Genomic DNA, 72089 nt, shown 5'->3' with positions numbered 1-72089 from the left:
CCTGAAAATCTATATTCTTCGGATGTCGATTTTCCTAAGAAAACAACCTATATTGAGACTGTTATACTATCTGGTTATTAGTCCCTGATTCCAGGGTGGTGCCCGTCAATGTTAATCCTTATTAATATTCTGTTGATTTTTGATAATTGATAATTATCTTTGATGATTGTTGAATTTGAATGATCAATAAGCTAGTGTTAATTTTAATTAATGTTTCATCGATGTTAACCATTAACGATTATCTTTGATAATTGTTGATTTAAAGGATTAGAAAAAGCTAAGATTGATTCTCATCAATGTTCTATTGATTTTAATAATTAATAATTGTCTTCGATAATTATTAATTATTGCTAATAACCAAACCCGCTCCTAAACGTAGCGCACTACATTTACTGGAGCCCCATATGAGGTTTTAATGAGTTAGATTCAATTAATTAATTTAAATATTAATTAATAACTAAAGAAATAATTCTTAATTATTTCTGATAGTAACACTGATCTAAACAACCAGTAAAGCCCTACATCATGAAACAGAGACCCTCCCCTTCAAATCCGAACACAAGTATGGAAAGCCAAAAGGGTCAGAATTCACGTGCTTTGAAACACCGTTTCCTAAACGCCGTAAGGTTAAGTTAATGCACGTTAATTTAGCGCCTCACGTAACTTAATTAGCCTATTCATTTGCTCATGTACATAACTCCTCCTCTATCGCGTTTGAGGTGTCTACAGCAAGTCGGAGTATTCAAATCATTAACGGCAATGAGGAACTTTGTTTCACATTGCAAACGCACATTAAATGCCTGCAGCCGACTTTTGGCTAACTAAGATGGATATTCGCAAACCAAGACCCTATTTACTAACTTTAACAAATTGGTATTCACTTACTGCAGTGTGTGTGTGTGTGTGTGTGTGTGTGTGTGTGTTGCTAATATTACAGAAGTATTTATTTACTATTTACAGACATAATTGCTGTTGGCCATTTTGTCAACTTTTCTTGTTATTATGCAAATGTATTATTGCATGAGATATTGTCAGATTCACATTGAAATCTTGGGAAGATTGTTTATTTAAAAGTTTAATCTGCTGCTGGACATCGACCATTGCTGATTTGTAGTGGATATATAGGTTGATGTCTTGTTCTGTAACACAAATGGCATATATTCTACAATATATCTTTTTTTCTATATTATCTTTTCTATATTTCTATATTTTTCTATAATTTTCTATAGTCAAAAGATTTAAGGTAAGTTGTGGTTATATTATATAGTGATATTTCATTGACCACACACTTTAATACATAATTTCTGCATCATGTAAAACTTGAATGATCTGCAGAGGTGTACATGGCTTTATTTGTATTTTTTCCTGGGTGATAAAACAGTGGTCTTCGACTTAATACAGTACTAGCATAAACGCAGCATCATGCCAAAGCATTCTTTTTTGGTTACTGATGCTATTGTAGAGAAACTGTATTCACAGTCGTAAATATTACAAATGACTAATTTATTCTGCAACCAAAAGTGTAATTACAAAGACACAGTGAGTATTACTCGGCTGGTCGTGTGATCTTATCAGCCCCCATGAAAATAGAAAAAGTGAATGGGCAATATAATATAATATAAATGACTTTAGCCTGATGGTGGACAGGTTGATGTGTCAGTATAATGTCCAAGACCAAGAGAGTGCACCTTTAAGAAAGGTGTGGTGTGGTATGCTTTACATCTGTGAGACGTAAGACTATTTCTTAAAATGCTGTTATTGTAATTGACATATTTTTTGAATTGTACATTAGCTGTATTTTGTTATTATGTCAACATTCAGAACACTGTTATCAAATAGATGCCATTGCCAGTCAGAGGGTTGTAGTCCAGAGAGAGCAAAGTGAGAGGGAATTCCTAGAAACTCTCCAAAGCACATTCCCACAGCTGCAAGGGCAGGAGTTTTGCAGGGTTGATGCACATAGGCAAGTTTCTGCAATACGTCTCAAATCAAAGTCCAGCAGCAATAATCAATAGTCGGCAACTAGGAAGATCTGCATTGTACATACAGCAAAAGGTAATCTAACTTAAAAAGTTGCTTATATATACTATATATATATATATATATATACATATATACTTATATATATTGTATTCACTAGTTTTTATTTAATTTTTATTATCTGTGTCTTGTTGTTGTATTATATGCACTAGCACCAAAGCAAATTTCTTGTGCGTGAAAGCATACATGGCAAAAAGTTCATTCTAATTCTAATTCACCTCACAACTTTATTGCTTTCATTAATATTTAGGCATTAATTTTAGTTAAATGTCATTACACTTTTACTGTTCTAGACAACTTCTGCACTGTTGACCACACCTGCACCAGTGGTCTCACATGCTCCTGTGGCCTCACCTGCACCAGTGGCCTTACCTACACCTGCAGCCTTACCTGCACCACTGGCCTCACCTCTGCCCTCACCTGTGTCATCACCTCCACCAGTGGCCTCTTTTCCACCCTCACAAATGGCTTCCCCTCAACCGACAGTAGCATCGTCTTCACCTGACCCAGTGGAAGACATTTATATTTTAGATGAATGAGGATGAGTACATTTTTTTTTTATTACATGTTTTAATAATGTTCTTATAAAGTAAAAAAATGCTTCTTTATATTTTCTTTTTACAGTGTTGACCTTAAATCATTACTACAAACAATGCATGACAGTGGATTTCACATTTGTGACTCATTGCAACCAAATAAATACCACAAGAGAGAACATCCTGGAAAGTGCTTTTTATTGCTTTCATTAATATTTAGATATTAATTTTAGTTAGAAAATTTGTTTAGAAGTGCTATTAGAGCCTTTCGCCGACAGCGATTTAACCCAGAAGCCAAATTAGACTTAGTTTTTAGAGATGCTGATGGAATTGGAGAGGGTGCTGCTGATGGGGATGGTCCTACACGGGAGTTTTTAACTCTGTTAATGAAGGAGATCCACTCATGTGACATTTCTGATGGTCACGACTGGCAGAAAACCCTTGCCTGCAATTCTAAAGGTAACCTACATATGTAATGTTTATGTGTGTCTAGGTGTTAGTTTTACATATACATAAAAATAATGTTTGTTTTACTGTGTTACAGCTTTGTACAATGGTATGTACAAGCTAGTTGGACGCATGATTGCTGTGTGCCTGGTGCATGGTGGTGTGGAGTCACGCTTTTTTCAGAGAGACTATTCTGTCAGGTGTGCAACCTTCAGCCTCCTGCACCAGTCATTCAACAGATAGTCGATTACGACTTTAGAGAGAAGCTCATCAAGGTAAGTTAATTTATTTTACAAACAATTTTAAAATCATTTATGACATCTGTTCTTGTATCAGCCTGAGAGGGGGGTATTTGTGATTACGAATGGCTGACTGTCAATTATCATGCTTATTACATGGCTATGTATCCAAACATTAAATAAATGAACATACTGTAAAATATTGATCTGCCTTCAAATTATGTTATTATGTGAGAAAGAAACTGCAGTCTCTAGAAACTAACTGAATTCTAACTAATGGTTTTATTGGTGTTTACTTTGTGAAAATGAAATACATTCTAGTTTACAAATACAAATTAAGTTTATAGACCATGTTTGAGGTTGTTTTGAAAAAGCCTGGCCTGAAAGTTTAGAAAAGGTGTAAAAGCTTAGATGATAGACAGGCAGGCAGGCAGAGCTAAATAGATAGATAGATAGAACTGTGCAACTATATGTTCTACACTAATGCTGTCTTCAACACTTATCAGATTCAGTCATTCCAGAATGTTGATGATGTACAGAAAGCCATTATGGAGGCTTCTGATCAGCTGGCGATGTTGGGGTCACTGAGGTACATACAGACCTTAGCGGACTGAGATGACTTGGTGGAATCAGCAACAAAGTTATTTCTAGAGAACCGTCTGAGGGATTCCCTGGAACGGTGAGTAGCAGAATGCAGCCAACAAATGTTTTAACTTTAAAAAAAAAAAAAAATGATATACACTGGCGGCCAGAAGTTTGGAATAATGTACAGATTTTGCTGTTTCAGAAGGAAATTGGTACTTTAATTCAAAGTGGCATTCAACTGATCACAAAGTATAGTCAGGACATTACTGATGTAAAAAACAGCACCATCACTATTTGAGAAAAGTCATTGCTTGAAATTGCCCAAAAACTGAAGATTTCATACAAAGGTGTACAAAGACAAAGGACAACTGGCTCTAACAAGGACAGAAAGAGATGTGGAAGGCCAGATGTACAACTAAACAAGAGGATAAGTACATCAGAGTCTCTAGTTTGAGAAATAGACACCTCACATGTCCTCAGCTGACAGCTTCATTGAATTCTACCCGCTCAACACCAGTTTCATGTACAACAGTAAAGAGAAGACTCAGGGGTGCAGGCCTTATGGGAAGAATTGCAAAGAAAAAGCCACTTTTGAAACAGAAAAACAAAAAGAAAAGGTTAGAGTGGGCAAAGAAACACAGATATTGGACAACAGATAATTGGAAAAGAGTGTTATGGATCTTAACCCCATTGAGCTTTTGTGGGATCAGCTAGACTGTATGGCAAGTGCTACAGGAAGTGTGGGGTGAACTGTCACCTGAATATCTGGACAAACAGACAGCTAGAATGCCAAGGATCTGCAAAGCTGTCATTGCTGCATGTGGAGGATTTTTTGATGAGAACTCTTTGAAGTAGTTTTTTCAAATTGTAATAGTAATTTTTCATGTTATTAATGTCCTGACTATACATTGTGATCAGTTGAATGCCACTTTGGTGAATAAAAGTAACAGTTTATTTCCATAAGTGCAAAATCTTTACATTATTCCAAACGTTTGGCCACCAGTGTAAGTGAATTTAACTGGAATAACTGGACTGGTTTTGCACCACTTTTTTTCTAGATTTAAAGAGGGTCTATTGTGTCTTGGGCTTTTGCCTCTTATGCAGAAGTATCCTCATCTGTTCAGAGGGGTACTCATGCTTGATGAGAAGAAACTTTTGGCCAGAGATTTGTCCACATTGTTTTTGGCAGAGCTTTCTCCAGTGGGCACCAACAGGAGGGCATTGGAAAGCAGATCAATCTGTTTTTGGAGGGACTGGCTCCTAGAGGTTGAAGGTTAGTCATTCCACCATAGCTGTTATTTGTGAAATCCATAAAACCCTATACCGCATTACTGATAAGTATGTTAGTTCACCCAAACCCCTTGTCTACACTGTATGCAACGGTGAGTCACATCAGCAAATCAGTTCCTTTTAGAATCAGTTATGCTGTTTACACTGTAATTGTTTGAAATAGCCATTATGGTACACTTCTTTTTTTTTCTTTTTTTGGGGGGATGCAGCATAAAGCTACTACAGCTATTTTATGTCCTATCTGTCTTAAATCAAAATGATTAATTACTAGATGTCATATGTGATTTTTTTTTCCACCCATGATATTTATTAGTTATATACTGTATTTACATAACTTTTAACCTTTACATCAAAGCTATCTTATTATGTTTCTTGTCAGTAATCTAATAATGTAAATTGGACTAATAAAGGTTATGGACAAGAACAACAGACAGAGAGATAGATAGAAAAGAAAGACTGATAGATAGATATGCTCCCTGAGGAAAAATGCAAAAGTGATTGTGCATACAGTGAAAACTGACAACCCTGCATTCAGAACCCATTTATCTTTCCTATTATGAAACACAAAATCAGAAATTTTGAAGAATGCTCCAAGCACTGTTTGTTTTATATATATATATATATATATATATATATATATATATATATATATATATATATATATATATATATATACACTCTAAAAAATGCTGGGTTATTTTTTCTACCCATTCGCTGGGTTAAGTATTTTAACCTATTTTGCTGGGTTATATTCTCGGTAATGGCTCATATTGACCCAGCGTTTGGTTTCCTTGGTTGACACAAAGTGCACTTGGAATATTTGACCCAGAGCTTGGGTTATCTCCTCGTCGCCTCGCGCTGTTCGAAGCCAAAACGAAACGGTCGAGAGGAGGACAACGTTGGACAGTATATGAGTAAAGGTGAGTGATGATATTGTTTTGCTATAAATCTATAAAACTAGCTTTATTTCAACTAGTGAGAAGAATGATATTTTTGGGATTTACATACTTAAGGAAAAAGTGACCATTCAAAAATTATGAACACTCTGAGGTTGTAATCGCGTCGTGGCCGTTACTCTTCGGGTGCCCGTTAATGACAATAATTCAATAGGCCGGCGTCAATTATTCAGTTTAATCCATGGTTACTGTGTTTCAAGACATAGTTTTTTTTTATTTATTTTTTATTATTTATTTAGACATATTAATTTTTTCGTCTTAAATGCTCTACTGGTTGTATAAAACAGGTTATTTCCATATTGCATTTTTCAGCCTTATCAAACGATGAAATTATATGATGATAAGATGAAAAAATATCAGGCCACAATGAAACTGTTAAGTAAACCAAGGAAAGAGGATTCAGAAAGGTAAGGTTTAGGCAGACGACTCACTACAACCAAAGTGCAGTACCCGCCCCTGTACTCACTAACTGGAATCTTGAGTGCCTCGTTGAAAAATTTGCAGGTAACCATTCACAAACATCTTTTTCAATTTCAATAGAATGTATATAATGTAATCCATGCCTGCTTTTACTGTTTGTTATCTTTCAGATGAGCTGATAGATTATAACAGTTTCTTGTTATTGGATGAGAACACAATTGCAGCACTCATCCCAAAAATTGGCCTCCGACTAAAATCTTTAAAACATTTCCAAGAACTAAAATGAGTAAGTTAGACATGCAATATATCTGTTTTCGTTGCCAAGCCAGCATAGCTGACTTGAAACAATTTTTTTCACACTTAAGGGCAGTCAACAGCATTAACAGTGCTTCTACACATTTTGAATGCAATCTGAATGGTTGTCAAAGGACTTTTTATTATATGAGATCATACAGAAGGCACCTAGTTCAACACAATAATTGTCAGAGTTTTTTGCTTTAATGTTGTGTTTTGGCCACTAGAGGCCCTCATTGTGTTTCATTTCAGTTTCCCGCCTTTGTATCATGTGTTATTGTTTTCACATGTGCCTCCTTCTGGGCTGTGTATTTAAGTTGATCACTTCCTTTTGTTTCTTTGCTTGGTTATTGATGTTCCTAGCCAGTTGTTGCTGTAAGTCTGCTCTAGTTCTAAGTACTAAACTTTGAATGCCTTTTGGATTGTTTTTTCCCTGTGTTTATTTTTGCTGTTTTTTTGGTGTCTTTTTCCTGAGTTCTTTGGAGATTATTTTTCCTCCTTTTGGATCCTTTTTGGATGAAAGATTTTTCTGTTTTGTGGTTGTCAGTAAGAAATTGCTTTTTGTACCCTTTTTTGCTATTTTTGTTAAACTCTGAGTTCTCTTAAGAACGCATCTGACTATTGGGGTCATCTCCCTTCTGTGGCTCAGTGGTGGAAATTAAGACTCTTGTGCCAGAGATCCAAGTTTGAATCCCGGCTCTGACAAATAATGACCATGACACCAGCAGCTCAGCAAGGTGTGATTCTAACCAGGCTCCCATTTTGATATGAGACACTTGATGCTCCAGAACATTCTTGTAAGGAAGTGTCTGACTTTAGTGTGGTTTGTGATTTGGATGATTTGGAAGCGGATATGACAGATCAGGTAGCTCTCTTCCTGGCTAAACTGAAATTGAAGTCTTCACAGACGTTCACTGCTGTTAATTTTACAGTGCAGGAAACATCAAGTCTGTTGTCTGATTGTTCTTTCCTGAAGCTTGGAGACATTGTCTTTGCTTAAAGATCTTGGACAAGACAAAAGCATAGAAGCACAAGAATTGAACTGTCAATTCGAGGTAGCTTCTGAGCCTTTCAAAGGCCTAGAAACTGAATATAGGCAAATGAAGTATTTTATGCAGTCTGGCAACTTCATTCAGCCAGTTGAGGAGGCTTTCCCTGGCATTTCCTATGTTCAGCACACAGATTCCAACAGTGGTACAGTTAAGCAAATTTCAGTGTGTGACATGTTTCGGCGCATTCCACTTAGACCTCTCCTAAAAAAGATACTTGAACTACCAGGCATCATGTCTAAGGTTGTTGCATGGCAGAAGCAAGACAGTGGTGCTCTGCGAGACTTTTGTGATGGTGAGCTCTGCAAAAACCATGCCCTGTTCTCCCATGAAGTCTCTATTCCTCTTCTTTACACTGATGTAGAGACTGTGAATCCCCTTGGCTCAAAGACATCCGTCCACAAATTAGGATTTATGTATTTTGCTAGCTAATGTTTACCGAAAGAGCTGCTTTCCAGCCTTACCTCCCTATTTTTGCCGCCAGTCTACAAAACTGATGATGCCAAAACCTATGGCATTGATGCCATTTTAAAGCCCCTAGTGGAAGACATGAAGTCATTAGAGAAAGAGGGTGTTGATATCAAAACATCATCCTTTGAGGGAACAGTAAAAGTCAGCATCTGCCAAGTTGTTGGTGATAATTTGGGGCTGAATGCAGTTCTTGGATTTACTGAAAGCTTTGCAAGCAATTATGCTTGATGGTGGGGCCGTGTTCCAAACGAAGTCCTTAGGGTACAGGTAAAAGAAGACCATGGCATTCTCCGAACTGCTGAGAGACATTGGTCTTGATAGTGTCTCAGACACTGGCCTAAAACGTGCAAGTACCCTCAATTATCTCCACTTTTTTATGTCAGCAAAAACATGGCGCCAGACATTATGCATGACATCTTGGGTGTAGGGAGTTATGAGATGAAGCTGATCATATCCTCACTGATTGAGGAAGGACACTTCACTGTAGACACGCTAAATTACAGGATCACAAGCTTTGACTATGGCTTTAGTGATGTCCACAACAAGCCCACTTTGATTTACATTACCTGCGTAACAAAGATGGGGTCATGAAGCAGACAGCAGCACAGATGTGGTGCCTTTTGAGACTGCTTCCTCTTAATGGTTGGAGATCTAGTCCCAGAGTCAAATAGGTTCTGGGAGCTACTGCTTCTCCTTTCCTGCATGGAATTGTTTTGTTTTTTTTTCTCTGAAAACAAGACTTAATATCTTATACCATTTTGCTTGACAAGAAAATTAGTTTTAAGAATGTTTAGATATTTTTACAGTAAAACAGGACAAATACTGGGTAATTTTTTTTTTTTTTTTCGCTGTGTAATGTGGCACAAGTCTTCATAGCTAGTTGATAGTGTCACTTTAGAAATAATAATGGTGCATTTAATCAGTTATTGGGATAACAAGGGTGCATGTGTGTGAGATCAAGAGCGCACGCGAATGAACGGGCTTGTGTGATTACCTGCTTCTGCCATGACTCTCGTCTTGGAGATTATTTAGCCACTCAAACTATTCTCCTCACTATGTATGGGGTTGTAAAGCCACAGGGGTCGATACTGACACATGTCCTTTTCCATTCTCATTATTAACATTGCCAGTAGATATAAACTTCTTACTTCGAGATGTCCTGATTTGTGCAGCTCAGCAACCTTTTTTTGCACATCAATACTGTATTCTATGACTGTAGAAATATGGCCTGTGTGTCACCTCATTTTTATACTCCAGTAAAATTATATTGTGGATTATTTTCCCCCCACATTTATTTACTTAGATTTTTCAATCATTTTACTTGTCTTAAAGGTTAGAGTTTTGTGAATATTTGAATGAAAGAACAAGAGGATAAACGGCCTGTTTTGCTCATTTACCAAGGGTGGCAATATTTGTGAAGGGCACTGTACATATACAGCTGATGTAAATTAACCAGTATGACTTTTCACTTTGCCAACTTACCTCTCAACAGCATCAACTTTGTCTCCTGAGAGAGCAATTCAATTAAAAGAATGGTTAAAAAAAACAATACCAGACCACAGGACCAGGTTAAGCAGTATATGAAAGCAACTGCTCTTTTTAGGGCTCACTGGATTCGCCAGAACAGCTCCAAACCAATATCTGAGATTTTATCAGAGTTCCCTCGTCTAATGGATACCCCAGGCATGGTAAATGCAATAACCTCAGTGTCTCTTTCGCTCTGTTACCCAGTAGATTGAAGCAGATGAATTTTAATTTTGATTTAATAATAACTAATAACATTAATCATGTGAAAGTGCCAGCCTCACTTTCATCACTTTAAAAAAAAAAAACTGAGTAAAATAAAAGTACAATAAAAAATAAATTGAATTTATCACTATTCTATGATGTTATAATCATAATTGTCAATCATAATTTCCAACTACAGATATCAAGTCTTTAGTGTACTTCACCCTGATGCTGCTGACAAATTGTGCTCATCCTGGTTGCCTGACTTTGCTGACAAGATCCTGGCCTTTGCTAAAAGAGATGGACGACAACATGTCTGCAAGTTAGTAATTATGTAAAATCAAATGCAGAAGAAACAGTTGCATTAAAAGTACTTGCCCCTTCTTGATCTTCTCTTTTCTCATTTTTTAAACACTAATGCTGTTTAGCTCAAACTCATAACGTTCTTTCCTCTGCAAAACACAAATTATTGTCGACGTGTGTGAACTATAACAAAATTGTCACACCAGTTGAAAAATGTTGTTGCAATCTAGAGACCTGGAAAAGTTACATTTTGGTCAGTCTCTTACACAAAGCTATTGAATCAGAAGACAAGGATTAAACCACTGGACTCTGGAAGGTATGGATTACCTTCATGTTGCCTTTAGGTCAATTTTGGAACTTGAATGTTTCAGACATCATTGACTTGTATTAAAAGGACAAACAGACATCTCCTTCAAAATACCTTTTCTTACTTCTGCAGAATACAAAGTCATACGAGTTTGAGATGGCATGAGGATGAGAAAATTGTGAAAGTAGATCTTTTTGGTGAACCCTTCCTTTTAAAGCCACAAAAAACCAGCAACGTTTAAAATTCTTATTAGTGCAGCAGTTGTTTAGGAGTTGAGAGGTGTATTTTAGCTACTGTCCTGGACGCATTGAGGATGGACTAGTGTTTACACCTAAAATGTGATGTGGTCACTTGTTTTTGATGACCTCCATATAGTAGATGCTTTTTGTGATCCAGTTACAAAACATTTTGGGCCCCATTTACACCTGTATTTAGTGCTGATCGCTTGTGATCGGATCACTGAAATTAACTTATCTCCTTTTCGATACCAAAGGCACCATGGCACTGAATTTTACCTCAGATCATTCCGCCATCAGTGTACAAGATTGGCAACAAAACCTTCTGGCCAACTATTGAGGAAGCCAGAACCTTTTTCATTGATGTGAAAACAACACCAAAGCAGGCTCATTTATTTATTTTAAATTGCAGTGCACTAAACCTGTAACAATTTTTTGGTAAGGATTACATGCACTAATGTTTGTTATTTTCTTAGTCTGGAACCAACATGGTGCAGTACCTACTAAAACAGAGGGAGGAGAAGCCCTTCCCATTTGTCTTAGAACTTGGAGTTGGACTTTTTGTTTTTTTTGCTTCGACACCCACTTTCCAAAACAATGTGCCCCTGCCTGGGAGTTTTTGCAGCAGGTAGTTTGAGATGCCTGGTTCTGAAAATTGCGTGCCTCCATTTATGCTGCTGAGGACTAAATTGTTTATTAAACTAATGCAGGTATTTTGTATCCATGTATGCATCTTTTTATTTATTTGGTGTATTGTGAATTGATTTGCTACAATTTAGTAATTCATGTACATTCTTAATTAAAGCACTGCCTTGTTCTGAAAATTTAATTAAACATTGAATTATTTGATGCTGGACTAAAATTAAATGTTAAAAATATTGATTAGTATTTATTTAATTTTGATATTCTGTAAAATAAATATTTGCTATTTTGTCATCCAAAAGGTTTATTTTCTGCCTTTTTTTCAGAATAAAATGATCATTTTTGCTGGCCATTTATAATTAATAAAATATTTTCATGTTGTACATGTATACTGTTTATTTGTGAAACTTTTTTTTTTTTTTTTTAAATAAGCATAACATGCTTATTACTATTTTTAGTAGTAGATTATCTAAAAGAACCTTTAAAAAGTAGTTGCTTTAACCCAGCATCGTGTCAAGAAACAACCCAGCACACTTAAAATAACCCAGCAAGCTGAGTCAAATAACCCAGTGTGTGTTCTGGCCAATATTTACCCAGCACTGGGTTACCAAATAACCCAGCAATGGTTATTTTTAACCCAGCATTTTTTTTTTTTTTTTTTTTTTTTGTGTACAGTGATAGTAGATGGCGACCACTGACTGTTTTATTCTCAAGGTATAAGACAGCTTTGTAGAAGGCACAGACCTAAATTTGAGTTATCATTTATTAATAATCTTTATATATACTGCTGCTCTCAAATCTCATCTTCAAAGGTGGTATTTGTCTGTATGTCTGACTGGAGGGTCTGCAAAATCTTCATACTGCAGATTGACAAACCTTACCTTTCTAGTGTTACTAATTTTAAACAATTAAGTAATTGAGGTCCTCTTCTGGGCCTGGTCTAGTCTCTTTGTATGGACTAGCTTTAGAAACCATTCTTCATCTGTTTAGTGGTTAACATTATTTTTGTGTGTTCATTCCTCCACAGAAGGAAATTCATATCATCTGACATTGGAAAAAATTGTGTTTGCTTAAGGATCTACTAGCATTCCTTGGCTGGGCATCCCAGTAGAACCCAAAATAGAGTTTCTACACCAGCATGGGAATGAAGCAGCCAGAATATTCCCTGAAGCAAATACCTGCAGCATTGTTTTTAGGACTGTTAGCCGTACATGTACTTCTGACCATATAACACCTATTCTTTTTCAACTACACTGGCTTCCTGTTCGTTTTCGTGTCCATTACAAACTTTTGTTGCTCACATACAAAGCTCTTCATAATTTGGTTCCTCTTTATCTATCAGATCTTCTTCAACTATACATTCCTTCACGTTCTTTAAGATCATCTTTTGCAGACTTATTGACTGTTCCAAATTTAAAATTAAGATCTTTCGGTGCTAAGGCTTTTAGTTGTTCTGTGCCGAAATTATGGAATTCTTTACCGCTGCATATTCACCAGTTGGATTATATTTCCCAGTTTAAAACTCAGATTAAAATTTATTTGTTATGAATAGCTTTTATTGATTTGGTTGATTCTTTTTATATAATTGTATGTGTGTTTTTTGTTTGTTTTGTATTTTATTGATTTGCCTCTATGTTGTAAGGTGACCTTGAGTGTCTTGAAAGGCGCCTATAATTAAAAGATATTACTATTATTATTATAATTGACAGATATGTACCTACTGTATATTACACAAAATAACTGAATTTACACAAATGATCCTGTTCAAAAGTTGATATCCCTTTTGATTCTTAATTTTGTGTGTTGCTTCCTCGATGATCAGTGACTGTTTGTGTCTTTTAAGATAGTTGTGTACGAGTCTCTGATTTGTCCTGAGCATTGAATCTACCCACAAAAATCCATAAGGAACTGCATATTCTTTGGTTTCCCAGCACTTTCTGCAAACAATAGTTCTTCTCAAAAATGACTTGTCCACTAAAGACAATTAAGGCACTGAAACATAACATTTTAAACAGGCGCAAACAGTCATTGATTCTAAATAAGGCAACACACTACATAAAAAAACAAAACAAAAAAAAACTAAATATTCAAGTGTGTGAATCAGATTAGAGGACCGGAACTAGCTGTTGTATAAATATTTCTTTATGGACAAAAGTTGTTAACCTAAAATTTGTGCTTCATGTAGTAAAATCAAAAGTAATTAATTTTATTAAACTCAAAAATATACATTAACATCACTGAATCAGCCTCAATATATTAGGATACACAAACAGAACTAATTTTATGGATTAGATCATGAATAAAGAGCAAGTAAACACTGCAGTTTAGCACTTTTTACAGTGTATGTAATACAATCACAACTTACCTTAATCGTCTTTTGATTGTGGATAAAGATGTGTGGAGAATATCTGCCATCTGTGGTACTGTGAAACCACAAGACCTCAGAAATGACAGCTGACTCTGAGTAATGGCATAAGATGGTGCACCTTGTGATCCACTAACCAATGGCGGTCGATACCCAGATCCATCTGAAGAAATATTATTCTGCCATGCTCTGTTTTAGAAAAAATTGAGTAGCAAAGCAAACTAAACAATTTTTCCATGAACTGGATGGTTTTTGAACGATTTTATGATTGTCTCAATAATTAATATTCGGAACAACCTCAACAAGAAATACATTTTTTATCTTTTGAATGAGTTTCATTTCAGTGTGATGTCATTTACCTTCATCTGTTGTCCTGTCTAAATTCTGAACCATCTGAATAAACTCCCATGGATAATTTCATCTGCAGCCTGGGCATTTATAAGCCTCCCCCTTGCCCACTCCAGACTCCTCTGCATGGATTCAATTCTGAAAATGTAAATATAATGTAAAAATAGTTATGAGAACTAATTTTCTCATAATTCTAAATAAATACTTGTTTATCGTTTTCTTGTCAAATTTGACCCAAAGAGTACAAGTGTGATTCTAAAATGAATAGTGTCAGTGGGTTAATCATAATTGAATAATATGTACAGTATAAAATAATGTCAGGTAATTGCACTGAGTTTGATTTTAAAGCTGTATGAAACACTGATTGTTACTCTGGTCGACGAGGAAGACCGCGGGACGATGAGCCGGCATGGTGGGATACATGTGTTGATGGAGACTTGGTAGCAGGGACTAAAAACGGTTCAAGGAACGAAAACCGAAAACAAACAAAAATCTTTGCAGAACATAACCGAAAACAGGAACAAAGTTATTTTCAATTCCAGAAAATGATGTCAAGCCTTTTAGACAATTAGCCAATTAGCTTCTGATTGGAGGTGTAGTGAATTGGAGGTGTACATGTGGATGTATTTTAAGGCCTACCTTCAAACTCAGTGCCTCTTTGCTTGACATCATGGGAAAATCAAAAGAAATCAGCCAAGACCTCAGAAATAAACTTGTGGACCTCCACAAATCTGGTTCATCCTTGGGAGCAATTTCCAAATGCCTGAAGGTACTACATTCATCTGTACAAGCAATAGTATGCAAGTATAAACACCAAGGGGCCACACAGCCATCATACCGCTCAGGAAGGAGAAGCATTCTGTCTCTTAGAGATGAACGTAGTTTTGTACGAAAAGTGCAAATCAATCCCAGAACAACAGCAAAGGACCTTGTGAAGATGCTGGAGGAAACAGGTATTTACTGTAACTGTTTGGCCATAATGACCATTGTTACGTTTGGAGTTAAAAGGGTGAGGCTTGCAAGCCGAAGAACACCATCCCAACCGTGAAGGAGGGGGTGGCAGCCAGTGTTTCCTCAAATTTTTTACAGCACTGAATAAATAAAAATTTCTCTGAGCACAAACTTCAAAACTGTGAGCAACTTGCACAAAAATGTCTTCTGTACTAGTCTACATAAAAAGGGCATGTTACCATAAACTAATATAGTTTTGGATGACTTACTCCCTTCTGTTAACTGTTTTACAACAAGTACAGCAACTAATAATAATATGACAATGCAATATTTTTAAACTACATTTTTATTAAACCCATATACACACTATATTGCCAAAAGTATTCGCTCATCTGCCTTTAGACGCATATTAACTTAAGTGACATCCCATTCTTAATCCATAGGGTTTAATATGACGTCGGCCCACCCTTTGCAGCTATAACAGCTTCAACTCTTCTGGGAAGGCTTTCCACAAGGTTTAGGAATGTGTTTATGGGACTTTTTGACCATTCTTCCAAAAGCGCATTTGTGAGGTCAGACACTGATGTTGGACGAGAAGGCCTGGCTCGCAGTCTTCGCTCTAATTCATCCCAAAGGTGCTCTATCGGGTTGAGGTCAGGACTCTGTGCAGGCCAGTCAAGTTCTTCCACACCAAACTCGCTCATCCATGTCTTTATGGACCTTGCTTTGTGCACTGGTCCGCAGTCATGTTGGAACAGGAAGGGGTCATCCCCAAACTGTTCCCACAAAGTTGGGAGCATGGAATTGTCCAAAATCTCTTGGTATGTTGAAGCATTCAGAGTTCCTTTCACTGGAACTAAGGGGCCAAGCCCAGCTCCTGAAAAACAACCCCACACCATAATCCTCCCTCCACCAAACTTCACAGTTGGCACAATGCAGTCAGACAAGTACCGTTCTCCTGGCAACCGCCAAACCCAGACTCGTCCATCAGATTGCCAGATGGAGAAGCGTGATTCGTCACTCCAGAGAACGCGTCTCCACTGCTCTAGAGTCCAGTGGCGGCGTGCTTTACACCACTGCATCCGACGCTTTGCATTGCACTTGGTGATGTATGGCTTGGATGCAGCTGCTCGGCCATGGAAACCCATTCCATGAAGCTCTCTATGCACTGTTCTTGAGCTAATCTGAAGGCCACATGAACTTTGGAGGTCTGTAGCGATTGACTCTGCAGAAAGTTGGCGACCTCTACGCACTATGCGCCTCAGCATACTCTGTCATTTTACGTGGCCTACCACTTCATGGCTGAGTTGCTGTCATTCCCAATTGCTTCCACTTTGTTATAATACCACTGACAGTTGACTGTGGAATATTTAGTAGCGAGGAAATTTCACGACTGGACTTGTTGCACAGGTGGCATCCCATCACAGTACCACGCTGGAATTCACTGATATACCGACATCATGTTGCTGCTAGACCTTCATCAATCCCTTGACTGGCCCTGCAGGTCTGTGGAAGACCTCTCTCAAAGCAGCATCTAAAAAACACAGATGCACCACAATAGTAAAAACACCACATACACCACCACATTATTATAGTAATAATTAAGATCAAAGTATTGCTAGGCACTATACAAATAAAAGTGCCTCCAATCTTCTATCTCTGTCTGTTTCACTTCAGTGATTATAGACCTTGTTTAGGTATATACATTCCCCTGTTTCTGATTATTTCTGCTGGTCTGTACACATACACAAAAATAGTAACCTAACCTTTAAACAAAATGTAAAGCTTCAGTCAACTAATTAATAATTACTTTATACATTATAATGATATGCTTAAGGAATTATTAAAATTATTACAGTAAAAATATTGTCCAAGTCAAACACATGAATACTAAATATATTTATTTAGTATTGTAGCCTACCTTAAAACTTCTCCCATCTGTCCTTGTCCCCTTTCCAGTGGTTGTAGACCTTGTCCAGATTTATAGGGCCCTCTGCTTGTGTTGACTGGATTCTCATTAGCTGATCCATGTGTGTGGTCTCAAGTCAGTTCTGTGATTTTGTCTTGATACGATTCATCAGATTAAAACTGCATTCACAGTCTGCACTAGACGCTTGGAATGTTCCACAAATGTCAATCAGCTATACAAGCTCAGTGAACTCCTCACTTTTTAGTGTCCATGTTACCATCTCAGCAAATGTCCGTAGCGCTCCCATCGTTTTTCTTTAATAGTGAACTTGAAATCATTGTACTGTTGACAGATACACTCTGTTGCAGTCTCATCTATTTCTTTTAGAATAGCTTGGAACTTCACTGTCAGTCTGCTGACATCATCTTTACCATGATCAAAATCGAGTGTTGAATCCAGTGTTTCTAGGTTAAATCGAGCATCAAGATGGTCACAGACTTTAAGGACAAACAGAATAATATCTGCTGTATTTACCACACTGTCACTTGTTTCCAACAGCTCATTCACTTGGTTGCTCCAGTAAACATGCTCTCCGAGATACTGAGACTGAAGTTTTTCCATTTTAGCTCTGGCAAAGCAATAGGCATCAGTGATGGTAAGATTGCTTCGCTGCAAGGAGACACAGAGCTGAGCTAGTTCTTCCAACACACCTCCAAGCACAGTGAGAGCAACTCTGTACTTCGGATCGGTCCGTTTTTTGTGACAATGTTTTGCAATCGGGTCGTCTTTGTCAGCTCCTTTCGTGCAGTACTCTGTTAATACACTAAGTGCGCAAAAACACATTTAGAGCTTGGAAACGTGACAGCCAACGTACCTCATTCAAAGGTCTGAAAGACCGTGAATCCACCTCTAAAACATTTGCTAACTCTTCGAATTTGCTTTTCTTCACAGAAGACCTACTAAATAGTGAATATACTGTTCTAAGCAGTGTTTCCACTTCCTTCATCAAAGGCACACCTGTCCAAGCATCATCAATTCCCAAATCCTCTCTATGAGCAACACAATTTTGCTCCGTAAGTTGTGGTACCTGTCATCTCAGTATTGCAGTGACTCCATTAGGTTTACCTAACATGACAGAGGTGCCGTCAGACGTTAATATTACAATTTTCTGGAAATTAAGTTGGTGATCCGTGTAGAAATTTATTATTGTATCCGCAATATGCTGAGCGCTGCATCCTGCCAGATGAATGATCCCGGCAAACACAGTTTTGTAAGTGATGTAATTTTGCTTCCTAAACTTAATGTAAAGAACCAGCATTTTATGCACTGTAATGTCTATGCTTTCATCAACTATCAATGTGTGAACATGGGCATTTCTCACACTTTCCATAGTCTCAGCTTGTATAACTGCATTAATTGACTCCACAAATTCAAATGCATGGTTTTTACTTCTCCAGCTGTCGGGAAGGCTAACATATTTCGCCAGATGATCATGAATTTCTTGAACAGACAGCATTGATGCGTTCATTTTGATGGCAAGAAGCACATTATCGATCAATATTTTGATTTGGTTTGACTTGTTCTTATTGGTGAGGTCAAAACGCTTTTCTCTCGATTCTCTCGACTCCCCAAGAAGCTGGTTAATCAAAGTTCCATGTTTTCGATTATATGATGTTTTCACAGCAGCAATGTGCCCTTTTGTGTTGTGGCATTTTAGGTAGTCAAGTTTCCACTCGGTCCACATTTTCCCAATGGAAAACTCTCCTTTGATTTTAGCTTGAGAGCAAAATTTGCACACGACCCCACTAGCTCCATAGCTAAATATGTCAGACATTTTAACTGTCTTACTAGGACCATCATTTGTATCCGTTTGAACTATTTGATTTGGCCATTCTTATTTGAAAGTCAAACAAACCTTCTTCTTAAGAGGTTTTAGAGGTAACGTTTCTATTCGTTTCGCCATTTCTGCTCACTGGACGTTCGCCTACTCAGTAGCTAGTAAGTTTTTGTGTGCAGCCTAAAATTGTTGCAGCTTAGAGGGAACATTGGTGGCTGCATCATGTTGTGGGGGTTCTTTGCTGCAGGAGGGACTGGTGCACTTCACAATATAGATGGCATCATGAGGAAGGAAAATTTATGTGGATATATTGAAGCAACATCTCAAGACATCAGCCAAGAAGTTAAAGCTCGGTCGCAAATGGGTCTTCAAAATGGACAATGACCCCAAGCATACCTCCAAAGTTGTGGCAAAATGGCTTAAGGACATCAAAGTCAAGGTATTGGAGTGGCCATCACAAAGCTCTGACCTTAATCTGCTAGAAAATGTATGGGCAGAACTGAAAAAGCGTGTGCGAGCAAGGAGGCCTACAAACTTGACTCAGTTACACCAGTTCTGTCTGGAGGAATGGGCCAAAATTCCAGCAACTTATTGTGAGAAGCTTGTGGAAGGCTACCCAAAAAGTTTGACCCAAGTTAAACATTTTAAAGGCAATAATACAAAATACTAACAAAGTGTATGTAAACTTCTGACAAACTGGGAATGTTATGAAAGAAATAAAACCCTTGTGTAGTCTTAACATTCTGTATACTCCCCTTGTCCTAAGGGTCAAAAATGATCCACCTTCACCAAACCCCTAAAATAAAGCAGCTTAATTGATTTTTAAACCCCAAATCTATTTTGCATGAAGAAACAACCTGTCATTCATCACAAACTTTGTGAATATGTAGGTTTTACCTCTTCACAGTGCAGAAAGACTCAATTTAATCAGTGGACACCACTCGTTTTTATTACAACACACCTGTCATAATTGTTTTCTTTACTAAAGTAGAGGTTTATTATTATTATTATTATTATTGCTAAAGGTACTGCATAGGTGTAAACATTAATTGTTTAGCAAGAGATAGCACTTGTATAGCCTAAGAAAGTAGCAGAAATGTGCAGAAAGTAGTTTTGAATGCATTTTATTAAAGGGAAACAATAACAGTCTTGAACTTTTTTGGCAACATAGTGATATATTCTTATATACTGTACAATGAGGAATTCAACTACAAAATACTAGTCTTCTCCCATTTTTCGAACCATTGCCCCCACCCACAAAGTGTATAAACAACAACAATAAAAAAGAATAAAATAAGATAATAGATACAAATCAAAAACGTGAAGAACATAAATCAATCAACTCTAATTATGCAAGTGTGTGCACATGGACTTTGCAGATGTATTGCTCACATGTGCAGCACATAGTATTTGTTTTACAGTCTTTCTTTGAGGGGCAGAATTTGCATATCCTCCTCTTGCCTGCCCCAGCTGCAGCCTCAGGTGGATCAGGACAAGATTCAGCCCCCTGAGCAGCTTTCACAAGCGCTGCAGAGGCTGCTGTGTGGGGGAGGTGCTCCCTTCTTTGAATGTGTGGGGTTACAAGTGCCTTTCCCAGCTGCTCCAGGAACACCCTCCTCTTGTTCCGCTTATCAGGCATCCAAGTAGGGTTGAACTTGTTCCATATCATGAAGGCATTGTATGACGACACATCAATGATGTTATGGTAGATGACCAGGGGCCAGCGGGCAGTCATCCTCCTGCAGCTGTAAGTTCCAATCACCTTGTCCAGGTTGTCCACGCCTCCTTTGTTGTGGTTGTAGTCCAGGATGATGGCTGGCTTCCTGTCCTCACGATCACTGATCTGAGCCGTTTTGTGCAGTGTGCCCAGGAGGACCACATTCTTGTTCCTCTTTGGAAGGTAAGAAACTAGAGTGGTGGTGGGTGTGAAGGCAAACTTTGATGAGAAGGCCTCTCTCCCCCTTGTTGCGAGGAGTGCAGGGGGGAGCTCAGGCTTGTTCTTTCTAACTGTGCCAACCATGGTGATCTTCCTCTTCAGGAGCTGCTGGCTGAGTTCATAAGAGGTGAAGAAATTGTCACACGTGACGTTGTGCCCCCTCAGTCCATCTGTCACATCAAGCACAACCCGCATCCCCTGGTTCTTCTCCAGGCCTCCACTGGTCGGCTTCCCTGTGTAGACTTGCATCTTCCAAGCGTAGCTGGATTGTGCATCACAGGCCACCCATATCTTGATGCAATACTTTGCTGGCTTGCTGGGCATATACTGCCGGAAAGGACAGCGACCTTTTGACAAAAGAGATTACCATCAGTAATTGTTTTCTGTGACACTGATACTAATCACATAAATCAATGATATTACAGCAATACATAATAAAATTAACAGTGAAAATCACTTACATTACAGATATGAAAATAAAAATGTACCTCTGAATGGAACCAGATGCTCATCCACTGTTAATTAAGGCCCAGGGTTGTAGAGGTATGGCAGATGCTCCACCCACTTCTCCAAGACCTCTCTTATGGCCTCCAGTTTGTCTCTCACACATCTTGCAAGTCTTGACTCACGGTTATCAAATCGTAGCATTCTTGAGAATGTGTGAAAGACTTTCAGTGGCATCGTGGCACGGAAAAAAGCCCTTCCACTCTCTGCATCCCAGAGACTACATGTAGCCTTGCCTCTGGACCTATACACACCCGCTAAGATTAGCAGCCCTACGTAGGCACGCAGGTCAATCTCATCCATCCTTTTCCAGTTGTCTCCATATTTACTGAAACCCTCCAAATTTGTCATCTCTAGGATTATTTTTTTGATGGCTGGTGTGATGAACATGTAAAATGTTGAGGCCATGTCCTGGGCATGGGCAACTGCATGTCTCTTGTGTGCCCTGGGGTCATCCTTATGACATTTTGTGCTGCCATCCTGCCCTGGTTGTCATATGGTGACAAGGACCATGTTATTTTGCTGTTCATTGACAAAAAAATGTCTCTCTTTCAGCTTGGGGGATTTCTTCTTCATCTGAAGTTGATGCATCTTGCTCTTGGTTGTATTCTTCCCCATCTTCTTCTTCAGATACCTCCTCCTCTTCTAAATCATTGTTCTCTTGTTCCTCCTGGACATCTGAAAAAATCAGATCTACGACCTGTTGGGCACTGAAATGTGCATTCATGGCTTCAGCAAAGAGAGAACTGGGGATACTGTAATTTGCAGCACCTTTATAGCCTCTGACTGCATTCCCCATTAGTAAACAATGCTTTCAAGAAATGTTTATTTTGTCTGAAATTGTTTTTATTTTGTCTGTGAACTTGAGTCATGTGTGGGGTCGTGGAGGGGAGATGCTGCAAATGCACAAGAACGTTTTAGTTTTGTCTGAGTTCAATCAGTAGCACACATAATCTCAATTTCTTGTGTGTGTGTGTGTGTGTGTGTGTGTGTGTCTTTGTGGTTTTTGTGGTGTGTAAATGATTTTATAACTGCTGGGTCAAAAATGACCCTGAGACAATCCTGGTGGTGTACAGCTTTCATGGAAATATGAACAAAGGCAATGTTTTACTTTTTCAAATGTTTGGGTCACTCTAGGAAAAGATCAAGTTGAAAAAAAAATCATTTAGCTGGTTTTCTCTGCTGGTAAACATAGTGGCGGGTCATTTTTGACCCTTAAGGCAACACAAGGGTGATCCTAACTGACCTAATACAGGGAATGTTTTCTCAAATTAAATGTCAGGAATTGTGAAAAATTAAGTTTAAATGTATTTGGCTAAGGTGTGTGTAAATGTCTGACTTCAACTGTATATGATGCAGGTTCAAGTGTTGGACTTTTCTGCCTTACAATAGTAATCCATCACTATTCATATTGGCTGCCATGTTGATGGAAAAACAAATCATGCATATTCATGTTATTGATTCTTTATTATAATATGATGTGAAGACCTACAGGTGCTGGTCATATAATTAGAATATCATCAAAAAGTTGATTTATTTCACTAATTCCATTCAAAAAGTGAAACTTGTATATTATATTCATTCATTACACACAGACTGATATATTTCAAATGTTTATTTCTTTTAATTTTGATGATTATAACTGACAACTAAGGAAAATCCCAAATTCAGTATCTCAGAAAATTAGAATATTACTTAAGACCAATACAAAGAAAGGATTTTTAGAAATCTTGGCCAACTGAAAAGTATGAACATGAAAAGTATGAGCATGTACAGCACTCAATACTTAGTTGGGGCTCCTTTTGCCTGAATTACTGCAGCAATGCGGCGTGGCATGGAGTCGATCAGTCTGTGGCACTGCTCAGGTGTTATGAGAGCCCAGGTTGCTCTGATAGTGGCCTTCAGCTCTTCTGCATTGTTGGGTCTGGCAAATCGCATCTTCCTCTTCACAATACCCCATAGATTTTCTATGGGGTTAAGGTCAGGCGAGTTTGCTGGCCAATTAAGAACAGGGATACCATGGTCCTTAAACCAGATACTGGTTGCTTTGGCACTGTGTGCAGGTGCCAAGTCCTGTTGGAAAATTAAATCTGCATCTCCATAAAGTTGGTCAGCAGCAGGAAGCATGAAGTGCTCTAAAACTTCCTGGTATACGGCTGCGTTGACCTTGGACCTCAGAAAACACAGTGGACCAACACCAGCAGATGACATGGCACCCCAAACCATCACTGACTGTGGAAACTTTACACTGGACCTCAAGCAACGTGGATTGTGTGCCTCTCCTCTCTTCCTCCAGACTCTGGGACCCTGATTTCCAAAGGAAATGCAAAATGTACTTTCATCAGAGAACATAACTTTGGACCACTCAGCAGCAGTCCAGTCCTTTTTGTCTTTAGCCCAGGCGAGACGCTTCAGACGCTGTCTGTTGTTCAAGAGTGGCTTGACACAAGGAATGCGACAGCTGAAACCCATGTCTTGCATACGTCTGTGCGTAGTGGTTCTCCCCCACATTTTTGAATGGGTTTTGTTTCACAATCCTCTCCAGGGTGCGGTTATCCCTATTGCTTGTACATTTTTTTCTACCACATCTTTTCCTTCCCTTCGCCTCTCTATTAATGTGCTTGGACACAGAGCTCTGTGAACAGCCAGCCTCTTTTGCAATGACCTTTTGTGTCTTGCCCTCCTTGTGCAACGTGCCAATGGTCGTCTTTTGGACAACTGTCAAGTCAGCAGTCTTCCCCATGATTGTGTAGCATACAGAACTAGACTGAGAGACAATTTAAAGGCCTTTGCAGGTGTTTTGAGTTAATTAGCTGATTAGAGTGTGGTACCAGGTCTCTTCAATATTGAACCTTTTCACAATATTCTAATTTTCAGAGATACTGAATTTGGGATTTTCCTTAGTTGTCAGTTATAATCATCAAAATTAAAAGAAATAAACATTTGAAATATATCAGTCTGTGTGTAATGAATGAATATAATATACAAGTTTCACTTTTTGAATGGAATTAGTGAAATAAATAAACTTTTTGATGATATTCTAATTATATGACCAGCACCTGTATTTTCTCAATATCTGTTTGTTTTCTATGTTGTTTTGACATGAGTGTTGTACAGTTGCTAGCATGACCTGTAATGTCTCTTGTATGTAATGCATGGCTTATTTGTATGGAATGCATAGCATAGCAGAAGGGAAAGTGGCTGTGAGAAAACAGTAATGCAAAAATAATGCAAAAGTAACGTAACACTTCACTTTCCATATAAATCAACTTTTTAATTACGTTATTTTGTAAGGAGTAACACAATATTCTAATGAGTTACTTTTAAAAGTAACATTACCCAATACTGGTGTTATATTCTTAATGTTAATCTGCCTTAAGTGGTTTCATTTGATTGTTTGTTTTCAACAGAGTGGTAAAATATGTGGAGACACATTCCAGAAAGCCTTTCTGAAGTGAACATTCACCCAGCATGAAGTTGAGAGGCTTTGTGGGATGAAGCCATTTAAGTGTCCAGCTTGTAGTCCATCCATGCATGCCATCTTGGTGGATGGTAACAGGAAGCTTTACAGGTTCCAAAATGTGCCAGCGTATGGCTTTTTTTCCCCATTCTTTATTTGATAGACCCCATGAATCAAATTGGACTTGTGCAACTTTTATTCAATTTATATTAGCCTTAAGGTTATCTGTAAGTTATTGTAAGTCAAAACTTACATTTAGAAGATGTAATCATTTAAAATTTAGTCTCTCGCTTCAACCAATGTGTACCAAAATATTGATTACCCAACCAACAATGCAAAGTTGTTTGGCCAATCAAATTCTCTCTGGAATCTGAATGACCACTCCTACTAAATTAATTATATGGGGTCTTTACATTCTGTTGCACTTCTTACATGTATGTGACATGTTTCTCTCTATAAAACATAGGACAGAGAAGGGCTACTTTGATGGCATGTTTATTGTGAAAGATGAGGATGTTGCCTCATTCGTGGGATACGTGCATGAAAAGAGCAAACATGTAATAACCTCTAACCTAATATATAATTTTTAATATTGTCTTAAAGTACTCCCAAATGGGTCTGTTAATGATGATTGAAATATGAATAATAATTAGCAAATAATGTCTTCCAGGCAACAGGCAAAGGGGTTCGTAGGTCCTGTCAGTGGACAGTAGCCAAGGAGTCAGAAAAATGTCAGCATCCAAGATTGACAAAGAGGGCCTTGATTGCTGTATGCTGACATGGAGGACTTCTTAAAGCCCTTAATATGTTTAGAGGAGAAATATTTTCCTACTCCCTGTTCCTACAAAATACCCTCTCACAAGACGACGTGGCATTTTTCTGCTAAGACGTTGCCTGCAAGTGTACTGGCCATACTTGGAAAAATTGGTGGTGAACTGTCCTGAGTTAAGGCCTTTGAGTATCTGTTATGCATGCCAAAGCTGTGAGGTTGTGATGTAATATTTTCTTTCAATATTTTGTTGTTGTGTGGACATGCAGTTTTGTTTCAACAACAATTGTTTTCTAATTGTTTAGGTAAAATGGTTTGGAAGAAACCAAGAGGGAGCTGGCCTCACAATTGGAGAAGAGGTTGAGCAAGTCAGCTTTTTGTTGAGAGCTGCAATTTGCACTAAATATATGTCCAAAGCTGGTGAGATTCATTGATAAATAAAACTTATAATACATAAATGTAACTAATCCTGCACAGTATTGTTTTCCCTTTGTTGTAATGGAAGCCTAGGCGATAATGCTCATAGAGGACCTGTAGTAGCATAACATCATCCATTCATTCAATTCTGGCATCTCATCCAATCATGTTATAGCCTATGCCTTATAAAGGTATCACAGCTGTCTCTCATCGTTCGTATGCTGTGTTGATTTCACTCACATGTAAACAAACACACAGCATAGCACATGCTATGCATTCACCTTCAAGCAACAGTCACTCAACATTTGGATTACACATCATTCGGCTACTCACCTCGATGCTCATGCTCCTAATTCATTAGGGTGACCATACGTCCTCTTTTTCCTGGACATGTCCTCTTTTTCTGACCATAAAAAATCATCCGGCCGGGATTTCTAATTTTGCAAAAATGTCCGGGATTCGACTTTAGTTGCATTATGGTGTGCATCTGATCTAATACTTCACTGTGTGTGCGCGCATATTTGCATTGCTTTAACCCCTCTTTGTAAGTCCTGCCTTCTCGCACACCAATTGGTAGATTATAAGAGGCTTGCAGCAACTATTGGCCAAATTCCTGCCTGTCAATCTCTCCGCAAACGCACGAAGCGCTGTTGTGTTCAGTATCAAACAGTTGCTTGACAGTAGCTGCAAATGACAGCTGAGTGAAAACAATGCCCAAACGAAAGTTAAGATTTACAGAAGATTTGCAAAAAAATTCCCATGCTTTCGTCCAGGTCGAGATCCGTGGGAAGCAGAATGTGTGACTTGTAGAGCTGGCACTTATGTGTCAGTTGCTAATAAAGGTGCAAGTGATTTAGAAGCACACATTAGCTCTGCAAAGCATAAAGGGTCAGCAAAAGGTGAAAGTTCATCATGTAAATTATTGGACTACTTTTTGCAACCAGGTAAATCTGTTATCACATTGCTTCATTTTCCATGGCCATTCAAAATAATAGTAATAGTAAATGAAGGTACACTCATGGCATCAGATATTTTATTTTAGTACATGGACATTCAAAAGAATGTTGGAAATTTGTATTTATTTATATATATTTATGTTATGCTAATAGAGTGTCTTTTTCACTGTATTAAAGTGTTACTATAAATACAAACTGTTTTGAACCCTATTATCCCACCCCCACCCCCCCGGCCGAAAAAACAAAAGGTGTCCTTTTTTTTGGAAAACCAGAATATGGTCACCCTATATTCATCCAACAAGACATGCAAGTTTTCTGTTTATTCTTCGGCAGCGTCACACAGTTTACATCAGTAAAGTATATTCCAGTATTCCAGTTCACACAGTCATAAGCACTCAACATTTTGAGTTTGCTATTCACAAGAAGCACCTGCTGACATGGACCATGACTCACAAAACTTGGAAGACCTATGATCAAGAATTGTTGCTTTGCATAAACCTGGAAAGGGTAACAAAGTTATCTTGAAGAGCTTCTGGAAGAGTCCACAGTTATACAAATTGTCAACAAATGGAGATTATTTATTACTGTGCACACCGCAGAATGCTCAATGAGGTAAAAAAATTACATGTTATGTGCTTTAGCCCTGTAAGCCATCACCACTCCACATTTTGCAACCATTTCAGGGCCCACTAAGCCATCACCACTCCACATTTTGCAACCATTTCAGGGCCAGTCTGTTCACACAGACAAGCTGCAACCATTTCACGGCCAGTGTGTTCCCACAGACACGTTACAACCAATTCACGGCCAGTCTGTTGGCACAGACACGTCGCAACCAATTCACGGCCAGTCTGTTCGCAAAGACAAGTCGCAACCAATTCACGGCCAGTCTGTTGGCACAGACACGTCGCAACCAATTCACGGCCAGTCTGTTGGCACAGACACATCGCAACCAATTCACGGCCAGTCTGTTCGCAAAGACACGTCGCAACCACTTCACGGCCAGTCTGTTCGCACAGACACGTCGCAACCACTTCATGGCCAGTCTGTTTGCACAGACACGTCGCAACCACTTCATGGCCAGTCTGTTTGCACAGACACGTCGCAAACACTTCACGGCCAGTGTTCGCACAGACACGTCGCAACCACTTCACGGCCAGTCTGTTCGCACAGACACGTCGCAACCACTTCACTGCCAGTCTGTTCGCACAGACACGTCGCAACCACTTCACGGCCAGTCTGTTCGCACAGACACGTCGCAACCACTTCATGGCCAGTCTGTTCGCACAGACATGTCGCAACCACTTCACAGCCAGTCTGTTCGCACAGACACGTCGCAACTAATTCACAGCCAGTCTGTTCACACAGACACATCACAACCATTGCATGACCAGTCTGTTTGCACAGACACATCACAACCACTTCACGGGTAGTCTGTTCACAGACACATTGCAATCAATTCACGGCCAGTCTGTTCACACAGTAATAAGCACTCAATATTTTGAGTTTGCTATTCACAAGAAGCACCTGCTGACATGGACCATGACTCATAAAACTTGGAAGACCTATGATCAAGAATTGTTGCTTTGCATAAACCTGGAAAGGGTAACAAAGTTATCTTGAAGAGCTTCTGGAAGAGTCCACAGTTATACAAATTGTCAACAAATGGAGATTATTTATTACTGTGCGCACCGCAGAATGCTCAGTGAGGTAAAAAAAAAATATATAACTCTATAGTGACAGCTAAAAACTTGAAGGAATCACTGGAACTGGTTAACATCTCTGTTCATGAGTCTACTATATGGAAAACATTAAACAGGCATGGTGTCCATAGTAGGAAACCATGAAGGAAGCTGCCACATTCCAACAAAAACATTACTGTGCACCTGAAGTTTGCCAAAGACATATATAGTAAAAAGTGCACTGCATACCAACATGAAAACATCATCCCAATGGTGAAGAACGGTTGAGGGAACATCATGATTTGAGGCTGCTTCCCATCTTCGGGGCCTGGACCACTCACCATCAGAGGAAAAATGAATTCCTAAGTTTATCAAGATATCCTACAGGAAAATATCAGGGTGGCTGTGCACCAGCTGAAGCTCAGTAGAAGTTGGGTAATGCAGCAGGACAATGAACCTAAACATCGAAGTAAATCCACTACAGAATGGCTTAAAAAAAAAGGGAAATCTACTTTTGGAGTGGCCCAGTAAAGCCCAGACCTTAACCCAATAGAGATGCTGTGGAATGACCTCAAGTGAAAAAAAAAAAAAAAGTAAAAAGTAATGTTTCAGTCATTTCTTCTACATTGTTGGGACTCATGTATTCAGATAGAAGACAAAGGTAGGCCTAACACAGTCGTAAAACCTAACTCAGGCCCCCACATACCAAGTTGTAAATCTTACTGATAAAAACCGCACCAAAATCAAACAAAGGGAGTCCAAAACAGACTACAAATCCCATGAAGCCTTGCTCACAAAAGGATCAAACTCTCAACTCCTATTGGATGAAGCACACAACAGAACGTCCCTCAACCATGACATCATCAGGAATAGAAATACCTCTGAAATGCTTCCGGGATTTGCTTCCAGCAACTTTGTTCGCCTTGTATAGACACAGCTCATCGCTGCTCTCAGGTGCAGCTTCGTGGCACAAGGAAGTAATGTCCGACTTGAAACAGTGGCCATACAATCTCCATCTCGCTGGATGAGTTGAGATTACTCTGTGTTCAACCGAACACTCTAACGGATCCGAAGGAGACCGCCGAGCAATCCGCATCTTCATCCGTTTGCCTGCAGAAGTGAAGAGATTAAAGATTTCTCTTCCATCTTCAATCAAGTCGATATTTCTGATTTCTCCACCAGCCCGCCGAGAATCAGCAGCTGTACTGCCCACCGACAGAGTGAGGAAACAGCCTCCCGTCATCACCCGAGCCTTGAGGAACCGAGTCTGAGTTAAAGGACTGATGAACACACATTCTACATCCTCATGCGATTCAAGTAAGAGGTTTACGTCTGGGCAGAGATAGAATATTATAGTGTGTTATTCTTGTGTTCCAAGGTTTTTGCTTGTACAGTTTACGGACCGCCATGTCTGCTCATTATTAATACTCAGGGTATTAATTATCACGAATTTGATTTGCTGTATTGTGGTCCAACCAAATTGGACTGTTGTGCATTTTCACCATCGCGGGTGAGACCAGCAAACTGAGTTTATCTATTAAAAAATCAAAGAACGCAGGACTGTTTACGAGCCGTCCACCACGTCTCTGAGTGATAAACTAACAGCTGCTTTCTCTCCCACGATCGCGAAATCGGCTTTGGGGCCGTCACTTAATTTTCTCTCTCTCTCTCTCTCGTACTGACCACACATACACACGCGCGACCCCTCACAAACATTCTGGCACACATTTTTGGCTCGTAGATAGCTTCGTGATAAAGCTCAGCTTTGTCCCTAAGCTATCGTACAAGTGGATACACGCAGTAACTGGTAGATGCCATTGACTGGTTTCTCTCCACCCACATTCGCGGCCATATTCCCTGGCCGGAAGTCTCGCGTGACATACTCTCCACGAGAGTCACGTCCGCCATTTTGTGCGCATCCCTCCTTACACACACACTCGCTCTCTCACACACACACACCCTCATGTGTTTTAGGATTATTTTGATTTCCATATCTAATCATATCACTGTTTAGTTTGTAGTTGTAAGTCGGAAGTTTATTGACTGCATTGTATTCATTATTAATTGATATTACTGCATAAATAAACTTTGTTTATATTACAAAGAGAAGTGTTTTGGTTTGTTTTGCATATGCCTGTGTCATGCTGACGGGATGTCAGTGCTTGGATTCAAGCCTTCATTCATTGTTTTTTTTTTCCCGAAAATCGATATTCTTCGGATGTCGATTTTCCTAAGAAAACAATCTAATATTGAGACTGTTATACTATCTGGTTATTAGTCCCTGATTCCAGGGTGGTGCCCCGTCAATGTTAATCCTTATTAATATTCTATTGATTTTTGATAATTGATAATTATCTTTGATGATTGTTGAATTTGAATGATCAATAAGCTAGTGTTAATTTTAATTAATGCTTCATCGATGTTAATAATTGGTGATTATCTTTGATAACTGTTGATTTAAAGGATTAAAAAAAGCTAACATTTATTCTCATCAATGTTCTACTGATTTTAATAATTAATGATTATCTTTGATAATTATTAATTATTGTTAATAACCAAACCCGCTCCTAAACGTAGCACACTACATTTACTGGAGACCCATATGAGGTTTTAATGAGTTAGATTACATTAATTTATTTAAATATTAATTAATAACTAAAGAAATAATTATTAATTATTTCTGATAGTAACACTGATCTAAACAACCAGTAAAGCCCTACAACATTTTCAGTAATAAAATGTACTATGAAATATCAAGAACAATAAATAATAAATAAATGAATGGATGACTTCAGCAGCTTTGACCAATTAGACAAATATGCTGATTGGGGAACTGGCTAGCCACTGATGTCAGAGACAAGAAGTGTACAGAGCGTAACTTCTTTTGACCCTTTATTGTCACCACCATTAAAGCCATAAAGTGAACACACATTTATACACAATGTTTTCAACATTTAGATGTAGACATATTCATGAATACACAGTCTATAAGATCATCTCATAAAAGTCATTAATATATATTAGTATCAGTGTATTCTAATTTGAGATGGCATGAAATGTACTTTGATGAAATGGAACAAACCATTTTTGAGCTCATAAGTATTGTACAGGCATAGACTGAGGTGACCATTAACCTGTTGACCATTAACCCCCCTTTTGGAGCACATTCCATGAAAATGTCACACCTAACTAAAATGGTTGCAGTCTCTGAACACTTTTTGGCTACAGGCATCATTTTGGCTTTAATAACCACATTTTCAAGAGGGGGGGTGTATGACTAGAAAAGCCTAAATGTATTGGAACTGAAGTGTTAAGCGCAGGACATTTTTTTATCATATAAAAAATATATTAACAATATAAAATCATAAAATAAGGCACAGAAACATCTGTTAACTTTAATCTCATATTCTGAAATGGGCAGGCAGGTGTAGCAGGCATGCCCGTATGTCTGTGACGGGGCCGGGCATCTTGCCCATACACTCCCATCTCTGAGTGACAGAATCATAGCGATGAACAAGCTTGGCCTCTCTGTAGTCCTCCTGGCAGTAACCGCCCAAAATATACAACCTCTCCTCGAGAACAGCAGAGGCCGCTCCGACATGGGGAATCGGGAGAGGGGTGAACACTGTCCAGGTGTCGTGTATGGGATTGTACATCTCGCAGACAAGCTGGTCTGTGTAGAAATTACGGAGGTTGCACACCCCACCAGCTACATAGAAATGGTTTCTCAGATTCTCCATGCAGTGCTGGGCCCGGTCGTGGGTCATTTCTGCAAGGTAAGTGGTTCCTCTTTCTGGGTGGTAGAGAAACATGGACACTAGGCATTGGTACCTGCAATTGAAGCCTCCTGAAATAAAGATTTCTCCTCTCCAGACTGTTGCAGCATGGCCACTCTGGCTTTGGTCCAAAGCTTTGGTAAAGCTGACACCAGCAGGAAAGAAAAATGACAAATGAAATATCTTTAATATGTAAATTGTTTCTCCTAGACAGCAATGAGATGATTGATAGACCAATACTTTATATTGGCCAGGTTGATGAATAGATTAATAAATATAAACTCAAGAGATAGTAAACATTTTGAGAAAATATTGTTTTAGTAGTCTCTAGATTTTACTCAGAATGGTGGCAAAAAAAGAAAAAAAAACATCCAGTGAATGGCAGTTCTGTGGATGGAAACACCTTGTTGATGAGAGAGGTCAACGGAGAATGGTCAGACTGGTTCGAGCTGACAGAAAGGCTATGGTAACTCAGATAACCACTCTGTACACTTGTAGTGAGCAGAATAGCATCTCAGAATGCACAACATGTCAAACCATGAGGCAGATGGGTGACAACAGCAGAAGACCACGTTGGGTACCAATTCTGGCAGCCAAGAATAGAAAGCTGAGGCTGCAGTGGGCACAGGCTCACCAAAACTAGACAGATATGGGGCTTTTCCACTGCACGGTACAGCTCAACTCAACTCAACTCGACTCTGCTCACTTTTTGGGGGTTTTCCACTGTGGATAGTACCTGGTACCTGATATTTTTTTAGTACCACCTCGGTCGAGGTTCCAAGCGAGCCTAGCCAATACTAAATGTGACGTCAAAACCCTGCAGATCACTGATTGGTCAGAGAGAATCGTCACTACCAGCGTCATTGGATTTGCGTCATGGGACATCAACCCGCTAGTTTTAAAGTTAGCAACAGCGAAAGCAATATCATTTTTTCAAGCGACTGTCAAATTATGAAAAGAAATGGCTGTGCGCAAAACCACGCCATGGTCAATAAACGAGGTGCAGACGTTCCTCTCATTAGCGATGAATGAAATGACGTGAAACAAAAAAGTCTTTCAGGAAGTGTCTCAGCTGTTGGCCGCACACGGCTACCACCAGACCTACCAACAGTGTAGGGAAAAGTTAAAAAACGTAAAAGTGACTACAAACCATCAAGGACCACAACAGCCAGAGTGGTTCAAACAGAAGAAAGTGGAAGTGGTTCGACCAAATGGATGCTATCTATGGCAATAGACCGGCGAGCAATGGGAGGGAGAGTGCCCTGGCCATGGCGTTGTTGGAGTCCACGATGGAGGATGATACATTTTGTTACGTTAACTCTATATTCTGCTTGAAAGCTTCACTTTATTTAGTTGACCAGCTACTGGAAAGCTTGCTTCTAAAACAACCAGGCCAATTTAACTGTTACACTTATGTAAAATCACCATGCAACAATTGCTTTATGCAGCACAATGAGCTAGTAGCTAACAGCTAGCGGCCGTGTTGTTTATGGTCAGTAATGTTTGTGTCACGTTTAAGATGATGTCATGGCAGTAGAGGCGGCGCAACTATGACGATCAACCTATAATCCCACCCACGTTGAGGCGGCACTAAACTGCAGTGGAAAAGCAAGCTCAGAATGCGAGCAGAGTCGAGTCGAACGTAATGTGCAGTGGAAAATTGCCATTAAAGACTTGAAAAACATAACCTGGTCTGATGAATATCGATTCTGCTGAGATACAAAGATGGTAAGCCCACTGCAGCCTCAGCTTTCTATTCTTGGCTAGAACCTGATGTGGTCTATATATATATATATTAAGAACAGAAGTGTGTCTGTTTTTATTTCTTCTGAGAATTTAAAGAAGAACATCTGAGACAAAGTGGATCCTTTAATTAAATACAACTGATAATTATAGAAGAACAACACAATAAAATTATATCATTTCAGATTAGACGTATCAGATTATTCTCCAAAGAGCAGCATCTCAGGTGTGTTGGTGTTCTCCTTGAAAGCCACAAGCCCTAAGTCTGATCATATTTTTTCACTACACAGCAGTCTTTTTATTGTAAAGACTTGCATTTCTCCAGTCTTTACAATAAACACTCACACTAAATCTATTTATTAAGGGATTGAAAAGGGATATTTAAAGACAGTTCACAGCTCTTTTATCCTCATCTACATCTGTATTCAGCCTCCTACCTCCAGGAATCGGATTCTGGTGAGTATTTTTCCACGCTGTCAAGGTTTGTGTTGATGTCTTTGTCTCCTCCAATAGCATACAGGCTGTCTCCAGTGACGACCATTGTAAAGTTACTTCTCTGTTCCACCATGTCTGCCAGCCTTTCCCAGCTGTCTTGGACAGGATCATACCTGCCATTTATGTGCAGGTGTACAGGTGTTGGTTATGCAAGAGAAAGAGACAGTGAGAATAATTGACACAGAAGATTAAAAAAAGCTAGCACACAAACACATATGATGGTGATACAACTTCTATTTTCTATTTGACCTATTTCCTTTTGAAGAAGTTTGGGAGGGCCACATTCTTCTTCTGTTCAACGGCGACTGAACTTTTGTACTTTTAACTAAATAATCTGCTTCTTCATTTCCCTCAATCCCCATATGTGCTGACACCCTTGTAAAAAAAAAAAAAACGTAGTCCCAGAAAAACTATCCTTGATTGTATTTGTATAATTTCATACACCAAATCTGCCTACTTTTAGAAGTGTCATTTTTTATAGACCGAAGGACCAATACCGAATCAGAGCAAATTACCACTCCTTCTGGCTTAAACTCCTCTACCCACTCTAATGCCCAAATCACCGCCATCATCTCTACTGTAAACACTACCAAATTACCTGTTAGCCGTTTAAACACTCCCACCCTTATAATTGGAACTTCAAATGCAATGCCTGTGCGCCCAGATTCAGGATCTTTTGATCCATCTGAGTATACATTTTCATAACCAAGTATAGTGTTTGCATAAAAATATGTTCTACTGATTACCCTTCCCTGTTTTCTTTGAATGTGGGAGGGCCATATTTAAGTCCTTTAAAATAGTCAGTAGCCTTTTGTTTTCAAAACAGCACATTATTTGCTACATGCTATTGCTAGCCGATTACTGGTGGTAATTTGGGGGAGGAACATAAGGTGGCCCAGAGGTGCACAACACAAAGCAAACACAAGTTCACAACACAAAGAATTCAAGCTAAAACATAACAAAATTAAGTGGCTAAATATCTTAGTGTTGTGGCTTAATTTATTGTGTTATGGGTTAATTTATTTGTGTTGTACCTTACATTCATTGTATTGTGGCTTAATTTTGTTGTGTTGTGGCTAAATGTATTCGTGTTGTGGCTAAATGTATTTGTGTTGTGGCTTAATTTATTTGCATTGTGGCTTAATTTATTTGCATTGTGGCTTAATTTATTTGTGATGTGGCTTAATTTATTTGTGATGTGGCTTAATTTATTTGTGTTTTGGCTTAATTTATTTGCATTGTGGCTTAATTTATTTGCATTGTAGTTTAATTTGTTTATGTTGTGGCTTAATTTATTTGTGTTGTGGCTAAATTTAGCTGTGTTTTAGCTTAATTTTGTTGTGTTGTGGTTTCATTTCTTTGCGTTGTGGCATAATTAATTTGTGTTGAAGCTTAATTTATTTGTGTTGTGTCTAAATTTTGTTGTGTTTTGGCTTAATTCTGTTGTGTTGTGGCTGAACTTTGTGTTGTGGCTTAATTTTATTGTGTTGTGGCTTAAAGGTACACTAAGTTAGTTATTGTTCATGTCATCTTAGACATACACTGACACCTAGTGGCCTGGATGCAGCATCATTCAAACACAATAGTTTTCAGTTACTGATGCCAATGTAAAAATTCACAATTCACAGTCAGCCATGATTACTTTAATCAATTAAGGAAAGTGTCCAATAACAGGATGGTTACTAAGATTAAGCGAGTAGTATTTGGCTGGTCATGTGAATCTAACATGGCAGCCCCCATGTGGAGACCATCTCCATGTAGAATAAAACAGCATTTATAAGGTTGCTGATATGACTGGAGCCTTCATTTTAATGCGAGTGGTCATGATTTCCTTCATATGTTTCAAAATTACAATTAATTTCTTAAGGAGTACAGCTTTTTAATGAGGAAAAAATACTTGGTGCACCTTTAATTTTGTTGTGTTGTGGCTTAATTTTGTTGTGTTGTGGCTTAATGTATTTGTATTGTGTCTTAATTTCATTGTGTTGTGGTTTATTTTCATTGTGTTGTGGCTTAATTTCTTTTTGTTGTGGCTTCATTTCTTTGTGTTGTGGCTTCATTTCTTTGTGTTGTGGCTTCATTTCTTTATGTTCTGGCTTCATTTCTTTGTGTTGTGGCTTAATTTCATTGTGCTGTGGCTTAATTTTGTTGAGTTGTGGCTTCATTTATTTAAATTGTGGCTTAATTTTTTGTGTTTTGACTTCATTGTGTTGTGTTGTGGCTTAGTTTCATTGTGTTGTGGCTTAATTTATTTGTGTTGTGGTTTAATTTAGTTGTATTGTGGCTTCATTTTGTGTTGTGGCTTCATTTCGTTGTGTTGTGGCTCAGTTGTGTTGTTTCTTAATTTATCTGTATTGTGGCTTAGTTTCATTGTGTAATGGATTAATTTATTTGTGTTGTGGCTTAATTTCTTTTTGTTGTGGCTTAATTTATTTGCGCTGTGGCTTCATTTTGTTGTGTTGTGGCTTAATTTATTTGTGTTGTGGCTTAATTTCGTTGTGTTGTGGCTCAGTTTTGATGTTTCTTAATTTATCTGTATTGTGGCTTAGTTTAATTGTGTTGTGGCTTAATTTCTTTTTGTTGTGGCTTAATTTATTTGTGTTGTGGCTTCATTTCCATTTGTTGTGGCTTAATTTTGTTGAGTTGTGGCTTAATTTTGCTGTGTTGTGGTTTATTTTGTGTGTGTTGTGGCTTATTTTTTGTGTGTGGCTTCATTTCTTTGTGTTGTGGCTTCATTTCTTTGTGTTGTAGCTTAATTTTGTTGAGTTGTGGCTTAATTTTGTTGAGTTATGGCTTAATTTTTTGTGTTTTGACTTCATTGTGTTGTGGCTTAATTTATTTGTATTGTGGCTTAATTTAGTTGTTGTGGCTTAATTTATTTGTATTGTGGCTTAATTTATTTGTATTGTGGCTCAGTTGTGTTGTTTCTTAATTTATCTGTATTGTGGCTTAATTTATTTGTGTTGTGGCTTAATTTAGTTGTGGCTTAATTCATTGTGTTGAGGTTTATTTTCATTGTGTTGTGGCTTCATTTCTTTTTGTTGTGGCTTCATTTCCATTTGTTGTGGCTTAATTTTGTTGAGTTGTGGCTTAATTTTGCTGTGTTGTGATTTATTTTGTGTGTGGCTTCATTTCTTTGTGTTGTGGCTTAATTTTGTTGAGTTGTGGCTTAATTTATTTAAGTTGTGGCTTAATTTTTTGTGTTTTGACTTCATTGTGTTGTGTTGTGTTGTGGCTTAATTTAGTTGTGTTGTGGCTTAATTTATTTGTATTGTGGCTTAATTTAGTTGTATTGTGGCTTCATTTAGTTGTATTGTGGCTTCATTTTGTTGTGTTGTGGCTTCATTTTGTTGTGTTGTGGCTCAGTTGTGTTGTTTCTTAATTTATCTGTATTGTGGCTTCATTTCTTTGTGTTGTGGCTGAATATCTTTGTGTTGTGGCTTAATTTCTTAGTGTTGTGGCTTAATTTTGTTGAGTTGTGGCTTAATTTATTTGTGTTGTGGCTTAATTTTGTTGTGTTATGGCTTAATTATTTTGTTTTGTGGCCTAATTTTGTTGTGTTGTAGCTTAATTTTGTTGTGTTGTGGCTTAATGTATTTGTGTTGTGAACTCTTGCTTTGTAAATTTTGTTGTGTTCTGCAACTCTGGGCCACCATAGGAACATTCTCATTCTAGAGAGCATATTATTACATAGTATATTAGCCCCAGAACAAGATGAGTCATCAATAGTCTCGGCTGAGTCTATTTTGTCAGCTTTTAGAAGTACACTAGCATATAGCTGGCCTCAAATATAAAAAACATGAATTAAAAGCCACAAATTTGCAGTCTTTAAATACACAATACCTGTAAGCAGATTTCATAGTATCAGCCTTGGCATAAAAGTGGCAGCCTCCAGCAACATAAAGTTTACCACCGAAGACGCCAACGCCATGTCTAAATCTGGCCCGATCGGGCATTTCCCCAATCATTCTCCATTCTATCTCCTTTATGAGGCCTGTTCCACTCCGCAGAGAGTTAGCAAACCACAGTTGCTTACTAGGAAGTCGTTGCCCCATGTCTGGATGCAGTTGATCACCTCCAACTAAAACAAGGGCGTCTTTAGGGTGGCGTACACGATGCTGAGCCACAGAGTCAGAAACACCAAAACCAAACTCCTTAAGTGCTGATTTGTAGAGGTCAGCCTCACATTCTCCACTGCATTCCATGCTCAGATTTACAGCACGGACTTCTCGAAATTCTCGGAAGGTCATGAATGGAAAACGGACTGCTGTCATGAGTCTTTCAGCTTGCGGAAGTCTTTCAACAGGATCCGCCTCCACCCAGGCAACAACTGCTCGGAAAACATTGAGTTCTGATGGAGTGGACAGCGCATCGCATCTGAGAAACTCCAAAAGCTTCTCTGCTGGGAGGTCCTGGAACTTTGGGGTGGCAGATACTTCTTGGAAGTGTCTCAAGACAAAATCTTCTGCCAGCTCTTTCAAATCAGACATCTCATAGGCCTCCGCGAAAGAGGCTATGTCCAGGCAGTTGTGAATGTCAATTTCCTTTTTCAGGAAGTTAAGGCAGAGTGATAGAGCTGGCTCAAACTGAAACTGGAGAGATGTACAGGTGAGTTCAAAAACACAGCCCCATCCAAGTGCGAGAGCCCCACTGTATGTACAGTGCAAGAGGGTGTCGAGCTCAGAAGCCCCGACTAACAGCAGAGACACGGATTCCTGATGGCTCTCTCTCATTCCACTGGTAAACATTCCTTTAAAGTAATCGCAGCTGGCAGCCAAGAGCACCCTATGAGCTTGAATGAGGGGAAAATAATTAAAAAATATACATTTAATATTTTAACCTCTGCTGCATTTTTTGGCTGCTGTCTGCAATTTTTCACACCCAAATTTAAAAGCTCACCTTGCACACATACAGTGGACTGCATAAAATTGGTCTCATTTTACAGAAATTCCCCCCCAAATTTTAATCTCAATAATTCTTAAATAAAATTGTATAGGCTATGTTTATAATCTTATGATGAACATAGGTTTATTATATATATATATATATATATATATATATATATATATATATATATATATATATATAATTATTATTATTATTATATTACTTTTTTTTATTTTTATAATTTTTCTTTTTTATTATTATTTCCTATGTTTAAAGGAATGTCATTTCTGGTCTGTTTGATCTATCTCTCTTTAAAAAGTCTAATTTAATTCCGCTAGATGGCAGCAAGTACTGGTAAAATATTTTTTCCTCAATCACCTTCCTTCACAATATACACATCTAAAATGTAGGTGGCGCTCTAACGCAGCTGAGCACTCACTTATGCACTTGTTCATAGACAAGTGTATAGACGAAGTTACTGTTTACAAACAAACACTCCTGTTTGGCACTTCCAGGTTCTTTTTGCAGCCTGGAAAAGAGCTGCGTTTAATGGGAGCTTCGCTCAAATTGAGCTGAAAATGCCCATAAAAGGAAAAATTAAGGAAAAGAGTTAGGAAAAACTCTAAATTATGATATTTCACAGATCACTTTCAGTGTTATCGTGACTGCTCTAATAAGAACTGCAGCTGCTGTTGGTATATTTGAACTTTTCATGCAGGAATCACACAAACTCAGATCACGCAATCAAGCAAACAGCTGTTTTTGATTTCCAAAGTGCAACAGCTGTGACAGATAAGGCCAAATATGATCTAACAATGATCTCATAAGAACAAGACCCATGGAAGATTTAACAGGAAGGGACCCCGCCTCCACCATTCCAGCACATAGGCTACTGTTTGTAAAAGGATACTGTAAGTGAATAAAAATAATGTCATAATGCTAAAATTATGTTTTTGCATTAATTCTGAATACAGTAAATAATAATTGTTCAGTCAAAAATGGCTGTTATTAAGTTTAAATTTGAAATATGGTGATTTTAAAGTAATGTGGGTTAAGAATTAGCAGTTAAGATGCATATTGCATGTTTCATTTGTCATGCTTAATAAGTGTTTTAAATGTTAGGATGTATATTCACCAGCCTGTTACATTACATACTGATTGCCCTTCGCTGTTTTCTTTGAACACGGGAGGGCCATATTGAAGGACTGTCCTTTTAAATAGTCAATAGCTTTTGGTTTTCTAAACAGCCTGCCAAAAACATTATTTGCTACATGCTATTGCTAGCTGATTACAGCTGGTAATTTGGGGAAGGAACATACGGTGGCCCATATATCATATAATGTTACAGTATGACATACGTAGGCATACTGAACCAAATTAAAACTTGTTTTGCTGATAGTTTAGAGAACACCTACATAATTTTTTCAATGTAAACCATAGATATCCCTTTATAATAACTATTATTATTAACATTGGAAAACATTATTACCTTAAATAATGCTTAAAAGATGATTAAAACTCCAATGCTGCTTATATCCACCATTGAAATCTGCTGTTCAAAAAACCCAGAAGTGCAGCTGCCTGTGGTGTGACGTCAGAGTAACTCAGTCTGTATTTAGAGCGCATAGACCTTCCTCAATGTTTTGTCAAATATCTCAGCTTCCGAGTTGACTAGAAGCTCAGTCTAGGTGTCGTTGGAAAGCTGAGATCCTCAGATTAGTTGAGAACATCAATAGTTGAGATATTTTGGATTACTTACCCAAGAAAGCTCACAGACAAGTAAACATTGGCTCATTTTAAAGCAAACAGCCTAAGTTAACAGTTGATATGATTTTGTGGCAATTTGGGGCTTTCAGAAGCAGTGATGAAGGCAGACATGAGACATTTGTCTTCATGTTCTTACAGAGATCATATTTTACTTTTTTATTCTTATGATAATGAACGAGACTCCATTGCTAAATAGTTATGGGGCCCTGTGCGCTCAGTTTTAACTGCACTGTGCACTTTTTTTTACCTTTTTTTTCCACTATGGAATTTTGTAAACAATAATGATGGATCATTTTTGGTAGACTTGACCAGTTTGGATAATATTTCAGTGTGCGGAGAGCAATCTCTAAACTTGGACATGATTCTTTTTATAAACATTAAAATTATGGTGCTATAACAACAAAATATTTATTTATAGCTATTTGAAACACTTTTTTATATTCATATTTCTCCATAATCACCAAAAAGTGGCGCTTATTTGCAACACTGAGTTACCAGATATTAATAATTTGTGGATCCGGGGACTTTTATTTTGTTATCCTAAACTTATGGTCTGCAGTGTTGAAGAGGTTAAATGAGACATAGGTGAACACTGAAACTGTAAATAAATATTTAAAATAAAAATCAGGACAGATTGTAAAATAAAAGTTAACTTTAGTGTTTGCAAAAAAACAAAAAAAAACAAAAACAAAAACAAAAAAAAACAACAACAAGAAACATTATCAAGAAGCATTTTTCACTATAGTATATATTCTTGAGTATGATTAAAGAGTTAAGTGATTTCTAACTATGAACATGAATGGTCCATAACTTATGATTTTTGACTTATACAATTTGTCTGGCTAACAATAAATGGGTGAAAACTATCCCATAGTCTTACATTGAAGGAGGGACATGAATCTAGGTACCTAAATAAAGGCTTATTCACACCAAATTTTTGATGAATTTAAAAAGACGAACTGCAGATGAAAGGTCTATTCACACCAAGACTTTAACAAATAAAATGAAAAACAAATTCATCCTTGTAAAGTAGGCGGTGCTGTTCTACAAACATTTATTCTGATTTACTGTATGGGTTTTTTAGCATACAACTGTCAATGCATGAGATTAATATATTTAATGCAGATAAGGCATTTATTTACCTAATCTGGCATAACAACTGTTTTATTATGTTCTTTTCATGTTTTTAATGCATTTTGAGGAATATAGAATCTGTGTTTTTTGTAGGTGTGAGATGAGGTAAAGAGCGTTGTTGCATGTGCTGTGTCTTCTTTCTTTATATGTATGCAAGTATTTTGTTACGAATATTCCAAACGAACTCCCGAAACCAGCTGTTCTTTTTGTGTGTGTGATATACACACATGGAATAAAGTACATTAAGTATAAACGGGTATAGTATAAAATATAATAACATAAAAAATAAAAGAATACACAGCCTAACGTTCCTTTTTAATTTTTAGATTATCATATTCAGAGTTTCTTGTGCGTGGTGAGAAATAGATCACCGTTACAGGAATATGTTCTGTTGTATTATTTTTACATTAAATATAGCAGTGAGGTTCAGCAGTTTGTTTGGCTACACTCGTAGTAAAGTATTGCATGTAAAGAGCCTTTTTTTATGTCATATTTTACTACGAGCTTAGTTCAAACAAATTGACTAACCTCACTGCTATTTTTAATGCCAGGATAATATAACAGGCACCGTGATATACAAAGGAAGTAATGTACATTAAAGGGGTCATGAAATGCTCTTTTTTTATTGTTTCATTATCTTCCGTGAGGTCCACTGATGATGTTAATGATGTTTTTGTTCACCAAAACAATCATAACTTAGTAATATATGATCATTTTCCACCTTGTCTCAGGCCATCTTTCTGAAAAGCTTGATTTTTGCCACAGCTCCTCCTTTAAACTTCAATGTAAACGACCACCATTATGATTGGCTAACAGTGTCCAGCCCCTCGAAACCAGACATATTTGAAACTCAATCTGAAGACAAACCTGTACAGTTCAAAACCTTGTTTATTTATGCAATACATTCGCATCATTAGAGCAGCGCGTCCATATGGTGATGACATCATGGGGTTCCGTCTTGTTTGTCTGTGTAAAAATAATTTTCTGAATGTTTTGTTGTTTAAGTATGTTATTATATTATGGAAATGAATGTACATACAAACTATATATATGTTTATAATTTTTTCTAATTATTATTTTGTGTATGCATGTATTTCTAAACTATGCTTACCTCTGAAAACTGTATAGTCCAGGAGGAGGAGTCAGGGCTATAAAAAGGGCTCCAGAAAGCCAGTTCAGGGTGGGTAATGAAGTAGGTGGTTGTAGTGGAGAGTAGTGGTTGTTTATAGAGAAGTGTTGCAAAAATACCCCAATATATCCATTGGCTTTTCCCTGTCACTTTTTGCCTCCATCTGCTGGCGCATCCTAACAGGTCCCATTTGGCATTCAGGAGTAGTGAGGCCACAGTAGGCCTTTTGTCCTTCTCTCTGTTTACAAAGTGAGCACCAGTGGGCGGGGCCGTGAGTGCGATGATTTGAAAGTAGGCGTTGATGTTGTTGCTGTAGAGGTGGTCATGAATTAATGAGTACCCTTTGTGACATCACTAATATACTGATGTAGAGAACGAGGCGTTTTGGCAGTTTGGTTTCAATAAATGCTTTTATTGCATTGGGCATTAAGTTTTGAGTTCTGAAATTTACAGTATGTTTTTATAGTAGAAAGACCTCTCAAATGTCAAAATATGAAGGCAAATTTGATTCCACATGACATGACCCCTTTAAAGACAATTGCCCGATATATTATATAATATGAGGTATTAGCACATTACATACAAATTCTAAAAATAGAGAATGTGTTCACAGCTTTTATATCAGTTGTTTACTGCATATTTGCACTGAATTCAGATATTTTGTGCATAGGATATGTGAAAGAGCACAGCACCTTTGTTTGCCATTTGATTAGCGCCACCAATGAGCTGGATTGTGCAGCAGCAGCGACACTGGGAAAATGGCAAAAAGCTCCTATCTACTTGGTCCGTCAGTTTTCATCGCAGTCCGGAAAAAAATTAATCAGACTACTCTCCATGGGAATCAGTTATTCCTAAACAAAATCTTGTTCAGAACGGACATTTGCACCAAAAATTTGGTCTTGGTGTGAATAGGCCTTTAGAGTCTTGGAAATGGGCTCTTTTTCACTTTGGTCAGTAAACAACCACCCAGAACATCCTAACAATGCCCTGGCAACCACCCGCAACACCCTAGCCTGTTGTGTTTTGCATGAGCAAGAATTATTCATATTTTTCTATTTTTTTATTTTTTTATATATAGAATGGTAGACCCATATCTTCTTGTGCAGGTCTAATGTTGTTGAAAGTCACAGTGTCTCTGGGTATCTTACCATGGAAAACTGTTCCTTCTGCAACCAGCTCTATATCACATCCCACTCTCTCAACCCACATGTCTCTCATGGACTGCAAGCTGACCTTCAACTGGTCTTCTGCCGAGATCTTGTCTGGTTTTTCTTCCTTGTTACATCTGCCTGTCTTTCGCTCTTCCTCCTCTTTAAAAAGCTCCAGAATTCTTGGAGCTCCAAGGCTTAGAGCTGCAGTACGGATCTGTGCCATGTTGTCTTTGTTCAAAGAGGTGATGTCCCCAGTGTAGGCGAACTCCACCACTGCAGCCAGCCCCAAACTATACACTTCAGGACCCAAACTAATTGAGATCACTTTCTCATCTCCAGCCTTCTCCTGGAGCTTTTGGTGGATAAGGGAGCTCACTGCTGCCATGACAAGGGAGTGAACATGAAGGCTCAGCTCATACTCTGTGCTCAAGATTAGGTCAGTGAGGAGGTTCTCCAACCTAATCTTCTGCAAAGCCTGGAAGATCTCACCTGGGTAACTGTGCCTTTTATAATGCTGAACCAGTTCATGATCATCAATCATATCTCTCTTGTTTTCCTTCACCTCCCTCTCTTTCATTCCTATCCTGTTGTCATTGTAGGACATTATCCATTTTAGTTTCCGGTTTTCTTCTTCAACTTTCTTCCCCCCTTCCTCTATCATCCTTTTTCTGTGTTCTTTCTCTCTCCTCCAGCGTTCCTCCCATTCCATGGGCAAAATTTTTTGTGTAAATTCCATAAAAACTCTCTGTCTGTCACGTGTTTATTTTGTAGGCGTTCGTGTTTTATTGTTGTTGTAGCAAAACTTCCTTTAACTATCACTCTCTGTTTCTAACTATTCTCGTGTCAGTGCTCAAGTGCAACAACATTTCTCTGAGATCAGCAACAAGCTAATTTTAGGATCTGGGTCAGTAGATCTCATTTCACTAGACCTGAAGCCTTTTCAGTTCAGGTCAGGGTCTGTCTGTTTGGGTTAAGATGAATATAAAGATTTGTGTTTCAAATTTAATGTAATATTTATATACGTTTTATTTTATTAAATTATAATATATGATAATTGTCATAGTTTTATATATATATATATATATATATATATATATATATATATATATATATATAACTATTTAATGAACATAAACAGAATACTATTTCACTAATAATGCATTGTGCCTGGTAAAAGTGGCAGTAATTTCCACACACTGTGTGCGCTGGTTTAGTGAACGATACACTAAAGGAATTATGCAGGGATGCATTTCCCATACAACCACTTAAAGGAATAGTTCACCCAAAATCAAAATTCTCTCATCATTTACTCACCCTCATGCCATCCAAGATGTGTATGATTTTCTTCTGCAGTACGCAAATGAAGATTTTTAGACAAATATCTCAGCTCTGTATGTCCATATAATGCAAGTGAATGGTGACCAAAACTTTGAACCTTCAAAAACACAAAGGCAGCATAAAAGTAATTCATATGACTCAAGTGTTTAAATCCAAATCTTCAGAAGCGATATAAATGTAAGTGAGAAACACAACAATATTTAAGTCCTTTTTTCTATAAATCTCCACATTCAAACAGCCCCCATGCGCTCTTCTCTCTTAAGAGTTATTCTTCCTGTGTTTTGGGGATTCTCATTCTTTGTGCATATCGCCACCTACTAGGCAGGGAGGAGAATTTATTGTTAAAAGGGACTTAAACATTGATCTGTTTCAGTGAAAACCTCCCTGCAACATTCTGGGAAAGTTAGTTTATGGTTATAAAAATAAAACCTAAAAATAACCACTAGAGAACATTCTGTATAGGTTCTCTTTAGGTTGTCACAAAAAAACCTCCCTGCAACATTCTGGGAAAGTTAGTTTATGGTTATTAAAAATAAAACCTAAAAATAACCAATAGAGAATGTTCTGTATAGGTTCTCTTTAGGTTGACCCAAAAAAAAAAAAAAAAAAAAAAAAAAAAACTCCCTGCAACATTCTGGGAAGGTTAGTTTATGGTTATAAAATGAAAACCTAAAAATAACCACTAGAGAACATTCTGTATAGGTTCTCTTTAAGTTGTCACAAACAAACAAACCAAAAAAAAACAAAAAAAAAAACAAAAAAAAAACTCCCTGCAACGTTCTGGGAAAGTTAGTTTATGGTTATAAAATGAAAACCTAAAAATAACCACTAGAGAACGTTCTGTATAGGCTCTCTTTAGGTTGTCACAAAAAAATAAAAATAAAACTCCTCGCAACGTTCTGGGAAGGTTAGTTTATGGTTATGAAAAATAAAACCTAAAAATAATCACTAGAGAACGTTCTGTATAGGTTCTCTTTAGGTTGTCACAAAGAAACAAAACAAAAAAAAACAACAAAAAAAAAAGAAAACTCCCTGCAACGTTCTGGGAAAGTGAGTTTATGGTTATAAAAGGAAAACCTAAAAATAACCACTAGAGAACGTTCTGTATTGGCTCTCTTTAGGTTGTCACAAAAAAAAAAAAAAAAAAAAAACCTCCCTGCAACATTCTGGGAAGGTTAGTTTATGGTTATGAAAAAAATAAAATCTAGAAATAACCACTAGAGAACGTTCTGTATAGGTTCTTTTTAGGCTGTCACAAAGAAACAAACAAACAGACAAAAAAAAAAAAACCTCCCTGCAACATTCTGGGAAAGTTAGTTTATGGTTATAAAAATAAAACCTAAAAATAACCACTAGAGAATGTTCTGTATAGGCTCTCTTTAGGTTGTCACAAAAAAAAAAAAAAAAAAAAAACTCCCTGCAACGTTCTGGGAAGATTAGTTTATGGTTATAAAAATAAAAGCTAAAAATAACCACTAGAGAACGTTCTGAATAGGTTCTCTTTAGGTTGTCTTAAAAAACCCTCCCTGCAAAGTTCTGGGGAAGTTAGTTTATGGTTATAAAAATAAAACCTAAAAATAACCATTAGATAATGTTCTGTATAGATTCTCTTTAAGTTGTTCGTTTTTGGTTCCAAAAAAAAAAAAAAAAATGAACCTATAGAGAATGTTCCTAGAACGTTATTATTTGGTTCCCCATAACCAAATGGGAAACATATCGTAACATCTTGGCTCCATATACGTAACCTCGGTTCCATGAGATGAAGGGAATGAGACATTGCATTTATTAATGCATATGTGCCTTCTTACACAATCTAGTTGAAACCTCTCTACAATAATGCCAATATGCTAATATTGGCTATGGTGTTTGAGCCCGCCTGTTTTGGCGCAAAACTGTCTGCTATAAAAACAGATGCACAAACACCATTTCCTCAGAATACCTGATGGAGAACAAGGAGCGCATCGCTCATATCTCAAGAACTCTGAGTCTTGTAGTGCGGCTAGCATTCAAAATATCTCATTCTCTTCATCTCAGGGAACCGAGGTTACATACGTAAACGATACGATCCCATCACGCTGCACTGCACAACATAACCTCCCTGAAAGGAAGCATGCAGTCTCGTGGGACAGTGATCGACAAGAGTATGCCACAGTGAGTGACCGTTGTGTTGGGCCAGGAGGGGAGCACTCAGGACGAATATATGAACTATAGTCATATAGTATGAATTAACTCCTTCACGAACCCAGTCGGGAAGTTAATTTATAATGTAAATGCTTGTGACTTACGGTAAATTACAACAGCCTAATGCAGGTGGTTGTGTACAAGCTGGGGAAATCATCATAAACGGGAGGAGTATAAGTATATATAGTTGGCCAATGGATAGCAAGCACTCTAAATGTCTCTCTCTTGTGAAGAGAGAGATGTTACATCTAGGTTGTAAAACCTTGCGAATGTGTTTTGAGAGGACCATCCTGCTGCAAAATACAGTGCATCCGGAAAGTATTCACAGCGCTTCACTTTTTCCACATTTTATGTTACAGCCTTATTCCAAAATGGATTAAATTCATTATTTTCTTCAAAATTCTACAAACAATACCCCATAATGACAACGTGAAAGAAGTTTGTTTGAAATCTTTGCAAATTTATTAAAAATACAAAACGAAAAAAAAAAAAAAAAAAAAAAAAAAAAAACACATGTATATAAGTATTCACAGCCTTTGCTCAATACTTTGTTGAAGCACCTTTGGCACCAATTACAGCCTTAAGTGTTTTTGAGTATGATGCTGCAAGCTTGGCACACCTATTTTTGGGCAGTTTCTCCCATTTTTCTTTGCAGGACCTCTCAAGCTCCATCAGGTTGGATGGGGAGCATCGGTGCACAGCTATTTTCAGATCTCTCCAGAGATGTTCAATTGGGTTCAAGTCTGGGCTCTGGCTGAGCCACTCAAGGACATTCACAGAGTTGTCCCGGAGCCACTCCTTTGTTATCTTGGCTGTGTGCTTAGGGTCGTTGTGCTGTTGGAAGATGAACCTTCGCCCCAGTCTGAGGTCCAGAGCACTCTGGAGCAGGTTTTCATCAAGGATGTCTCTGTACATTGCTGCATTCATCTTTCCCTCGATCCTGATTAGTCTCCCAATTCCTGCCGCTGAAAAACATCCCCACAGCATGATGCTGCCACCACCATGCTTCACTGTTGGGATGTTATTGGCCAGGTGATGAGCGGTGCCTGGTTTCCTCCAGACATGACGCTTGCCATTCAGGCCAAAGAGTTCAATCTTTGTTTCTCATGGTCATTTCCCATACAGGCCTGATTGGTGGAGTGCTGCAGAGATGGTTGTTCTTCTGGAAGTTTCTCTCTCCACGGAGAAATGCTGGAGCTCTGTCAGAGTGACCATCGGGTTCTTGGTCACCTCCCTGACTAAGGCCCTTCTCCCCCGATCGCTCAGTTTGGCCGGGCGGCCAGCTCTAGGAAGAGTCCTGGTGGTTCCAAACTTCTTCCATTTACGGATGACAGAGGCCACTGTGCTCATTGGGACCTTCAATGCTGCAGACATTTTTCTGTACCCTTCCTTAGATCTGTGCCTCGATACAATCCTGTCTCAGCGGTCTACAGACAATTCCTTGGACTTCATGGCTTGGTTTGTGCTCTGACATGCACTGTTAACTGTGGGACCTTATATAGACAGGTGTGTGCCTTTCCAAATCATGTCCAATCAACTGAATTTACCACAGGTGGACTCCAATCAAGTTGTAGAAACATCTCAAGGATGATCAGTGGAAACAGGATGCACCTGAGCTCAATTTTGAGTGTCATGGCAAAGGCTGTGAATACTTATGTACATGTGATTTATTTTCGTTTTTAATTTTTAATACATTTGCAAAGATTTCAAACAAACTTCTTTCACATTGTCATTATGGGGTATTGTTTGTAGAATTTTGAGGAAAATAATGAATTTAATTCATTTTGGAATAAGGCTGTAACATAACAAAATGTGGAAAAAGTGAAGTGCTGTGAATACTTTTCGGATGCACTGTATATGTCCTGTAAGGACACACCATTCGTCCATGCCCATGAGGAGGCCATGCCTCTAGTTGAGTGTGCTTTAACACCAGTTGGGCAAGTCTTACACCTGCGACTCATAAGCCAGGGCAATTGCATCGACAATCCAGTGAGAAAGTCTTTGCTTGGAGACAGACATTCCTTTTGTGTGTCCTCCATAGCATACAAAGAGCTGATCAGACAGTCTGAACTGGCATGTATGCTCAATGTATGCCTGTAGTGCCCACACAGGGCATAAAAAATGCAATTATTGTTCCTCATCCGAATTAATGGAGGGAATAAGGCCTGAAGGTGAACCACCTGCACTCTGAAGGGCGTGGTTAGGAGGACCTTAGGCACATAGCCTTTTCTGGGTTTGACAGTGGCTCTTGAAAGACCAGGGCCAAACTCCAGACATGAATTGTCAATTGATAGTGCTTGTAAGTCACCGACCCATTTTACTGAGGCCAGAGCCAGCAGTAGTGTGGTCTTAACGGAGAGCATGCACAAATCAACAGAGTCCAAAGGTTCGAAGGGGGGCCCTGTGAGAGCTTTTAGGACTAAAGTTAAGTCACAAGTTGGCTGGTTGGGCCATTTCAGCGCAACTAATAGAATCATTTCCTTGTCCTCTCGGACTTTACATATGACAGAGTGAATCAGGCATACCGGGGGAAACGCATATTTGCATTTCACCAGCCATTTGTGTGCCAGTGTGCCTGCTTTCAGTGGGCCTTGGGACTTCGAGTACCAGTGGAGACAGTGGGTATTCCCCACTGAGGCAAATAGATAGATTTCTGCTTTGCCAAATATTTCCCAAATCCTCAATACAGTGAGGATGAAGTCTCCTGAATTCCGCCTTGGCAGTTTATATATGCCACAACTGTCACGTTGTCTGTGCGAACTAGGACATGACAGTTTTCTATTTATGACTGAAACACCTTTAAAGGGGACCTATTATGCAAAATTCACTCTTACATGGTGTTTGAACATAAATGTGAGTCGGCAGTGTGTGTACACAACCACCCTACAATGTTAAAAGTCCACCCACTCCTCTTTCTTATATTTCTATTAATCAAAAACAGTGTCTCAAAATGATCGGTTTTCGTTTCTGCTCTAAAGTGACGTCAATTTAGAGCAGGCCTCACCCACAACTGGTGACAGACTCCACCCTATTATCATAGATCCTCCCCCGAGTGATCTACACACAGTCCACCATTTTTTTCCGTGCTGGAGCAGCTACGGTGAGAAGAATAATGTCTCAGCTTCGTAAACGTCATAAGTGTTCTGTTGTTGGCTGTAAAAGAGAAAGAGTCTTCATGTACTCCCAGCATCAGAGCCACTGAAGACGCAGTGGACAAGTTTTGTTTTTGAAGCAAATATGCCCCAAAACATACAAAAATTTGTTAATGTATGTTTAAATCATTTTACACCGGACTGCTTTGTGAATGAGGATCAATATTGTGAAGGTTGCACGGGAAAGGACGAGTAGGGAAGCTCAGACACCGTCAAAGTAAAGCTTTTATTTTCCGCCCTCTGCACAGCCTGCACACTCTCTCAGATAGCTTCACCAATAACAAAAACTCTCCATAAACTTCTTAAAAGACATGCAGCTTTTTGACATTCAGGGCACACGCCACCACTGGACTGACATATCGTTCTCTCTCTGCTTCTGAAGTGGCGTGGCTGTTTATATGCTACTTTCTCAGCTCACTGGAATTAGAGACAGGTGTTAGACATAATTTAGCTCCGGTGTAAGCGCCCTTACTGCTTTCGGGATCATCTCTCCGGATGGGTGCTCGACCACGCCCCCACTGCCACAAATATAAAGCAGGATTTTCCAAATATTTGATTCTCAAGCACGGATCAGTACCAACTGTTCGTGATCCAGCTTTAGTATCACACTTTATATTTTGTTAATGTTTGCAAATCTCCTTTTCGAATGTGCTTGTTAGCTGATTCCACGGCTAATGCAGCTAAAGTTACCATTGTTTCTGATTGTATTCACGGAGACCAGAGCTATGTCGTTATTTTTACGCTTACTGTCTCTATAATAATAGGGGGTGGGGAGCAGCAGCTCATTTGCATTTAAAGAGACACACATGAAAACGGCATGTTTTTAATTTCACCTAAAGAGAGGCATTTACAACATGGTATAATAAATGATCTGTGGGGTATTTTGAGCTGAAACTTCAACAGACACATTCTGGGGACACCTGAGACTTATATAACATCTTGTAAAAAGGGCAACAATAGGTCTCCTTTAAGGCTAGAAATACAGCCGATAGCTCTAGGCGCTGTGTGACAACTTGCCCCAGAGCGACTCATCACTGGTAAAACGCAGGAGCTGTCCATGGTGCTAAAGCAGCTATAAAGCGGCGGGATATAGTGATGCGCATGCGCCCTTGGCGCCAAGCGATAAGAGTGTTAATTTTGAACGGGCACATTGTGAGTGCGCGATTTAAATGTCTCAGATGCAGGATCAGCTGAAGTCCACCGTCTTTCTTTGAAAAAAGAATATAACGGCTGTAAAACCCTTTTTGTGCTATCATGTTTTTCACGATGAGATTGTGTATTTTGGCTCGTAACACTGGTGCGTCTTTGGACAGAACGCCATTGAAACGGGGTTGCCAGCGTGCAAATTGGATCGTATAACCATGTTTGATTATTTTTTTATTTTTATTTTTTTTTGCACTCATTCTGAAATACCCGTGAGGGCTCGCCACGCATACGCATAACAGGACAGAGGGCAATTTGGTTTGCTCACTGTATGATATGATGCGACGCTCACCATAGGGAAGTGGTTGCGCTTAATGTGTATGCTTTGAAGAGAAAAGGGTGCTCTTTACTGAGAATGTGTGAGCATATCGTGCATTTGCAACGAGTGCTGTATTCTTTTTTGCGCTTATTGCATTTTTTGTTGCATTTATTTGAGTGCAAGACACAGAAACAACATTTTGAACAATATTGTGAACAACAATACTCCTTTCAAAGCAACCAGTAGTGGGGAGATGGGGAACAGTGTTTTGTGTCTCCAATTGAGCCTTTCTTGTAGCAGACCCGGAGGAAACTGTGGGCTTTGCTTTCCACTTCAAAGGGTTGTGCCCATCAGGAGCAATTTTTATTCACAGAGCCGCTAAAGCGGCCGGCTGGAGACACTGGAGCATCCAAAAGAGTTAACTTATCACTCATTTCTGTGAGATGAGATATATGTCAATCCAGAACTGTCAGGTTGCCCATGGACTTGCCACTGGCCTGTGCAGTGACTTTCGTGGTATGCAGCGCTAAGTCTGTAGTGGTGGGGAGCTCTTTCAATGCCTTTGGATCGAAGCCGTGCTCGTCCATTTGCCTGAGGAGCTTGAAACACCTGGAGCACCGCCATTGCGTGGAGTGCTGATCCAGCTTGTCCTGCCACTGAGTAAGCTTTTCCCGCCAGTGTGGACGTTTGTCGACATGGTTTGGAAGGATGTATGGGCCATGATTTCCACTGACCACTCACCTGATGCAGCGAGAGACATAATGACATCGTCATTATTATCCCCAGCGTCAGAACTGCTGCACGAGACATCAGTTGTGCTCAAAAGTTTGCATACCCTTGGAGAATTGGTAATATATGTACCACTTTTAAAGAAAGCATGAGTGAGCAAGCAAAACACATTTCTTTTATTTCTTATGGGATTCATATTCAACTGTAGGTTAAAACAGAATGGCACAATCATAAAACAAAACATGGCAACAGAGAAAAAAATGAAATGACCCCTGTTCAAAAGTCTGCATACCCTTAGTTCTTAATACTGTGTATTGCCCCCTTTAGCATCAATGACAGCGTGCAGTCTTTTGTAATAGTTGTCTATGAGGCCCCAAATTCTTGCAGGTGGTATAGCTGCCCATTCATCTTGGCAAAATGCCTCCAGGTCATGCAAAGTCTTTGGTCGTCTTGCATGAACTGCACGTTTGAGATCTCCCCAGAGTGGCTCGATGATATTAAGGTCAGGAGACTGTGATGGCCACTCCAGAACCTTCACCTTTTTCTGCTGTAACCACTGGAGGGTCAACTTGGCCTTGTGCTTAGGGTCATTGTCATACTGGAAAGTCCAAGAGCGTCCCATGTGCAGCTTTCTTGCAGAAGAATGCAAATTGTCTGCCAGTATTTTCTCATAACATACTGCATCCATCTTGCCATCAACTTTCACAAGATTACCTGTGCCTTTAGAGCTCACACACCCCCAAAACATCAGTGAGCCACCACCATGCTTCACAGTGGGGATGGTATTCTTTTCACTATAGGCCTTGTTGACCCCTCTCCAAACATAGCGCTTATGGTTGTGACCATAAAGCTCTATTTTGGTCTCGTCACTCCAAATTACAGTGTGCCAGAAGCTGTGAGGCGTGTCAAGGTGTTGTCGGGCATATTGTAACCAGGCTTTTTGTGGCATTGGCGCAGTAAAGGCTTCTTTCTGGCAACTCAACCATGCAGCTCATTTTTGTTCAAGCATCGTCGTATTATGCTCCTTGAAACAACCACACCGTCTTTTTCCAGAGCAGACTGTATTTCTCCTGAGGTTACCTGTGGGTTTTTCTTTGTATCCTGAACAATTCTTCTGGCAGTTGTGGCTGAAATCTTTCTTGGTCTACCTGACCTTGGCTTGGTATCAAGAGATCCCAGCATTTTCCACATCTTAATAAGTGATTGAACAGTACTGACTGGCATTTTCAAGGCTTTGAATATCTTTTTATATCCTTTTCCATCTTTATAAAGTTCCATTACCTTGTTACACAAGTCTTTTGACAGTTCTTTTCTGCTCCCCATGGCTCAGTATTTAGCCTGCTCAGTGCATCCATGTGAGAGCTAACAAACTCATTGACTATTTATACACAGACACTTAATTGCAATTTACAAAGCCACAGGTGTGGGAAATTAACCTTTAATTGTCATTTAAACCTGTGTGTGTCACCTTGTGTGTCTGTAACAAAGCCAAACATTCAAGGGTATGTAAACATTTGATCAGGGCCATTTGGGTGATTTCTGTTATCATTATGATTTTAAAAGGAGCCAAACAACTATGTGATAATAAATGGCTTCATATGATCACTATCCTTAAATAAAAGTCTTCTTTGCATGGTCAGTCATATTTTAAAAATCAATGCCAAAATTTCACAATTTCTCCCAGGGTATGCAAACTTGCGAGCACAACTGTAGATTTTATATATATATATATATATATATATATATATATATATATATATATATATACAGTATATTAGTCAAGACGGTGCAGATTTTTGTCCCGTCTGTTTACACACTCGTAATACATTAACGGCTGTGTCTTTATTTCATTTCGTGCAAAGAGGGGCATTTTGAAGCGCATTTAAATGTTCACATGTGCAGCTCACCATGAGATAGGAACATTCTATAGAGCTCATGCAGACTTATGCATGTACCCGTGACTGTAGTCAAACAAACAGCGCGCGGGTAGAGAATTGAGTCAGTTAGAATGTATTTGTGACAAACAATAATTTAATACTCTGTTAATCCTCCCAGATAGCAAGAACATTTGGGCCGATTCCGGCAGAAATGCACCACTGTCGGCTCAATGCCGGCATCAGTGAAAAGATAATTGGCCAGAGCCTTGCCGACTGTGCACACCACTTCTGGCTGACAGACGGCTTTTCCTATGTGGGCCAGTCTCGGCTGAAAGCAGTTGTACTTGTGACATGTCCATACTCGGTGTAGCTGTGTGTATCTACTCTCGCCCAAGTTCGTTACGTCACAGGCGGGCCACTACTAGAATTAAGGAACTCAAAAAAAAAAAAAAAGTTTCGCCAGTTCTACAGTCAATCATCTCAGCTGCAAAAGGTAAGTAATTTAATTTATTTAATGTTCAACAGTAGTTGTGATGGTTTGCAATGAGAACATATAACATCAGAAAACCCATTCGGTCCTGGAGATACAAAGCTGTGTTGAGTGTTGATGTCTCTTAAGAATAACATTCTTTAAATTTAATTATCTTTTTTTTTATTTTTTAGAAAAACTGCTGAGCTGTATCCAGTGCACTGCAACGTTTGCTAACGAAATGATAGAGAGTTATCCTGTATTTTGTAAATAATTCATTAATTCCTTTATTACATTAATTATACTTCTGCACTATATCCTATGCATGAGAATAAAAAGTTGAATTTGCTCAAATTCAGTCAGTCAATTCGTTTTTTCAACGAGTGATTAAAAGAACCGGTCCATAGGAGTCATCTTTGTCGGACTGCGCTGGTGGCTCTGTCTGATTTGATTCACTTGACCGTTCAAAAGAGTCATTTGCTTGTGAATTGAACTACACTGAGCAGGCCTTTGTTGCATTACACCCTTAAGAAGTATGTGCAGCTTCTTAAATTGTGTTCTTCAGTGTAACTGAATCTGTCTGCTGCACTAGCGCAGGCGCATTTTGTTTAGAGTGAAATTATTAAATACTATTAAATAGTGTGTGTGTATATATAATATATATATCCCATATAATGTCATTAAAATCGCATTATATTTTACCTTGGTGGGGATTACTATGATTGTGAGCGAACATAAACTGAAGTTTAATCACATGATGGTGCATGTAAATGTGGCCATTGCATAATCTGGACACACTGTTTGAAATCTGACACCAAATCTTTTTTTACAGATCTTCTAAACTGCTGCATAAACTCTGGCAACAACATTTATCAAACATATAGGCGCTGATTCTGGGTCAGGTTCTCCATATTGTACACACAATGTTCTCACGCTGTCACAGAGGTCAATTCAATACACATTAAAGGTGTCATGATTTTATATATATATATATATATATATGTTCCTTGAGGTCCACATATAATGTTAGTTTGATTTTTTTTCATTAAAGGTAGTCATAATTTAGGAATAATTGGTCATTTTCTATCCAGTTTTAGAGCCTCTGATTCAAACGCTTCGTTTTTTGGGGTGTGTTCTTGAAGACTTCAGTGTAAATGCCCACTGCTGTGATTGGGGAACATCTTTGCATGTAGATAAGTGTAAACACCCCTGCCATTACGCGTGTGTGGAGTTGTTTTGAAAACTTCGGATGGTTAAAAAAATGACAACCTGTGGGATTCATCCATACATGTTTGAGCCAGAGTCTGATCCAGAATTTGAAAAAAATTATCCCCCTCCACAAACACCACAGATACTGCAGTCTTTGACAGTGTGGTAATCACTGTAATTTACTTGTCTATTTGTGTAATAGGTATTACTTTTATTCTTGTTTAAACCAAGACGCAACACAATGGTGTCACATAGTTGGGGCATTTTCCAACGGTGAAACATTTCCGTGTTTTACAAATGCTGAGTAACGCATGACAGTACCAACAAAAGTGTAAATATATGGTGCTATCACATTTATAACTGTGAAAGGATACACTTACTGTGCAACATGTAAACATATACAGGATACATTCACCGGTGTTTGTCGCACTGTCATTCGTCATATAATCATCTTTCATCATATATTCAGTGTAGTGACAAACACATACGTTGTTCATTACAATGAGTCATGTTTTCATTAAAAAGGAAATAAATTGTCTAAATATATTGATATCAATACTCTTTCGGTGCATCTGTGGCAGTTGTGCTATCATGCCAACAGAACAAGAAAAGATATGCTGCTTAGAGATCCCTGTGCATTAAAACTAATACACGAGCATCTAAAATCACCAGGATCAAATCAAATACTCAGTACACATCTAACAGTCTGTAACATACTAAGCAAAACAATTAACATGGATACTCACGCTTGTTTGTTGTGACATCACTGTCAGCTCCAATATAGTTGGCACTGCATCAGCTTTTAATTTAAGTCTCTCTGCAAAGCCTGCTTCGAACTGTGTCTTGTTTGTGAAAGAATCATCGGTAAAATTAAGCGAGCAAACAAACACGTTCTTACTGACGCGATCCAGGACTTCAGCCACTCTTTCTTAATGTTGGGATCCTTGCGAAGATGTCAACGTCTAGACATCTCCTGTTGTTCCAAAAATAATCTCACTGCTCTACTCTAACCACAAGACTGGTGGGCAGGCCTAAGCAGTGTGGATGATAAAGTAGGCATTGATCTGTTTATGCAGAGGCTGGCCTGTGCTGATGTAATACCTCACTATGACGTTATAGTGAGGAGGAAGTAGAGAACGAGTCGTTTTGGCACATTGGTTTCAATAAAGAAGTTTTCGGTTCTGAAATTTACAGTATGTTTTTATAGTGCTATGAACTCTTATATGTCAAGCTATCATGGTAAGTTTGATTTTCCAATTCATGACCCCTTTAATGTTTACTGTAACCTACATAAAATGATGGGGCCAAATCAGCTATGTTTCTGTTTTCAACAATAATGGCAAGTAAGAAAATATACAGATATACAAATATATTTTACATTTATGATTACTGAGATGAAGTATTACTGATTTTGCTTAAAACATAGTGTGTTGTTTTGGCATTAATGGATGTGTGTGTGTGTGTGTGTGTGTGTGTGTTTGTGTGTGTGCATGTGCGTGTTTGTGCGCGTGTGTGTGTGTGTGTGTGCGCGCGCACGCGTGTGTCATTCTTACTCCACAGTCCACACTGGAACCAGCAACAAACAGGTCATTACAAATCATGGAAAGATGAAATTTTAGAAAAAGAGCAGTAAAAAAGGTCAATGTAATGCTCACTTCATTTGGAAGTCATTTAGTAGAAACAGATGACCTTGGTGCTGCAGTGCATTATGAGGAACCGAGCTGGTTTGATGTCAGTCAGGATGATTCATTGTTTGAGTCAGAGAGTGAAGAAAAACATGAGGAAGATGATGGCGGGGAATGTAGTCCTTCCCTTACTGAGTCTTTGTGTAACTGGGCTGTCAATTATGGTGTGTCTTTAGTGGCTTTGACTGCCCTTTTAGGTATCCTGAAACTTCATCATCATTTCTCCAAAAGATGGCAGGACTCTCCTAAAAACAACAACTTCATATAGTATCCAAAATGTTGCTGGTGGTACATATCATTATTTTGGTATTCTTAAAGCTTTGTCCAAAACCATGGAAAAAATCTGGTGTTGCAGATAAGTATGAATTCAAACTTCAACTGAACATGAATGGCTTACCTCTGTTTAAAAGTTTGTCTTTGCAGTTTTGGCCAATTCTAGGGTTACTGCATGTTTATACTAAGGACCCAGTTGTCATTGCTCTGTTCCGTGGTAAATCATAGCCAACACCACTAACTGACTATTTGAAAGATCTAGTCAGTGAATTGCAAGGGTTAAGCAAGGGATTTGTCATAAATGGGAAGCAGTTTTTCCTAAAAGTCACATCTGTCATCTGTGATGCTCCAGCTAGAGCTTTCATAAAGGGAATTAAATCACATACCGGTTATTCAGGTTGTGACAAGTGCATCCAATCTGGTGTGTACATCAACCATAGAATGACCTTTCCTGAGGACAACAGCCCACGTAGGACTGATGAGTCTTTCATCAACATGTCTGATGAAGAACATCATACTAAAGCTTCACTTTTAAAAGATGCAGGAATTGGCATGGTATCAAGCTTTCCACATGATTGCATGCACCTTGTATGTCTTGGTGTCATGCGAAAACTGCTAGACTTATGGCTTGCTTCATGGCTTTTATGCTGTCATTTGTCTGCACGCCAAAGTGTTATAATCTCAGATGCACACATTCATTTGAGACATTATATTCCTGTGGACTTTGCTAGGAAACCCAGGCAATTCTCAGAAAGACTGAGGTGGAAAGCAAAAGAATTGTGACAGTTTCTGTTATACACAGGTCCAATGGTTCTTCATAATGTGCTGTCAGAACCAGTGTACAACAATTTTATATTGTTAGCTGTTGCTATTTTCATACTCTCCAGTCCAACTCTGTGTATAGGTCTTAATGACTTTGCTCACAGCTTGCTAGTGTCATTTGTAAACCATTTTAGTGAGTTGTATGGTCCGGAATTTGTTAGCTACAATGTACATGGGCTAACCCATCTTTCTGAGGATGTCAAAAAACATGGAAGCCTTGACTTCATATCTGGGTTTCCTTTCGAACAAATATTTTGGCCTAACAAATTTTGGGACAAATAAAGAAAATGATAAGAACTCCACACCATCCCCTATCACAGGTTATACGGCGACTCTCAGAAATTGACAGTTCTGTGTTAATTGCTGAACATTTGGATATGAGAATTGTCTTGAAGAAACAATATGAAAATGACCCAATCCCAACAGGTTTTAATGAAGTTTGCCAGTTCCAGGAGGTTGTTATAAGTAGCACTAGATTTAATCTCTCAAGTATGGGAGATAACTGTGTCAATATTGGAGGCTGCATTGGTTTAGTGATGAATATTCTTCAGTATCAGGAGAAGGTTTATGTCATCTACAGAGAATATGAACAAATGGAACCTTTCTTTCACTATCCCATAAACTCCATTCAGATGGGGGTCTATTTAATAGATAACCTCTCACCTAGCCTGAAATGCATAGAGCTGAATGGAAATATAATAAAGTATGTGAGGGTACCTTTTCAAGGGCAATTTGTTGCACATGTGATGTAATTGAGAATAACATACAGCACTGCAGCATTAAGATCATTCATTTGTTTCAGTTATTTAATCAATTCATTATTTAAGTCATTTAGACGTATAGAGTGGTGGAGTTTTTAAAAACCAATGAAGTGGAGTTGGTGCCGAGTGTTTGGATACAGAATGGAGTATGCTTTTGGCCGCATCTGAAGGGCATCTCCCTACACTCAGCGATCAAGCAGCAGGTGACACCAGGTCAGGACTGGGTGTCCTGGGAAATTAGAGAGCTGTTCATGTTGGATATCTCTTATTCATGTATTCTTAGTAATGTTTATAGCAATTTAAGTTTTATTTATCTTTTTTTTTTTTTCATTGAACAGACAGCTATGATGAAGGAAGGAGGAAAGTTCAAGAGGCTGAGGTTTGATCTGACCTTCACTCAGATGCAGAGGAGCCAGGCCGAAAAAAGGTCAGACGTAAAATGTAGGTGTAACATTTTTGGTAATATTTGTTTTCTGTTGTCTCATAGTAAAGTGGTTTCCACATTGTATAATTTGCACAGTGCATTGAAGTGACACAAATTACTTTATTTAAAAAACAAAAATCCTTTTAAAGGCCAAGCACTCGACTTTTGAGCTCCATTTTGACAGACTCTGAGGAAGATAATGCTTTACAGCAGGATTGCACAGGTCTTCCTGCTGCTCCACCAGTCCACCAGTTTGATCCTTTACAGAAATGCTGACCAGTAACCACGCCATCTGGTAACCTGAGGATTTCACATGTGAATGTGAGCGTATACAGTACATGGTTTTATATTAAATGAAGGGTATAGATCAGAGGTCTCAACCTAGGTCCACAATCCTGGAGAGTTTAGCTGCAACCCTAGTTAAACACACCTGACCCAGCTAATCAAGATCTTTGTTCTCGTGGACTCGTTTAAGTCGATATCTCGAGAATGCATAAAAATCCACAGATGTATTCTTGTGGATTTGTGAACAATATTTCTGCATAAATATAATCTAAAACATTAGCTGATTTTCACACGAGTTCTAAAACTAGATAAAAAGAACCCAATTAAGCAAATGAGACAAAAATATTATACTTGCTTATGTATTTATTGAGAAAAATTATCCAATATTACAAATCTGTGAGTGGCAAAAGTATGTGAACCTCTAGGATTAGCAGATAATTTGAAGGTCAAATTAGAGTCAGGTGTTTTCAATCAAAGGGATGACAATCAGGTGTGAAATTTTGCTATCTTGGTTGTTATTAAAATATATTCCTTTGCATTGACCAGGCAGCCAAGCGAAAACACAGGTCATTTGTTTCACAAAAAAGAGGAAAAACCTTAAAGTGAGTGTTGAAATGTATGGACAAGAGCTAGAACAAGTAGCATTAATAAGATTTTTAGGTATGTGGATGGACTCTAAATTGATATTTGGTGTACACATGCAAAAGCTAGTAGACAAATGCAAAAAAGGAATAAATGTAATGAAGTGTTTGGCTGGTGCTGAGTGGGGAGCTAGTAGACAATCACTAAGAAGAATTTCAATGCATTGATTAGATCTGCAATGGATTATGGGAGTTTGATATGCAGTTCTGCATCCGCAACATGGCTCAAAAAGATTGTAGTTCAGACTCAAGCTCTAAGGATAAGTTGCGGAGCATTTAGAACATCTCCAGTGTCATCAATTCAAGTGGAGATGGGGGAAATGCCTCTAGAAATTCGTAGGAGAAAATTGAGAATGAGATATTGGATCAATGTTAAAGGGCATGAAGTCAGTCATCCAGTTAAAAAGGTACTGGAAAACTGTTGTGAATATGAATATGGAAGATTAACAAGTTTTGGTTGGATAGTCAATAAGGAGGCACAGGAAATGGGGCTGAATTAAATAGAAGTAGCTCCTTCTGTGATAATTCCAACTATACCCCCCATGACTATACCCAATGCCAGAAACAGACCTATATTTACATAAAAGAGATACTCAATAAGGAACAAAATATGCCATTGAAAATAATTGTTCATCAATACATTAATCAAGCATATATCAACATGACTCAAATATATACAGATGGATCAAAAGACCCAAAATCAGGTAGAACAGCAGCAGCATTATATACAGTGCATCCGGAAAGTATTCACAGCACTTCATTTTTTCCACATTTTATGTTACAGCCTTATTCCAAAATGGATAAAATTCATTATTTTCCTCAATTCTACAAACAATACACCATGATGACAACGTGAAAGAAGTTTGTTTGAAATCTTTGCAAATTTATAAAATAAATAAATAAATAAATAAAATAAAAAAATCACATGTACATAAGTATTCACAGCCTTTGCTCAGTACTTTGTTGAAGCACCTTTGGCACCAATTACAGCCTTAAGTGTTTTTGAGTATGATGCTGCAAGCTTGGCACACCTATTTTTGGGCAGTTTCTCCCATTCTTCTTTGCAGGACCTCTCAAGCTCCATCAGGTTGGATGGGGAGCATCGGTGCACAGCCATTTTCAGATCTCTCCAGAGATGTTCAATCGGGTTCAAGTCTGGGCTCTGGCTGGGCCACTCAAGGACATTCACAGAGTTGTCCCGTTGCCACTCCTTTGTTATCTTGGCTGTGTGCTTAGGGTCGTTGTGCTGTTGAAAGATGAACCTTCGCCCCACTTTGAGGTCCAGAGCGCTCTGGAGCAGGTTTTCATCAAGGATGTCTCTGTGCATTGCTGCATTCATCTTTCCCTCGATCCTGACTAGTCTCCCAGTTCCTGCCGCTGAAAAACATCCCCACAGCATGATGCTGCCACCACCATGCTTCACTGTAGGGATGGTATTGGCCAGGTGATGAGCGGTGCCTGGTTTCCTCCAGGCATGACGCTTGCCATTCAGGCCAAAGAGTTCAATCTTTGTTTCTCATGGTCTGAGAGTCCTTCAAGTGCCTTTTGGCAAACTCCAGGTGGGCTGTCATGTGCCTTTTACTGAGGAGTGGCTTCCGTCTGGCCACTCTACCATACAGGCCTGATTGGTGGAGTGCTGCAGAGATGGTTGTTCTTCTGGAAGGTTCTCCTCTCTCCACAGAGTAATGCTGGAGCTCTGTCAGAGTGACCATTGGGTTCTTGGTCACCTCCGTGACTAAGGCCCTTCTCCCCCAATTGCTCAGTTTGGCCGGGCGGCCAGCTCTAGGAAGAGTCCTGGTGGTTCCAAACTTCTTCCATTTACAGATGATGGAGGTCACTGTGCTCACTGGGACCTTAATGCTGCAGAAATTTTTCTGTACCCTTCCTCAGATCTGTGCCTCGATACAATCCTGTCGCAGAGGTCTGCAGACAATTCCTTGGACTTCATGGCTTGGTTTGTGCTCTGACATGCACTGTTAACTGTGGGACCTTATATAGACAGGTGTGTGCCTTTCCAAATCATGTCCAATCAACTGAATTTACCACAGGTGGACTCCAATCAAGTTGTAGAAATGTCTCAAGGATGTTCAGTGGAAACAGGATGCACCTGAGCTCAATTTTGAGTGTCATGGCAAAGGCTGACAATACTTATGTACATGTGATTTTAATAAATTTGCAGACAAACTTCTTTCACGTTGTCATTATGGGGTATTGTTTGTAGAATTTTCAAACAAACTTCTTTCACGTTGTCATTATGGGGTATTGTTTGTAGAATTTTGAGTAAAATAATGAATTTAATCCATTTTGTTATGCTGTAACATAACAAAATGTGGGAAAAGTGAAGCACTGTGAATACTTTCCGGATGCACTGTATACCCCAGCACAAAGTTAAAATAGCAAAAATAGTGACTGATCATATATCAGTATTTATGACAGAATTGATAGCTTTATCCCTGGCATTACAGTGGGTGGAAGATAAACAGCCTGAAAGTTATGTAATATGTACAGATTCACAATCAGCACTAGTAAGTTTAGCGAGTGGAGTATCTTCAGCAAGACAAGACATTTTATATGAAATTCTACAGAGTTTATTTAATATTAAGCAGTTGGGAGATAGGGTTAGTTTTTTGTGGGTTCCAGCGCATGTTGGAGTAAAAGGGAATGAGGAAGTATATAAACTGGCCAAGGAGGCATTGAAGGATCCTGATATTAATATCAGGGTAAATATGAGTAAAGCAGAAACTAAGGGACAGATTTAACAGAAGTAAAAAAGAATTGGCAGAGAAAATGGGACAATGAAATAAGAGGAAGGCATATGTATAGTATACAAGGAAATGTAGGGGTGGAAAGAAGAACAATTTAATAACAGGAAAAAGGATGTGACAATGACTAGATTGCGAATTGGGCATACAACACTAAATCAAAGTTTATTTACAATAGGGAAACATGAAACGGGTGAATGTGGAAAGTGTGGACACCCAGAATCAGTAAAACATGTATTGCTAGAATGCACTGTATACATAGAGAAAGATTGCAATTGTTCAAGCACTTAAAGAAATTATTCACTCAAGGATATATTAGGAGAAGAAACAGATTATAGAATTCATAGGGAATTATTTAAATTTTTGAATGTTACAGGATTGGTAAATAGGATTTAATAGTAGTTTCCTTTTTTTTTTTTTTTTTTTTTTTTTTTCTCAACCAAGTTGCACGCCATACTCCAGTCCAGTAGGCGGCGGAAATGCGCCTTCTAGTTGGTTTGCCAACCGCCATATAAACAACAGAAGAAGACGACCAGGCAGCCGAATGAAACAGGTTCATTTGGGGGATGGTATTTTTCAAACAGGAGGCGATAGGTGGGACTAATATTTGGAAGCCTTTGATTGGCTCTCTTTCCGACCCGCCAAACTTTGGGCTGTCCAATGAAATCATGTAATGGGTGTGGCCAACGACGCACATCGTCTCCATGTAAAATTAGCATAAAGGAGGGAATAATAGTGTCTGTCCGTTGATAAATACACATTGAGTTGTGAAGTTTACATCACAGATCAACATGCCTGAACCAGCGAAGTCCGCACCGAAGAAAGGCTCCAAGAAGGCCGTCACTAAGACCGCCGGTAAGGGAGGAAAGAAGCGTAAGAGGTCCAGGAAGGAGAGTTACGCTATCTACGTGTACAAAGTGCTGAAGCAGGTTCATCCTGACACCGGGATCTCCTCCAAGGCGATGGGCATCATGAACTCCTTCGTCAACGACATCTTCGAGCGCATCGCCGGTGAGTCGTCTCGTCTCGCTCACTACAACAAGCGCTCCACCATCACATCAAGAGAGATCCAGACCGCCGTGCGTCTGCTGCTGCCCGGTGAACTGGCCAAACACGCCGTGTCTGAGGGCACAAAGGCCGTCACCAAGTACACCAGCTCCAAGTAAAGTGTGATGAAGCTTTCAGCGACACCAAAGGCTCTTTTAAGAGCCACCCATGTACTCGTCTAAAGAGCTTCGTTAAGTTCCCATATTATTAGTGATAGTATAACATATGAACATGATTTCTTTAAACCTAACAGTAAAATTCAAAACTGTAGAAACTATTGCTAATCTAGTACGAACACAAAGCTAAATCCAGTTAAACAACATAATATTCCCTGTCAAAAGCACGTAATCGACACACTAATGTATTCTGAATTTCAGGATCATACACTCTCACTGTTTATCTGTGATGGAATGAGCTTCTAACCTCCACAAGATCTGCTGAAACCATCTTTTAAAAAAACAGAAAACATATCTACTGCAAGCACTTAAGCAATCCACAGTAACTACACTATTTAAAACTTACACAAACATCCTTTAGATTAAAATGTTCTATTCCAATGCATGTATGCTCTTTTACTCTATACATAAGTATGTAATAAACAGTTTACATGTATTTTTCTACCTGAAAGTTACTCTGTTACACTGTTTCAGCATTGTTCTCCAAACTAATACATTATTGCCATCTTTTGGGTATTCAAAGGTATCACATTATTAGTACTTCAAACATTAAATACATCAAACTTATAAAGGCATAAATGGGAACATATCATAAACAAGGTAAATATAATATACTTGTGAGGTTACATATATGTAAAATAAACAAGCAAAGTATTATAGTAAATATTTTGTGGTAAATAGCATACTTGTAAAAGCAAATACAGAATAAAAACATGATCATAAGTTTTTGTAATTTTTAGCCATCTGTGCATGACTGCATTTATCAAATATTAACTCAATATGGGAAGCAGACACAGTTTACACAGAGTATTTTCTATTATTATTATCATTTATTAACTTTTAACCTATTTAAAATACAAACATTCACCATATATTCATTTTTGAGCTACAGTCTTCATCTCTCTGTCCATGTGCACGACACCATGTGTAATCGATTAACTGAAGAAATGCACAATCGAATCGGTGAAGAAAGGACATCAGCTGAAGATGTGATGTAGACGTTTTCCCGTTGACCTTTTGTGTCATTGTAGCATGTAGAATGTCAGTGAACTAACTTTTCAGTTAGACACAATAACAGCACAACCACATGGAAATCTTTACAGCCATGTGCGTTTCTTACATTCTTTATGTGTTGATTTTGGTGTCGATCAAATGTATGTTATCTATTGTATTTATAGAGAAGTCTGAAGGCAAAATATGACAAAATTTGCTCATAGATTGTTCTAAATATACGAGCCCTGCTTGGCTTCATTTTCATAGATATAAACTCTGTGTAAAATGAACTAATAACATTTAGACTGAGGAGAGATCTTGTGAATAAATAGACGATTAAGAAAACATATGGTTTGTCTAAATTTACATTAAATTTATTCATGTGGCAGACACTTTTATCCAAAGTGACTTACAAAAGAGAAATAATACATCATATGCTATTCATCTTAAGGAGACTCCAGTATGAAAAAGCGTTGCATTACAAAGTTTCACTAGCATCAGAATAGTAGTATCCAAGACATACTCTAGTGCAAAATAAATAAATATATATATAAAATTAAAAATTTGCATTGTCAAGTTCTCATGGAAAAGATGTTTATACTACTGTATAAAGATCATATATGCCTATAATTTTTTTATTTGTATTTTTTTTGTTGTTGTTTTACCAAAGATCCACACTGTTACAAGATATACTGCAGCGAAATGCCTCACACACAAAAAAAAATATTATTTTTTTTACAATTTCAACATTTATTGCCATATATAGAAAGCAGATATGATCAGTTCTTTTGTAACTGTCAAAAAACATCAAGACACAATTGGCTGCTTAGTGAACACATGCACACACACAAACAAACACGCACACTCACACTAGGGATATCCTCAAAAACAAGACATATATCCAATACTAGCGCCATCTTTTTATCATCATGATGGCGCCACGGATGGTTGCCTCGGTGTGGAGCTCCTCAGTTCTTTTGTTGTTTTTGTTTGTTTGTCCTGTGTTTAGTAATCTTTTTCCAGTCAGTTTTAACAGAGACGAACTGCTGAACATTCGATAGCATGTACCAGACAATCTTTTCCTGGTTTTCGAATATTCAGACGTTTTGCTAGACATTTAAGTTGGAGGCGCAGCTCTGCTATTCAAGAGATACAGGTGAGGGAGACGAGCCGGTGCGCTGGTCAAACTCCGTCGGCACGGATTTCGAACAGCGCTGCCGAGTATTCACTTAGCAAATCTTCGCTCTCTTCTTAACAAAACGGATGAACTACATCTCCTCACCCGCACAAACAAGGCAAACAAGTGAAGCCATTCCGGACAGCGCGTTACATCTGCCGGGCTTCCAGCTGTTCAGAGCGGATCGCATTGCGGAGTTAATGGGGAAAACGAGAGGCGGTGGAATATGCTTTTATATCAATGAAAGTTGGTGTACAGATGTAACAACGTTAAAGAGGATGTGCTGTCCAAATTTGGAAGCACTCTTTATTAACTGTAAGCCTTTCTACTCGCCGCGGGAGTTTTCCTCGTTTATTCTGGTGAGTGTGTATATCGCACCAAACACGTGTTTGAACACAGCGCTGCAACAGCTGGCTGATCAAATCACAGACATGGAACAACAATACCCGGACTCAGTTATTATTATTCTTGGGGATTTTAACAAAGCAAACCTCACATGTGATCTGCCCAAATACAAACAGCACATGCCCCAACAGAGACAGGAACATACTGGGTCATTGTTATACAACAATAAAGGATGCATATCTCTCTGTCCCTAGAGCATTTTTGGGACTCTCTGATCACTGCCTGGTTCATCATCTTCCAACCTACAGGCAGAAATTAAAATCAACCAAGCCAGTAGTAAGGATTGTAAAGAGATGGACCAATGAAGCAGAGCAGGAACTACAAGCCTGCTTCGATTGCACGGATTGGAGTGTTTTTGGGGCTGCAGCCACAGACCTGGACGATCTCACAGATACTGTTACATCATATATCAGTTTCTGTGAGGATATGTGCATTCCTACTAGGACTTATTTAAAGTTCAACAATGACAAACCGTGGTTTACAGCAGAGCTCAGGGAGCTTCGTCAGGCCAAAGAGGATGCTTACAGGTAGTGGGGATAAAGTCTTGTACAATCAGGCCAGGAACACACTTAATAGGGAATTCAGAGTGGCTAAAAGAAATACTCAGAGAAGCTGAAAAACAAGTTTTCAGCTAACAACCCTGCATCAGTGTGGAGTGGCATGAAACAACTCACAAATTACAGGACTCCTACCCCCAACCTTGTAGGGAACCAACATCTGGCTGATGACCTGAATGTGTTCTACTGCAGATTTGAAAGACCCAATCTCACACCCCACACCCACTCTGACCTTCACTTCACACAAACACCAACACCCTCTGCAACCCCCCGCCTCCTGCTACTCAACCTGCACTTAAGATCTGTGAAGATGATGTGAGCCGCGTCTTTTGGAAACAAAAGACGAGGAAGGCTTCAGGCCCAGATGGCGTCTCACCAGCGTGTTTTCAATCCCGTGCTAACCAGCTGGCCCCATCTTCACACAGATCTTCAATAGATCACTGGAGCAGTGTGAAGTCCCATACTGCTTCAAACACTCAATCATTATTCCTGTCCCAAAGAAACCAAAATTACAGGACTTAATGACTACAGACCTGTCGCCCTGACGTCTGTGGTCATGAAATAATTTGAAAGACTGGTGTTGGCCCACCTGAAAGACATCACTGGACCCTTTCTAGATCCCCTTCAATTTGCTTATCGATCAAACAGGTCTGTGGATGATGCAGTCAACATAGGATTGCATCATATCCGGTCTGGACAGACCAGGGACATATGCAAGGATCCTTTTTGTGGACTTCAGTTCAGCTTTCAACATCATCATCCCAGCTATACTCTGTAATAAATTACACTAACCATCTGTTCAAATGTCTATCTGTCAGTGGATTACCAGCTTTCTGACGGACAGGCAGCAGCTTGTGAGACAGGGGAAACTCACTTCTAGCACCTGTACAATCAGCACTGGTGCCCCCCAGGGATGTGTGCTCTCCCCACTACTCTTCTTCCTCTACATTAATGACTGCATCGCCAAGGACCCCTCTGTCAAGCTCTTGAAGTTTGCAGATGACACCACTGTCATCGGCCTCATCCGAGATGACGATGAGTCTGCATACAGAAGGGAGGTTGAACAGCTGGCTGTCTGGTGCAGTCAAAATAAACTTGGCTGAACACACTCATAACGATGGAGATCACTGAGGACTTTAGGAGAAACACCCCAACACTGACCCCCCTCACCATTCTAAACAGCACTGTGGCAGCAGTGGAGTCATTCAGGTTCCTGGGCACTACCATCTCACAGGACCTGAAGTGGGAGACATACATTGACTCCATTGTGATAAAGGCCCAGCAGAGGTTGTACTTCCTTCGCCAGCTGAGGAAATTCAACCTGCCACAGGCGCTGCTGATACAGTTTTACTCGGCAGTCATTGAGTCTGTCCTCTGCACTTCAGTAACTGTCTGGTTTGGTTCAGCTACGAAATCAGACATCAGAAGATTACAATGGACAGTTCAGACTGCTGAGAGGATTATTATAATTGAATATGATGACAACATCACATGGATCACAAAAATATGTTTTTTGGGCCGGATGGCCTGTGGGCCACGTGTTGAGGACCATCCGTGTGTGGCTGACGTGAATAAGAGCTATACAAATTAAATGTATACAGTGAATTAGTCATGTCTAATAGTATGAATGCAGATACATATTTAGTAGCTATTGCGGCTGGTCTGTCATCCTCTCCAAGTATATAGGGGATTTTCTCTGTATCACTGAGTATAAGGAATGATGGATTGAGTGTTTCAAATTTGGGGAAAAATATTTCTCTCACAGTGTGGTACTTGGGACAGATGAAAGAAAATGTTTCTCATCCTCTATTTGCTTTAGGTCAAAGTGTCAGCATATTATCTGCTCTCTCATGTCCATGCTTTCTTATGCCTTCCTCTCTCTATTTCTAGATCATGATCAATTAATCTGCATTTTGAGAGGATTTTTCTCTCTTTAAATCATTTAATTGATAAGCAGTTTGCCAGTTTTGTGGTTTTATTTAGGGCCGAATAACATTGGAGTTTATTTTGGAGGTCAAATTGAGTTTTAAAGTATCTTTTAGATTTTTCTCAATGTCTTTAATAATGATTTATTGTTGTACCGGGAGTCAATCATGGGTTGAGTTTCATTAACTAGTTTAAGAGCCAGTGTATTTAGAAGATGAGACACTGGTGGGATCTCATTGGCGAGGAGGGCTTAATATTTTATAGACTCGGGATCAGACTGATGGAGGTGATGTCAGAATCGAACAGATCTCTTCTGTATTTCAATGTTTAGGGGATATAAGCCTAATTCAGTCCTGTAGCCGGTACTGGAAGTGCCTCTATGTACCCCCAAAATATTCTCTGCAAATTTCCACTGATTTTTGTTCTACTGCAGTTTTATACCAATTTTGAAAATGGTCCCCAGATTTCACATCCATATAATATAATTACTTTAATGATTGAGTTGTATAATTTAATCCATGTTTTAATTGGTAATTTAATATAGCCGAATCGTGATTTCATTGCATAAAATGCGTTCCGAACCATTTCACTCGATGCTTTTACAGCCAGACTAAAACCCCCTGATGCACTGATCTCAATGCCCAGATAGCTGTAGCTGGTGCTGTGCTGTAGGACCTCTCCTCTGTAGGTGAACTGGTATTTTTTCCCTGAGATCTGGCCTTCTTCTGGAATACCATGACTCTGGTTTTATCCAGGTTGACTGTAAGGGCCCACTCCTGACAATAAACCTCTAGCAGGGACAAGCTCTGCTGAAGACCCTCTGCTGTGTGAGACAGCAGGACTAAATCATTTGACTAAAATGTTTATACTATGAGTGTGATGAAATGTCATTTGTTGGGCATGTGAGGAGTTGCATTTGGTCTAGAGCAGAGGTGCCCAAACTAGGGCCCATGGGCCAAAGTTAGCCCATGATGACCTT

At 38.7% G+C, this 72089-nt stretch overlaps 2 protein-coding genes across 2 annotated transcripts; one reads left to right on the top strand and one right to left on the bottom strand.

The window, feature by feature from the left end:
- Positions 1–31571: 31571 nt before the first annotated feature.
- On the bottom strand, positions 31572–45521 carry si:ch211-63p21.8 (kelch-like protein 33). Its single transcript, XM_051724299.1, has 4 exons — positions 44757–45521; positions 38535–39483; positions 34634–34804; positions 31572–32598 (listed from the first exon to the last, which is right to left on the bottom strand). The coding sequence occupies exons 1-4, from the start codon at positions 45493–45495 to the stop codon at positions 32079–32081; spliced, it is 2379 nt and encodes a 792-aa protein (XP_051580259.1). The 5' UTR covers positions 45496–45521; the 3' UTR covers positions 31572–32078.
- A 19848-nt stretch (positions 45522–65369) lies between these two features.
- Positions 65370–66354, top strand: LOC127456338 (histone H2B-like). Its single transcript, XM_051724787.1, has 2 exons — positions 65370–65991; positions 66254–66354. The coding sequence occupies exons 1-2, from the start codon at positions 65621–65623 to the stop codon at positions 66288–66290; spliced, it is 408 nt and encodes a 135-aa protein (XP_051580747.1). The 5' UTR covers positions 65370–65620; the 3' UTR covers positions 66291–66354.
- Positions 66355–72089: the final 5735 nt, after the last annotated feature.

Source organism: Myxocyprinus asiaticus, chromosome 2, assembly GCF_019703515.2.
Source record: "Myxocyprinus asiaticus isolate MX2 ecotype Aquarium Trade chromosome 2, UBuf_Myxa_2, whole genome shotgun sequence".
In the NCBI taxonomy this organism is placed as follows: domain Eukaryota; kingdom Metazoa; phylum Chordata; class Actinopteri; order Cypriniformes; family Catostomidae; genus Myxocyprinus; species Myxocyprinus asiaticus.
The sequence above is the reverse complement of the archived record's forward strand: the minus strand, read 5'-3'. Positions and strand labels throughout refer to the sequence as shown.

Coding starts and splice junctions, on each gene's coding strand:
- si:ch211-63p21.8 (XM_051724299.1), bottom strand. CDS start 45,495: ATGGAATTTACACAAAAAATTTTGCCCATGGAATGGGAGGAACGCTGG. Junction 39,484..44,756: donor AGAAGGAACAGTTTTCCATG/GTAAGATACCCA, acceptor CCCTCATTCAAG/CTCATAGGGTGCTCTTGGCT. Junction 34,805..38,534: donor ACTATGAAATCTGCTTACAG/GTATTGTGTATT, acceptor CATAAATGGCAG/GTATGATCCTGTCCAAGACA.
- LOC127456338 (XM_051724787.1), top strand. CDS start 65,621: ATGCCTGAACCAGCGAAGTCCGCACCGAAGAAAGGCTCCAAGAAGGCC. Junction 65,992..66,253: donor ACCAAGTACACCAGCTCCAA/GTAAAGTGTGAT, acceptor TCTGAATTTCAG/GATCATACACTCTCACTGTT.